Source organism: Camellia sinensis, chromosome 5 (genome assembly GCF_055761805.1).
Source record: "Camellia sinensis isolate YWXY chromosome 5, ASM5576180v1, whole genome shotgun sequence".
In the NCBI taxonomy this organism is placed as follows: Eukaryota; Viridiplantae; Streptophyta; class Magnoliopsida; order Ericales; family Theaceae; genus Camellia; species Camellia sinensis.
In genome coordinates, this window is record NC_138965.1 from 181,742,630 (window position 1) to 181,814,718 (window position 72,089).

Genomic DNA, 72,089 nt, shown 5'->3' on the forward strand with positions numbered 1-72,089 from the left:
CAGACAACGGGCGAGTTTGCAGCCTGAGATAAAAGGATGTCAACCTACGCAAAGGAAGTCAACAGGTTAGTGGCCTTATTTCAAAATTACCGACTACATCAGATAAGCCGAGATGATAACAGTCACGCCGATGCACTGGCCAATCTGGCTAGTACAATACAACCAGGAAAAGCAAGGACGATAATGGTCGAATACCTGTCGGGCCCGAGCATTGAACCACCGATCGCAGAGCACGAAGCAATGCGTGTGGATATGAGACCAAGCTGGATGGATGTAATTGTAGCTTTCTTAAAGGAAGAAAAGTTGCTAGATGACCATAAAGAGGCGCACAAGATTAGATTGAAGTCGGCAAGATTCAGTCTGACAGCAGAAGGACATCTCTACAGAAGATCCTTCACTGGACCCCTTTTGAGGTGTGTACATCCTTCATAAGTTGAAGATTTTTTATATGAAATACATGAAGGAATTTGTGGAAGCCATGTTGGGGGCAAATCACTTGCCCATAGGGCCATTACGCAGGGGTATTGGTGGCCCTACATGCAGAGAGATGCAGAAGTCTATGCGAAAAAATGTGAAAAGTGCCAAAGGTTTGCACCCCTGATACACCAACCAGCATCAGACCTCAACCAGTATCCAGTCCTTGGCCGTTTGCCCAATGGGGCATGGATCTCGTTGGGCAACTACCCCAAGCAACTAGACAAAAGAAGTACTTGCTGGTAGCAATAGATTACTTCACCAAATGGATAGAAGCTGAGCCCCTGGCCAAGATCCGAGATGTGGATGTGAAGAACTTCATATGGAGAAATATCATTACCAGATTTGGGATTCCAAGAGCAATAGTTGCCGACAATGGAACACAATTTGACAGCAAGCTAATCAAAAGCTTCTGTGCAAAATTCAAGATCAAGAATTATTTTTCAACTCCAAGCTTTCCTCAAAGCAATGGACAAACAGAAGCATTCAACAAAGTTATCTTGGATGGAACAAAGAAGAGACTGCAAGCAGTGAAAGGAAAATGGGTAGATGAGCTACCAAGTGTACTCTGGGCATATCGGACTACGCCGAGAAGATCAATAGGGGAATCCCCTTTTTCCACGGCTTATGGCGCAGAAGCTGTCATTCCACTGGAGGTCGGCATCCCAGGGATCAGAACCCAGGGAGTAGAGAATGGGACTAATGATGTACTCCTAGCCCGAGATCTGAATCTACTAGAAGAAAGAAGGAAGAGAGGTGCAATTCAGCTAGCAGCATACCAGCAGCAGCTTGCCAGGGCTAACAATAAAAGGGTTAACCCAAGGGAGTTCCAAGTCGGCGACCTAGTCTTGAGAAAAGTCGTCGGCAACAAGAAGGATCCCAAGGAGGGCAAGCTTGGCCCAAATTGGGAAAGACCCTACAGAATTACTTCGATATTGGGCAATGGGGCATATCGGCTTGAAGATAAGGAAGGCAAAGAGTTGCCAAGACCCTGGAATACTTGTAATCTGAAATTTTTCTATCATTAAATTTTTCTTATTTTTTGCTGACATAATGAATAAAATTTTAGCAGAATTCTTCTACATTTATGATTGATAAGATACTTGCCGATGTTTCTAGAATACATGCGTAATGAGAACCCCAGTGGAACTTAAGTTCACATTAGGGGGCAGAGAGTTGGAAAGCGGTTCTAACACTTGTTGAAACTTGCGAAAAGTTTACAAATTGAAGTTAAACCGAGATGATGTTTAACACTTGTTGAAACTTGAGAAAAGTTTACAAGTTGAAGTTAAACCGAGAGACGTTTAACACTTGTTGAAACTTGAGAAAAGTTTACAAGTTGAAGTTAAACCGAGATTATGCTTAACACTTGTTGAAACTTGAGAAAAGTTTACAAGTTAAATTTAAACTGAGATGACGTTTAACACTTGTTGAAACTTGAGAAAAGTTTACAAGTTCAAGTTAAACCGAGATTATGTTTAACACTTGTTGAAACTTGAGAAAAGTTTACAAGTTGAAGTTAAACCGAGATTATGTTTAACACTTGTTGAAACTTGAGAAAAGTTTACAAGTTGAAGTTAAACCGAGATTATGTTTAAACTTGTTGAAACTTGAGAGAAGTTTTACAAGTTGAAGACTAAGGTTAAACACTTGTTGAAATTTTATGAAAAAATTTACAAAGGTGAAACCAAGGTTGTGCCAAGAAAGGTACTTTTGTACTTTCCGAGGTAAATCATCAGTTTGTATAACTGAGGTGTGTCACTCCGAGAAAGTTGCACAAGGATTGAAGTGTATATTAAAGATATGCAAAACATTCTAAGTATAGAATCATGCAAAAATAGTAAAGAGAGGACAAAGATACAAGAATTCAGAGAATGAAAGTTGTATTAACATTCAAACGAAGATGGTTGGGTTTGAAGTTCGGACGACTGCTGGGAAGATACCTCAGCAGCCTTTTCCACCGCAAGTTCGGCATCAATTTCTTGAAGGGTTTCGTCAAGGCTCTTGTCGGCAAGGGTCACGTCGGCTGATGCCTTCTCAGCTGTAGCATCTTTGGGAACCTCCTCAAGCTCCTCATCTTGAGTCAAGTCCAGGACTTGCTCATTCAGAGAAGGGGACTTGGTCCCAGCAGCTTCATTTGATTTCCTCACCAAGGTCTCCTCCTCAGACTCAGATTCGCCATCGGATTGAGTTGGAATTGGAGGGAATGGAATAAGAATGACATCGACGTTCCTGAGGGGCGAGTCCTCGGGGACTTCAAGCTTTTTTAGCAAAGTTATCCAACCAAGTGTAAAACCCTTGTTACATGCTTGCTTTACTTGCTTTTCATAGTCTGCCGTGACATCGGCCACCCCCTTGTTATAGTCCTTCTCATCGGCGGCCTTAATTTCGGCCTCTTTTGTGGCCAGGACATCTTGAAGTTCCTTCTGGGCCTGGGTCATCTTTTCTTCGGCCTCCTTCTTTTTGGCTTTAAGGACCTTCTTAATGGCCTCGGCGGATTCTGCTTTTTCTTCGATGACATTTTGGGCCTTGATGACAGCCTCAGCCTGGTCTTCTAACTTTTTCATTTTTGATTGTAAGATTTTGTTGGCCTTTTGCAGACTGGTAACTTCTCTCTTCTTATCAGCCAGTTCTTTCCGGTTCTCAAAGAACTGAATTGAGAAGGAATGAGTATGCTGGATGGCCTGAAAGTGAACAAGACAAAAGTTATTAAAAAAATTTCTAAATACAAGAAAGAAAGAAAAATGACCAAATAAAGACACTCACTTGGACAGAGCGCTGAAGCATCAGAGCATAGTTTTCATATTCACTCAACTCGGCGTTTCGGTCCAGATCGCCGAGAAGAAGCAGAGCAGTACTAAGGGCAATGCCGACATTAATGTCATCGGCGCTGTCGCTAGCCCTAACTGGCTTATCCTCCAGTGTGATTTGGGAAGCCTAGGGGGAATCCTGCTTTCGAGGACCCGATGTGGTTGCAGCGGATGACCTCGGCTTCTTTGATTTTGGGGATTCAGATGGTTAGGCCTCGGCTGACCTCTTTTCGGCAGCAGATGTGGTCTTCTCACTCTCAGCCAATTTCAAAATTGAAAAAGTATCCTTAGTGTCAACCTGAGTTACCTTTGCTTTTGGCTGAGCCTTTTTTATTCTTTTCGGCTTCGCAGGGGGCTGAGATTGCGCTGGTGGAGCGTCAATGGTTGATGAGATGCTGGCCAAGAGATCTTTGACAACTTCTTTCTGGCGACCCATCCCGGCAGGAAAAATAGTTCGTCGCCGACGTTGGCACTGGGATATTGGGATCAGATAAGGAGCCGAAGTTGACAACTGCTCGGCTGGATCAGAAGTCGATCCTTGATCTTGCCGAGATGTGGAGGCAGCTTGAGGAATTGTGGCGGAAGGAGGAGACAGACTCTTTTTCTTGGGGACGTCGGGAAGAGCTGACTTGTACGTAGGAATGAAGTTAAGTAGAAAAGGGGCCTTCCGTTTGAGAACTGACAAATCCAACAGTTTCCTCAAGCCTTTGCTGGGAAAGAAAGACTGACGGAAGCCCTTTGGTGGCTGAGGAAGAGCTGCAAGAAAAGCAGACATTAGAAACAAATAGAGTATTGAAGACTTTAAAAACAAGTTAGTATGAACACAGGGCTCTTACTATTGCCCTCTACAAAAACTGTTCGAGGAAGAGGGTAAAGATGAAGGTCCTCATCTGGAGGGAACTCCCAGTTCCTCGAGGTAATGAAGCAGTTGTCTCCAGCTCCCTTGTTGGAGCCTGGGAGGTCGGCTACGATTTTGTACTCTGTAGATCTCGGCTTGAGGTAGTAAACGTAGCTCGTATATTTTTTGAGGCCACACATGGTATAGCAAAACTGAATATTGTTTAAGGTAACCCTAACGTTTTTTTGTTTGGCTAAGGCTATGATGCCATTAATAACTCGGTAGGAGTTGATGGTAAGCTGCATTGGGTTTAACTTATAGTAGTGAACGATCTCACGAAAAAGGATATTGAGTGGGAGCCGAAGTCTGCACTCGATGAAAGCTACAATAGGAAAGGGCATGGAATCAGCTGTGGGTATGATGGAGTCATCCTCCCCAGCCAACCTCAGATGAACGTCGACCGGGATGTCAAACTCCTGCCTAAAGTGCTCTAATTTGCTCGGGGTATCTACCCTATGTTTCCACATACCCATGATATCGGCCTAACTAGGAGGAACTGGGTTTCAAGATGAAGGTGTTTTAAAAGGGTTATTGGGACCTCGGCAAAAACCTAAAAATTTGTGGAGGTAAGAAATTGTGGGGATCGTTCTCAGTTTTTCCTAATAATCGTGCGTTCTATAAACAAATCCCAAACCTAGATCTATGGAAACGAAGATTGAAGGCGCGAAATCTGGAAAACAGAAAAGCAAGAATGTGTTTCAGAATCAAGAACAAAGATGGATTATCAAGAACATTGTAAGTACGAGGGGTATAAGGTCAAGAACAGTGGCAAAAATGCAGAAAAGTTGTGAGCAGTGCGAGTATTCAAGACATGGGCAAAGAACAAAATCGTGAAATAAATACGCTCAGATGCATGATTCATGAATCAAATACTTGAGTAAAACAGCAATGGCGATTAAAAATGAGGCAAAACTCTTTGGAGAGCAACAAAAAACTGAAAGCAAAAAGAACAGTGGCTTACCGGAGAATGTTAGAGTGGTGTGGGGATCACCAAAGTCAAACAACGATTGCAAAAGTGGCGGAACGGCGAAAACCTCATCGGAGGAGATGAATGAAAACGGTTATAGAGCTTGTAAGAATGGAACAATGGCGTATTCAGAAGTTAGAGAGAATTGAGAGCTTGGGGATACAAAAGTGAGAAGATGGAGAGAGAGGAATTGATTTTTGTTAAAACACAGAAACAGCGGCAAAGAGGTCATTAATGAGCGTAGAAGAACGTATGTGTCAGACGGTGCACGCGAAAATGATTCGATTTACAGGCGCGTATCTAGTACGATCTAGTAAGAGAGAGACGCGTGGCTGAAACAATTGAGTTGTTATACACGACAGCTCATACGCATGAAAGAGCACTTGGAAATTCTTGTTCTATAAAAGGCATGTCGGCCTGAATGACGATCTCGGCTGAGATATGTTTAAGCCGACATAGTGATAGGAAGTACCGATGTAGGTCCCATCACCTCAGAATGCCGATGTAATAAAACCTAGGGGGCAGTTGTGGGGATACATTTTTAGAGTACCAACACGTGGCCAAGGTGATGCCGACGTGTCAGCCGAGGTGCCACGTGTTCGGGACATGACGCCGAGGTGATCTCGGCAAGGCCGAGGTTATTTCCAAAGATATCAGAATCCGAGATAAGCGGATAAGGCACAAGAGTCCGAGAATAAGGAAGGACTTTAGCATGGATAAGGACAACACTCTTAGGGAGTTTATCTTTATCTAATGGAGAGTCCAGGATAAGCACTGAGTAGAAGTCCATTGAAGCTAGGCTTCTATGGGGACTAGGATTGAGGTAACTATAAAAGAAAGGCACCCCCAATGGGTCTAAGGTACGCAATTTATATTCTAAACAGTAAGTTTAGCACTATTGATTATCTTTGAGAGATATACTGACTTGATCGTCGGAGTGTCCCCAGGTGGACAAATCACCGCCAGAATCTTCTCTTTCTGTTTCAGGTCAAACATGTGCCATCTATTCTACCAGTGCTCTCCAGTTGAATACTAAGTTGGCAGTGCGATCGGAAATTGACACACACAACATTCATAATATATTATATTACATTAGTAATAGTTTTACTTTAGGATAAATTAAAAATGAGTGTTGCTATTAGCACTCCAAAAATTATTTTGGACCCCCCAAATTTTTAAATTTTCTTTTTATTACAATAATAACCTCAAATAAAATTACTAAAAGGGACATCATTAATTTTGGGATACCCCATCTCATAATTAAACTTACACACCTACTACATCATGAATTATAGGGTTTATGAGAACACTCACTTCCATCGCCATCCATCTATCTTCTCAAAATCCCACCTTCAAAACCTACCCACCCTCAAAATTTTCAAAACCCTTTGGCGGTAATATTCTGGCAGTAATAGTAGTAACTATTTGACTATCTACTCTTCTTCAACAATGACAATATTTCAGCGGTAACAGTGGTAACCCTTTGGCAGAATACAGGCCCGGACATTACTTATTTGTTCGGAAATTTGTTTGGGATGGCGTTCCCGAACAAATAAATAATGTTCGAGAATACAGGTCCGAACATGAAAATTTCTTGACACATTGAACGGTCAAAATTGTTAACACTTGCAGAAGTTATCGGAAGTAGCCCAAATCCATTATCATGTTCAAAAGTTATCCCTTCATCACGTAACTTTGATAATATTGCTGCGTAATTCTTTGTTGAACTCATAATTTTATAATATCTACCAACAAAACCAACCAAATCAATTATTATAATTTTTTTCCTACAAGAGAAGAAATTATTACCAGAAAAATTAAGAAATTATATATATATATATATATATAGAGAGAGAGAGAGAAAGAAAATATTACCAGAAAAACTAAGAAATTATATATATATAGAGAGAGAGAGAGAGCATACTAACTGTGACAATGGTGGATGAGGCAGTAAAGACAGTAATTGTCACAACCCAAACCCGCCCCTATAGGTTTAGCGTCGTAATCGGCCAGTAATTCTTGGATTACCAAAGGCCTCTTAACAGAATAACATATAATTAGGGGTTGCAGAAGCAATATATAAACATACATAGTCCATTGAGCTGTGCTGACATATATGAGACAAAATTTTCAAACAAACTTATATGTATATATATATATATACATGTAACATCATAAACACATTGGTCTCACATCACACATTTACACAGATAAGATCGAAAGGAAACTTAGCCCAAGTACAGATAAACAGAACAAAAATAAAGCCTTGACATGGTCTTCTCAAAAAGAACCTCCTTGGGAGGTATGGTGGTTGGCTGACAAAACAGAATCTTAGGATATCAACTCTGGGTCGGGTCACATGCCTGGTCACTTACATACATAATATAAATAGTGAGTTGGAGTCTAGTGAATAATAGCAGAGTAAAGGGTTTAATGAATGTTGTCTATAACAGTTACAGAAAACAAAATTCAGTAGTTATCAAAAATGGATTCATAATCATGTTCAGAAATCATAGGTCATAACCGATACGTATTCAAAATCATATTCATAATCAGAATTTGCAGTTAAACATATGTGGTACATTCATTAGCACTAGCAGAAACAATTGACCCATAAATGAATAGCCATAAAGGTGTACAGTTGACCCATAAAGAGACGGCCATAACGACATACAGTTGACTCACGTGCACGGAGACGGTACAGTTGGCTCATGAGACGTACAGTTGGCCCATAAATGAGACGTATACATAAGAATCCATAATAGTTGGCTCATGAGATGTACAGTTGACCTATAATTGAGATGTAACAGAATAGATAACATATGTCATCTGAAGCTAAGAATGCCATGAATACATTTCAGAAACATTGGACAACCATTCATTCGTACAGAAAATAATATTTCAAAAACAGATCATCTTATATCATTCAGAAAATACTTATAATTGAACATAACTTTACAAAGTTATTACTCACAATTAACATAGGGCTCCAAGGCAAACAGATAGAATGGGCAAATTAGACATCTTGCGGCGCGTGACCTACACAGTTACAGAACGAACTCATACTGAATTTCACACACGGAAACATTAACTTAATTCTTTCTTATCTTGGTGTGTTTCTACTTCTTATCCTCATTATGGTATTTTAATCTTGGCCTAGGAATGCCTAGGATGCAATGAGAATGCTAAAATGTATTTGAAAACACTTAACAAAAATTGCTGAAAATAGGGGTCTTACTCGAGCGCAGCTTTCTTCGCTCGAGCGGACATGCAAAATGTGAGTGGTCGCTCGAGCGCACATTTCTTCGCTCGAGCGGTCTGTAAACTTTGTAAAAGTGCTGGTTGCTTGTTTTTTTCGCTCGATGCTCGCTCAACTCTTGCTCGAGCGTAAGACTCATGCCCTCGCTCGAGTGCAATTTTTGTTGCTCGAGCGGTCTGCAAAATACGCAAACTTCTGGGAGCATGCATTTTACCCTCGAGCGGACTTTTGATCACTCGAGCAGAAGTGCAAAAATAAAGATGGTCACTCGAGCGCAGGATTTGTCGCTTGAGCGTAAAAACAGAATTCTGGAATTTTCAGAATTGCTTCCAAGCTTCAAACTCAACCCCAAAGCTGTAAATTATGGTTCTTGGGCAAAAAACTTAAGGAAACTCTTATAAACTTGCAAAACATCATGAAGTAAGAATCATTACTCAAAATTAAGGCCCAATAACATGTAATTGTACAAAATCAAGCTTGAAATGTGAAAACATAACATGAACATGGCATGCATGAAATAATTTGAGCTCCAAATTTCTGAATCATGATCAAATGAGATGTTTAGGTCTAAAACATGTTGAATTCCTTGAACAAAACCAAGATGCTAACATGCATATGAGAATTCTCTTGAAAATAACTTCAATTATGATCAAATGAACATGCATGCATGATTTGCTCTTCTCTTCTAGTTCATTATTTTAATTTATGCAGTGATTCACTTAATTCTCTTAGTTCCTTACTTAAGTGAGTCTAACATAAAGCTTAAGGATTGATTCCTTACCTAGGGTCCACAATTCCTTAAATTCTAGTGATCTCTTGCTTAATCTCACCAATTCCCTTCAATTCCTCTAGTAGTTGCTAGCTTGATTTCAATTCTTTTCAAAATTGACTCTAATTTCCCCCTTCTCTCTTTCACGGTTGGTATCAACAAAATGATGAAGAAAGGTGAGTTGAGATGCATATAGAAGCCTTATATAAGCTTGGTTAGTGGACTAATTAATTAGGCTTACCACGAATCAAATAAGTATTAATTATTCTAATTATTTCGTTCCGGATTGAATTTCAATTGAACCTGCTATAAAATTCTAAAAATTCCAAATAACACGTATACCAAGTCAATTTCTGAATCGAATGCCAATAAGGCCTTCAATTCGCAAATCGAGATGGAAACGGAAACATATATTTCTACGTTAAACAGATATAAACACAAATAAGGCAACACACACATGCAATTTAATTCAAAATTTCTCTTAATTACGGATTAAGCTTATTTAATCACGAATTAACGTAAATCAGAGGTCGGGGTTGTTACAGTAATCACATTGGCTCTTCTTCTTCTTGGTAGGCTTTGTTAGAGTTTTTGGAAGAGGGGTTTTTTCGAAGTTCAATAAAAACGCAAGTTGAACGCTTTATTTTGAAATTGAATAAAAATGGAATTGGAATAAAAATGGAAGTTGAATAAAAATGTAAGTTGATTCAAGAAACCACTGATACTTTAACGCTTTATTCGGAAGTTGAATAAAAATGGAAGTTCAATAAAAGCGCAAGTTCAATAAAATTAAAAATGGAAGTTGAATAAAAATAAAAATTGAAGTTGAATAAAAATGGAAGTTGAATAAAAATAAAAATGGAAATTGAATAAAAATGCAAGTTGATTCAAGAAACCATTATACCTTAACGCTTTTTTTGGAAGTCAAATAAAAATGAAAGTTGAATAAAATTAAAAATAGAAATTGAATAAAAGTAAAAATGGAAGTTTAATAAAAAACGCAAGTTGATTCAATAAACTATTGGTACTTTAACGCTCTATTTGAAAGTTGAATAAAAATAAAACTGGAAGTTGAATAAAATTGGAAGTTCAATAAAAACGCAAGTTGAACGCTTTATTTTGAAATTGAATAAATATGGAATTGGAATAAAAATGGAAGTTGAATAAAAATGTAAGTTGTTTCAAGAAACCACTGATACTTCGCTTTATTTGGAAGTTGAATAAAAATGAAAATTTAATAAAAACGCAAGTTCAATAAAATTAAAAATGGAAGTTGAATAAAAATAAAATTGAAGTTGAATAAAAATGGAAGTTGAATAAAATTAAAAATGGAAGTTGAATAAAAATAAAAATAGAAATTGAATAAAAATGAAAGTTGATTCAAGAAACTACTATACCTTAATGTTTTATTTGAAAGTTAAATAAAAATGGAAGTTGAATAAAATTAAAAATAGAAGTTGAATAAAAGTAAAAATAAAAGTTTAATAAAAACGCAAGTTGATTCAAGAAACTACTGATATTTTAACGCTCTATTTGAAAGTTGAATAAAAATAAAACTGGAAATTGAATAAAATTGGAAGTTCAATAAAAACGCAAGTTGAACGCTTTATTTTGAAATTGAATAAAAATGGAATTGGAATAAAAATGAAAGTTGAATAAAAATGTAAGTTGATTCAAGAAACCACTGATACTTTAACGCTTTATTTGGAAGTTGAATAAAAATGAAAGTTTAATAAAAACGCAAGTTCAATAAAATTAAAAATAAAAATTAAATAAAAATAAAAATTAAAGTTGAATAAAAATAGAAGTTGAAACATCACTCATTAAAAATACATCTCCTAATATTTATTTAAAATACGAATTATTTTTATAATTTTTAAAGTCATATTCTGTTCTCTTAATTTTTTAATTTCATAACAGATGATATATTTTTATCAATAATTTTATTATTATATAATTATAAAATAAATTATCATATTTTTGAACTTACAAAACTATCTCACCCGATCCCAACCAGCTTCCTACACTAAACAAAAGAGATAGAATTACAAATCCGCTCCAAACCCGTCCCCTCGTAGCACGTGTATACATACAGAGGTAGTGTTGCCGGTAGCCAGTATCGCGTATGTGTATGTGCAAGGTCTGAATCTATGTGCATTTGTATATGTCTTGTGTGTTGCTCTCTCTTTTAATTTGCATGTGATGTGGCAAGTTTTACCCTAGTCCATATCATTGTAATATTGTATTGAGGTGGATTAGCTTCCAGACAGAACAAAGAGGCTTGCTTAACGTAACAGTCAAAAAAGGGCTGGGTTGGTTGGGAAGAAAGGAGGTATAGATTTATGATAAAAGATAATTTTAGTTCTTACAGAATGTGTTTCTTATTATTTTAGTTCATTAAGTTTTAATTTTTTCATTTTAATTTTCAAAATTATTTATTTGGACCTAATTCTAACGTCTATCTACATTAAAAATGTTGTCTAATATATATATATATAATCATTCTTCTTAAACTAATATGAACAATAGTTTTATTATTAATTAAAACAGCAACACCAAAACATCATACTTGCCTAGTACCTATTTTGGGTATAACTTTTCTATTTTTTGGCAAATGCCAAATTGCATTATGTTGCTGAAGAAATAGAACTTTCCAATGTAAAATTAGCACAAACACCAAAACTTCATACCTGACTAATGCTTAATTTTATTTATTTAATTATTTATTATTGAGGAATTATGTTTTTATTTTTGGCAAATGCCAAAATGCATTAAGTTGCCGACCAAATAGAACTTTCCCAATGTGAAATTAATGCCATAATTATGTAAAATTAATGCCGTCAATTGAAAAACAACGGATACCATTTGATTACCTACACTTCTCCGGCAATGACAATATTTTGGCGGTAACAGTGGCAACATTTTGGCGAAATACAAGATCAAACATTACTTATTTATTTGGGATGGCGTTCCCGAACAAATAAGTAATGTTCAGGAATACAGGTCCAAACATGAAAATTTTTTAACACATTGAACGGTCAAAATTGTTAACGTTAGCAGAAATTTTCATTTTTTTAAGTTCGGGAATACATGCCCGAACATTACTTATTTGTTTGGGATGGCATTCCCGAACAAATAAGTAATGTTCGAGAATGTAGGTCCGAACATGAAAATTTCTTAACATGTTAAATGCTTAAAATTTTTAACAATTGCAGATGTTATCGAAAGTAGCCCAAACCCATTATCAGGTTCAAAAGCTATTCATTCATCACGCAACTTTGATAATATTGTTGGATAGTTCTCTGTTGAACTCACAATTTTATAATATCTACCAACAAAACCAATTATTATAATTTTTTTTTGTAAGAGAAGAAATTATTACAAAAAAACTAAGAAATTATATATATATATATATATAGAGAGAGAGAGAGAGCATACCAACTGTGATAATGGTGGATGAGGCAGTAGAGATAGTAATCACATTGGCTCTTCTTCTTCTTGGTGGGTTTTGTTAGAGTTTTTGGAAGATGAATTTTTTCAGGGTGTGGGGGGTGTACATTCAATAGGTGAAATGTTTTTAGAAGGATAATTTTGATATTATTTGGAGAGAATTTTTTTTTTGAGGGCTTTAAAATTTATAAATAAGGGTTCAAAGAAAAAAAAGATCCAAAATAATTCACGAAGGCTAATAACACCACTCATTAAAAATACATCTTTTAATATTTATTTAAAATACGAATTATTCTTTATAATTTTAAAAGTTATATTTTGTTCTTTTAATTTTTTAATTTCATAGATGATATATTTTTATCAATAATTTTATTACTACATAATTGTAAGATAAATTATCATATTTTTGAACTTATAAAACTATCTCGCGTATGTGTATGTGCAAGGTCTGAATCTATGTTTGTTTATGTTTTTGTACCGACCATTGTTTGAGTGTCAAGCATGAAGATTCTTTTTCTCCCTCTTATCCGAACAATTTCCACTCCTTTTTATAACCCATCACAAATCATTCACTCTCTCTCTCTCTCTCTCTCTCTCTAACTTTGGTATAAAGAAAGGTATATATGTAATAATGGCTTTGTCAGATTCAAAAGCTTCCCCAAACAGGATTCAGTACGATGACGGTATGAAACTCTTCAAACCCATTATATTGATCTATATGTCTCAATTCCCCAAAAATAGCAACTGTTTGGTCTGGTTTTTATTCTGGGTTATGTTCGTTTAATAATTATGTATAGGGTTGGATGGTAATGATGAGAACGCTCTGCAAAAACATGTTAATTTCTTCGATCGGAACAAAGACGGAGTTATTTATCCTTGGGAAACTTTTCAAGGTTCTCTCTCACTCTCTTCTCTCTTCTTTTATATTACTTTATTCAAAAATGAATCTCTTGAACAAGAAAATTTATTTCATTTATATATTTCTCGGAAATAGTTATTGAATTTTAATTTTTTTTTTCTTCTCTTTACCAGGTTTTCGTGCAATTGGGTGTGGCATTTTCTTATCCACCTTTGCTTCCATTTTTATTAACGCCGGACTCAGTCACAAAACTCGTTCTGTAATTTCCCTCCTCTCTCTCTCTCTCCGTGTCTATACATTTGTATACATACATATGTGGATTGATGCATCCTATTTTCTGGGTTTGCCTGTTTCTTGATCATTCTCTTTTGGCATAAATTATAATTCAGTCTTTTTTTTTTGGTAAATTATATCTCCTTGCATTTTGCTTCTCACGTGGTTTTAGTTTTAATTAGTTCAATTTTAACTATTATTCTTTGATTTGGTGTTGGTCTAATTAATAATGCTGATTAATGTTTTTGGTTAAAGTTAACTTTGAACAAGTTTACAATTTTATTTACAAAAGCATGACACATGCCACTTCCGTGTGCATTTTCTATTAAAAGAGCTAACAATTGTAATCAATTGGACCAAATTGATTTAAAATTATAAAAGTAAAATTAAAATCAAATCAATTGAAATTATAAGTACTAAAATAAAAGAGTCAAAATATAGTATAATTTGTCCTTTTTTCTTTTGGGTACAAAGAATTGTGGTTGTTACATTAATCATGAATTTATGATAAATGAATTATCTGAAATGTGTTGTTATTTTGTTTTAATTCATTATTTTTAATTAATTTTTATCAAAGTCTTTGCGAGCCGAAAACAAACAAAATGTAAGCATGTGATCACATGAAAAAAATAATAAAAACAATAACAACCATGACGACGACTATGTTGATGGTAGTATTACCTAGTTTGAATATTATACATTAAAACAAAGCTTTTTTTATGGGAATATGCAGTCAACACACATACTGCTTCCTCGGATAAAACTAATATTGCAGTCGGCGCCATCGGTTGATTTCAATAGTCCCCAAGATTAGTGGACCAATTCAAACTACTGTTTGTTTTGTAAAAACCATCAAATTGGAGATTTTTTTCATTTGGACAATGAAAGAGCATTGTATGATCAATCTTGTCTGCACTAGCTAGATAACGTTCTATTGGATGGTTCTTGGTCATCATCCATCAATTGGTTGACTTCGTTGATAGAGACTCAAGACCTAATAAATATAGGAGGATGATCAAAATGATCAACTTGCTGAAGTAGAGTGGCTTTTATGTGACATGTGGAGATGAAAAACCTATGAATTTCATGGCACAAGAAATGCACAAGTAAACAGTATATTATTAGACAGAAATTTGATCATATTATGTTAATATATAGAAGAAAATATAGTTGTCGAATGATTTGGATATTTTACCAAAAACTAGACCAAATTTGACGGATGACACAAAAAATTGTTAGGTTTGTAGATTTGTGATTTATTCCTTGTTTAATTGAAACATTTCATTCAAGACTAACAGTCAGATTCTAATTGTTTTCAATTTGTGCCACTTATAGTTTTGTTCTATTCATGTCTACTCAACTTGACAAGCCTTTCCTGAAGTTTTGCTCTATTGCAAACTAATTTAATTGATCTAGCAAATTTTAAAAATCTGGGTCAAATTCCCTCTAGCGCAAACACACAGACATTGAATCCCTGCTTTAATGTTTTTTACTTGTCTAAGTACCTTAAGTTTTGCTTTACTAAAGAATACTAGATTGACCCAGTAATGTTAACTTTCATTTAAGAAAAAAACCATGTGCTGACTTGTTGAAGCCTTTTTGGGTCAATGCTCTTGACAGTTGATATTTACTCTTGTTGTTAATATGATTATTATGAAGTGAATAACATGATTTTCAGTTGAAGGCATAACGGGTGGGAGGGGGAGGGGGAGGGGGAACGGGTGGGAAGGGCTACAACCTTTTGTTTGGATAATAAATGGAGGGAGAAGGCGAAGATGAGTAATATTTTTTCAAAAAGAAGGGAAAGAGAATGGAATGAAATGGAGGGACAATTATTTTATTCTGAAAGTTGTGTTTGGATCATAAATTTGTGTAGGAATTTAGAAAATGAAAGAAAAATGTGTATGAAATATATGGTAAATTTTTTCTCCATCCCCTTGCCTTTCCCCTTTCAAATCTTTACCCAAATTTTTACTCAAATCTATGATCTACACAGAATCTAAATGAATCGAAGAGGGTATGGTTGGAACTCACTTTTAGTTAGAAGTAGAGGCAAAATTGGCCCCTCCAAAACCTCCCAATTTTGGAGGTGAACAAAAATTGTAGTCGTAGGGATTTGACAGTCCCTCCCAATCCTTTCCCCTCCTACTTGTTAAACACCCAAACAAGGGGAAGTCATGAATTTTTCTTCACTTTCCAAACATAGTGTTGAGCTACAGCCAGGCTTAACATGATGGTAATGTGGGTAGTTGATTTTTTGTTACATTCCATATTTCATAATCATTTTTTATACTAATCATGGCTTGAGCTGCTGATCACAGTGACAATTACATCAACAAGGATCAAATAATAGAGAGATAGATAAAGACCCTTTAGAGTTGATGAAGTAAATTAATGTGTGGTGCAGGGTAAATTCCCTTCTCTACTCTTCCCAATTGAGGTAAAAAACATCCACAAAGCCAAGCATGGAAGTGACTCTGGTGTCTATGACACAGAAGGAAGGTACACATCCACTGGCCCAAGCACTGAATTTAGAATTGTACTCAGTTTTATTGCATCTTTTAGTTTTATCTTATCTTTTTTCATTTCTAAAAGGTTTGTTCCTTCAAAGTTTGAGGAGATTTTCAGCAAGCACGCACGTAAAAATGCAAATGCCTTAACATCAGATGAATTAATGGGAATGCAAAAGGCAAACAGGGTCCCAAAGGACCACAAAGGATGGTTCGTTATTTTTCATATTGAAAATCAAAGAAATTTAATTATGGTTAAATTTTCATTATTAGAGCATGTCTAACACGATGGAAAATGTTGTGATGAATTACAGGCTTGCAAGCTATACGGAGTGGAAGATCTTATATGTCCTTTGCAAGGACAAGAATGGTTTACTGCAAAAAGAGACAATCCGAGCCGTTTATGATGGAAGCCTGTTTGAACAGATGGCAAAGGAGAAAGCTTCATCTAGGAAACAAGCGTGAATTAACCAAAACCTAGTGATAATTGACTCCTTGCTTCAAATTTCATACTTTTTTTATTTTATTTTATTCCTGTGTAGTTTGATATAAAAAAATAAATGGTTAATTTATCTGTTCTGTTGGTTCTGCAGCTTGGATGGTCTTGATTGTAGGCCTATATATTCTAGTTTGCATGGAGTGTGTAAAATAGTGTTTTTTTTTTTGCTGTTAATCAAGGGAAATCATACATTAATGATAGTTGAAGCATTTTTTTGTATATTTAAAGGAAAGATATGGTTGATCGATTTATGTTATTCCTTTTGGTTATGTTTGTTTGGGTGGACATGAGCTTGGGATTGGACTAATAGTCCAATAAAATTATTAATCCGATGTTTGGTTAAACAATTGAAGTACGGATTAATTATTTTAAACTTGACTATTAGTTAAGATAGGATACATAATCTAACGGATTCGTAATCCTAGGACTATGAGTCTTGGGAATGCTAATCCAGTCCGCCCAAACAAACATGGCCTTTGTGTATTGCAATACCCATGAAGCATGCAGATTAGCTTGGGACCAGTAAAGTGAAAAATGTGGCATTTGTTATAACTTGGGGTACCTGGTGAAAGCAATTTGGAAAGTTCAAGGTTAGATTGGATTGATTTTTTTAATGTTTTTTAAATTTTTTTATAAAGTGAAAAAAATTAGTGTGTTCGAAAAGATTTTTTTCAATTGAATAGATAAGAAAAAAAGTGATTGATTAATGTTTGTCGTATGATATTTTGACAAAGAGGCTTAGTATATGAATGAGCAAAATTGGAAGGCAACCCGTTGAGATTTCAAACTAGCATGGTGCACTTGGGATGGGTGTGGGTATTTTTAAGTTGCATTTTTCATATGTTCGCCAATTATGTGGTTGTATGCAATGTATAGATATTAAGATAGTGACATTATTTATCCTAAAAATGAATAAATAATGAATTGAACCAATATGAGATTTTCTCCTTGTAAGTGTAACCTTCTAATCCCTTTCTTCTAATTTTATTCTATTATTATAAAAAAAATTTGTATTATTTAATATCAGAGCCAATCTATTAACCAACTTCCGTGACCAATCCAGGGAAGGCATGGCAAAAATGCCAATCTATCAACCATTTACCATCCTTTACAATGGGAAAAGGCCCAAAAAAAAAAAAAAAAAAAAAAAAAAAAAAAAAAAAAAAATATTATCATCCTCTTGATTACATAGTTGTACGGACAATACATGAAGCAAACATAAAATTTAACAATAAAGATGAGGATCCCCTTTCCCCCACCCCCTTGTGACCCCATTTCTTTTTTGATTGGTCACTTTTTCTTTTTCTTTTTCTTTTTTTTCTCCTCCTCCAATCACCACCTGCCACGTGTGTGTGGGGGTGGTGGGGGTTGAAGTTTGAGGGGGTCTAAATCACTGCTGTAAATTTAATTAGTCTAAAACATTGAATTCATTACTTAAACAATGCATTGTTTCTATTTAAAATTATAAATTCTGTTAATTTAAATTAGGGCAAACTTCACTTTACCCTCCTATGGTTTAGGTCATATGCGGATTATCCCCTGACTTTCGAATATCACTACATAACCCCCTGTGGTTGATGGAGTAATGTGCATCGTTACCTTTTCTGTGTATTCTAACCGGCTGCATAGTGCACGCGAGTGTGGTGCAAGTGGGCATGAACTGGTGATGTTCCCTCACAATGAAAAGACCAAAATGCCCTTATCTTCGTCATCAATTTCCAAAGAATATCCTCATATTATTTCCTTCATCATCAGATCTGGAAATGTGATGATTTTGATTTTGTTCTGGGGCTGGTATTAAAAAATAAAAATAGAATGATTTTTATTTTGATTTCAAAATCATCACCTATCACCGTTAATGGTTTTAATTTTGATTTTCTTCATCTTCATCATCCTCTCTTGTGATGCTTTTATATTTATATTCATCAAATAAAGAAATCATAAAATTTAGACCAAAACCCCAAATAAGCAATTCAATTTTATTTCAAAACCTAAACTACAATCATAATTCATGAACACCAAAAAATAGAAAGTTTACTGGGTTTCATCACTTCCTCATCCTCTTCATCTTCTTACTGGGTTTCATCTTCAATCGAAGAAAATGGGAAGCCGATGGCAACGGCGGCAACACCGGTGGCAGTGGTGGAGCATGGAAGAAGTAAGTCAGTTGGATTTTCAGTGAAATCAAAGAAGATTATATATATATACATGTATACATATATATAGCCACAAATTATATACATTGTATTCCACTAGAAAGTTTGCCAACTTACTCCATTTCTTCCTTCTTTTTTCTAGATCTTCATTGAAATCAAAGAAGATTATATATATACATATATACATATGAGAGGAGGACTTTTGTTTGATGATTTTGCTCTCTTTTTATATATATATATATATACATATGAGATCCTATATATACATATACACATATGAGATGATTTTCCTTCTTTTCTCCATTTCTTCCTTCTTTTTTCTGGATCTTGCTCTATCTTTCTATGTTTCTCTCTCTAAATTGATGATTTTGTGTAAATTGATGTGATGATTTTTAGGACTTTTGTGATCTAAAAGCAGAATGATTTTGTAACTCTTACAAAAAAGCATAGCATGTAAGAGAGGGACTTTTGTGATCTTGCTCTCTCTTTCTTCTTTCATTTGATTTTTACTTCACTGTAAGGGTTATATATACAAGGATAAATTAGTCTTTTTACGTCTGTCATTAACGGTGTTAACTGTGCATATTACTCCATCGATCACAGGAGAGTTATGTAGTAATATTCAAAAGTCAGGGAATAATCTGTAAATTGCCAAAATCATAAGGAGAAAAGTGAAGTTTGCACTTTAAATTAATCAAAATTTATATTTTATTCGTAATAAAATCTCACTTGTAAAAATTGGTTACATAATCATGGCCACTGTAACATGTCAACTTTTCGCACGTGTATATGGAGTTTTACTCCCTTACGTAAACTCTTTTACCAAGCAACTCAAATAATTGGGAAATGGATTTGTTCACATATTAATGACAATGATAAAGATAATTTTTAAAAAATATAAAATATTAAAATATTTATAATTATAATATAATTTTCATATTTTTAAATATAATTTTTTGATATTTAAAATATCTAATTTTTAATACTAATACAATCCTAAGAACTATTTTTAACATATTTTTCATACATAAAATATGATTAATCCAAATATATTTCATATTAGAAAATATAACGACCCTACTCAAAATAGTGGGTCTCACTATTTTACACCTACTAACAATTGCAACAATGCTATTGTGACAATCACCTCCTTAATTAATTAAGCTAATTATGTGATTAATGTTGATAATGTGTTTATGTGTTAATTAATTGCCATATGCCAGATGCAATGTGTTCTTCTGAATAAATATGTGTAGATATGAAATGAATCTGTCTGACTCAGTGGATAAGTAATTAGTGCCTAATCCACATTAGTATAATTAAGTTTAGTCTAGTTTAGAATTAATTAGGCTATGATGAGGATTAATTTAATTTGGATGAATTTGTTTTAAATTTAATTTAACCTCATAATTAATTAAGGTTTAGGAAGATTAGAGCTTAATTATATTTCCTAAGCTATTCATCAAATAATAAGAGAAAAGAGAGAGAGAGATAGTGGAGAATGCTGGAGACAAAAGTTGAGAGAAGGAGAGAAAACTCTAGGGAGCTCACCAAATAAGAAGAAAAGAAGAGGAAGGAAATGAACCAAATAATCTTCAACAATTTGATTACCTAAGGCAGGAATTCTTTCCTTATTTCATGAATTTGAGACATTAAACCCATAATCCTTTAGAATTTGAGTTGAATTAAAGAGGAGATCATGCATAATTAGGAGTTTTAGGGTGTAAAATGGTGTTATGAAACCACATGTGTTCAAAAGGGATGAATTGAACACATGGCCTCTCAAGATGCATGGCATGATTTCATGGAAATTTGTTTTCATACACTTAAATTCTCGCATGGCCTCTCAAGATTTCAAAGGAATTTCTATAGAAGGGTTTAAGTTGAAGCTCTTAAATTAATAATGCATAATCCTACATTTTTTTCCCCCCAAAGAATTTGATTTTGAATTAGCTAATTGTAGACGTCCCCGAACGCCCCGGGAGGACGAGGAGTCGAATTGCACGACTCAATATGAAATGAATGCACATGTAAATACAACAAGACCTAAACTCCATCATGGAAAATCCAGAGTGTCAGTGACTGGGAATTGAGACACGTTCCGTCACTCGAAGTACGAAACGTCCCTCGTTTCCCGTGCTCGGGCTAACTCCTATCCCAAGCACAATGCAATATGCATGACATGCATGAATGCAACTAACATACAACCTAGCATGCACAATGCTATGAAATGGCATACACGATGCACGAGGTAACATGGCATACGCAATGCACTATCATACAACCTAGCATACACAATGCTATGAAATGAAATGACATCCACAATGCATGATGGACTTACACCAACATAAGTGGACCTCAGCCACACTCACATCAGTAGCCATGAGGTGAAAATGAGACTCTCGAAATGCGTGCACGCACGCACGTAAACCGAGAACCGATCCTAGGCATAACATGCAACTCTAACAAGGCATGGCAAGGCATGGAATATGGCATACAAGCATGCAAATTTCAGTGCTGAAATATGATACAAAACAGCCCCGAAACATAGAAACATGGCACCCGATGCATGGAATGGTCCCGAAACACAAAACTAGGCACATGCATTGACCTATAGCTATACAAAACATGCATTATTTGATCATGTAGCAAGAAGACAGATGCAAGAAAGTCCCAAAACATACATATTTCCAGTTTATAACAAGCCTAAAAAATGAACACAAATAGGGCTAATCTATCATGCAAAAATGGCCATAAAATAGAGATTAAACACAAAGGGACAGAATCTGGCCCCGAATGGCAAAGAGCCCTTCAACAAAGTTGAATAGGGGCTCAAAACAGGGCACTTTACAGTTTACATCAAGCCACGAAAATAATCACAAATAAGGCCAAACTATCATGCAAGAAAAGGCCTAAAAGAGGGGTAAAGAGACAAGTGACAACTTCTGTTCTCAAACAGAGGAGAGCCCTTCAACAAAGTTGAAGAGGGGCTCAAAAAAAGATATTTCACAGCTTATGGAAAGGTCCTAAACAGCTCACAAATAGGCCTAAAATACTATGCAAAAATTGGTCTAAAAGAGAGATAAAGAAGCAAGTGATAGCAGGAGGCCTCAAACAGAGGAGAGCCCTTCAACAATGTTGAATAGGGGCTCAAAACAAGATATTTTACAGCTTATAGCAAAGTCCAAAACAGCTCACAAATAGGCCTAAAATACTATGCAAAAATTGGCCTAAAAGAGAGATAAAGAAGCAAGTGATAGCTGCTGGCCTCAAACAGAGAAAGACCCTTAATAAAACATGAAAAGGGGCTCAAAATATGACTATTTACAATTTTGGTTGGAGCCCAAAAATGCAAGGAAGTGTGGCTTAGATACAAAGCAAAATAAGGCACAAAAGAGGGAAAATGGGACTCACCCTTGTAGACCAATGGACCAGCAGATCTTGGACCAAGAAATGGTGCTCCTAAGCTCTAAAAAATAGCCTCAAGTTGCTGGAATGGAGTATGGAGGTAGTAGGCTTGGAGGTGGTGTGTAAAAGGTGCAAGAACCTTAGGGTTTTGGAGGGTTGAAGTAGAGAGAGGGAGGTTTTTAATGCAAAGCTCCAAAATGAATTTTTTTTCACCCCTAAAATGCAGCTGAGGGTGCTGGTTTTATAGGGAAAGGAGTGGAGGAAAGGGGGGAAAAATGGGGGGGAAAACCAATTCAAATTTCCCCCTTAAAGGAAAGACCATCGGGTATAGGGTCTGGAGGAAAACAAATTGCACACCTGGAAAACACTTGGGGAGGGGATCATGGCCAGCCAGCTCAAAAGGGCCAAAATGGTCATCCAACCAGGTAGGTGGTCGGCCTGCCACCTTTTCTGGCCGGCCTGCTACTTTTCAGGACAAAAAATGGGTCTACCGGAGAGAAAGGGGGTCGTCCAGTGATAGGGAAGTCCAATGGTGGCCGTTAAAGTGTCCAAATTGAAGCCCCAGAAGTTATATTTCCAATGGCGCAAACCTTGCATTAAAATGCCTCCTGTGGAAAAAGTTATGTCTGTTTTGGTGAAGCCGCGCAGATTCGGTCCAACCGGAGTGATGCCCTACTTCAATCAACCATATCTCCCCCGCCCAGAATTGGCTTTAGGAGATTCTTGAGTGAAAAATGAAGCTCTGGAAGTCTTATTTCCAACGGTGGTGGCCTCATAGCTTGATTCCAAGTATGCAAATGAATAGGCCCGATTCGGCGAGGGCTGCTTGTCTTTTTCTTAACGGTTCATGCCCATTTTCTCCCCCAACTGGATTTCTTCCCTCTTCTCCTCTTTTCTTCAACTCCAAACCCCTAAGTAAGGTGTTTTGAAAGATTTTTCAAAGATTTTATCTCTCTTTCATTCATTTCCACTTTGTCCTTGCTCGGTTTACCGAAAAGCGCAACATTTGACAAAATGCGAGCCTCGGAACATCGTAAAAATTTTATTTCAAAAACGTTTTGAAAGAGAGGGTTTTAAGACTAAAATCTTTTGATCAAGATCGTTTTGGTCCAAAAAAGGGTATGAAGTTGAGATTCGACTCTCTCTCCTTGCCGAAGAAATTAAACCTTTGCACTGCCCAACTTCCAAAACCATCAGTCGCGTCCAAGTCTTGAAGGTGGTCAAAAATTGGGTGTCTACACTAATTGAGTTTGTTTTTAAAGTAGTGATTTGTGTTTGATGATTAGAAATTCAAGTTCAAGGTTATTTTTATGGATATTTGGGTTGAATTATGTGAAAATGAAGTTAGATTTTGAAGAAAGGGATGTCCAAAAACAAGAGCAATTTTTGAACTCAACATTACCCAGCACTGAACGTGCAGCCTGGAGCCCCACACGTGCGAAAACATGACAGAAATGAGCATGCACACTGCTTTAATTGCACGTATAGGGCGCACGTGCGGTGGTAGTTCCGCACATGTAGCCAGTGCCCCTGTATGTGCGGTTTTCAAGTTAGTCCCAGTTTCATTTTCGCTTCATTTTTCCAACTTCCGGGCCTCCGTTAGTATGGTTTCCGCATGCATTTTACGTTCATATGCATTTCATGGCATTTCATGGACATAAAAGAGAATAAAGAACGGATAAGACTAACCGAATGAATAAACATCGAATAGTTATATGACCGACTGAACGAATTGAATGTAAATTTGAGTTGTTGTGCTTGAATTTGGTTATGTAGGTTGGATGCCGCATCTTAGTCACGTGTTTTAGGGAGCCAACTGTAAGTAACAACGTCGTAAAACTATGTTCAATTATAATTATTTTATAATTAATAAATTGCACTATTTCTGAAATGGTTCTTTTACTAAATGAATGATTGCCCTATTTTATGAATCGTATTCGTGGCATCCATAACAACTATTACTGCTATTGTTACAATTACAGAGATCTTTGTCACTTCCAATATTTGGAACTACTATTTACTGTGTTGATGGCCATTATACATGACTAATTCGGTCTTTAAGACCTACTATATTGTTCTGCTATTGGATGTACCACGTATGATTGCTATGATTCAGAATGACTGATATGTTATGTGATACTGATTGAGAAAATGATTTAGTGATGAAATTGACTGTTTCAATTACTGTAAGAATATCATTCATAACCCCTTTAAATAGTTGTTATTCATTGGGTTCTAACTCATTATTTATTATATCTATGTAGGCGATCAAGCACCGGATCGGACTTAGTGGCGTCGACCTAAACCTTGTTTTGTCAGGCCAACTACCGTGCCTCATTGCGAGATTCCAAACCGTTATGTGTTAAGGCTTTTGGGTGGTTCAAAATTCGTCCATCTATAAATGGGAACTAAGGTCATGAAATTTTTGTTTATGACTTTTGATAATGGGATTTAATACCCTAAGTTATGTTATGTTTTGTAAATATGTATTGACATGGACTTAATATAAGAGTTTGTTTAGTTTATTTAAGTTCTCACAACTCATTGAGCGATACATTATATTCTTTATTGGCTTTCGCCAGCCCTGTTTACTGTATTACTATAAAACAAGCCTTTGGTAATCTTAGATTACTGGCCGATTACGACGCTAAACTTGTAGGGGTAGGTTTGAATCGTGACAACTATCTCTTTGAACGAAGTGACATTGAGATTAGATTTTATATGATGAAATGTTTAATAAATTAAAATTAGACACTTGTTAGATACATCATAAGGGATGATTTGTAGGGGTAATACAAGTGTCTCAAACATTTTTTATACAATTGGATGTTTAGAATTTTCTTATTTGATATTTTTTTAGCTTATTTTTATCTTTAGTGAATTTAAAAAAAAAAATCAAAAAATTAGCCTGCTAGATTTAACTTGTCAAGACAAATCAAAAAATTAAAACATTTCAAAAATAAATCGGAAAAGACAAAAAAATAAAAAAATAAAAAAAATAGTAAACTCTTTAAACTTTTTTATAGAATTTTTAAAAATATTTTTACTTTTTAATTTGTTTACACAAGATAAATTGAAAAAGTAAAAAAATTAATATAAATTTTAAAAAATATCAAAAATAAAAATAAAAAACCTGCTTTTTAAGGTGTTCCAAACGATCACTATTATATTCCATCAAAATAAACTCCTCCAATTCTCTTTCACATCCCACAACTCTGTCTCTCTCTCCAACTCAAGCAGAGCAAAGCAAAAAAACATGTCCATTCAAGCTCTTTCTCTCTCCTCTCTCATGACTTTCTTCCTCACCACCTCAATTCTCACACAACCATCAACCTCGGCCATAGAATCCTTCATATACGGTGGTTGTTCTCAGCTCAAATACACCGAAGGCACACCCTACGAGTCCAACGTCAACTCACTACTCACTTCCCTGGTTAACTCAGCCTCCTTCGCCACCTCCAACAAATTCAAGATCTCCGTCCCAGGCTCCGCCCCAACCGATGTCGTTTACGGCCTCTTCCAATGCCGCGGCGACCTCCGAAACTCCGACTGCCGCGACTGCGTCGCCCGCTCAGTGAGTCAACTCGGCAACCTCTGTTTTGACTCAACGGGTGGCGCGTTGCAGCTAGAAGGGTGTTTCGTGAAGTACGATAATATTTCCTTTTTGGGTGTCGAGGACAAGGCTGTGGTGTTGAAGAAATGTGGGCCGTCGATTGGGTATGATTCCGAGGCGTTGACTCGTCGTGATGCTGTGATGGATTATCTAGCGGCTGCGGGGCAGTTTTTTCGGGTAGGTGGGTCCGGGAATGTACAGGGTGTGGCGCAGTGTGTACAGGATTTGGATCTGAGCGAGTGTCAGGATTGTCTATCGGAGGCGATCGGACGGTTGAAAAGCGAGTGTGGGTCCGCGGCTTGGGGTGATATGTTTTTGGGGAAGTGCTACGCGCGGTACTCGGAGCGTGGGGTCTCGTCCAAGAGCGGTAAGGGGTTGCTCCACCACCATCACTACCGCGGATGTTGGTGGCTTGTGGTTAGTGGTGTTGTGTCAATTTGGTCATTATTAATGAAAATTTAATTTAAGTGAAAAAAATTAAAATTACTTTTATCCACTTCAATCACTTTGAATTTACCTTTTTCTCCATGTGATTTGTGAATTAATGCAACCATCTGCATGGTGATTTTGGTAAATTTGATGTAATTGAGAAGGTGTTTTTTTTTGTAAAATTTTCTTGTGTGATTTAGAGTGTGGATGTTGTAGAAGACACGTGTTTAAGAAGTTTGCTTTTGGATGTAAAAATATGACCAAATTACTTTTATTTATTTATTTATGGTTTTTTGTTTTTTCAAGATGCAAAATTTCTCCATTACACAAATTAATAGAAGATATTATTTCATGATCAATAGTTATAAAAGAGTCACAATAACATATTATTATTTTAATTTTAAAAATAGTTAAGAGAATTTTAAAATTGAAATTGACATGATAATTATAGATGCTATATATCTTTCTAAATAAACTTTTCCATATCAATATTTCCATAGTTCTCAAGATTTTGCATAATAATATTTAGTTATACTACTTCTCTCTCTTGGTTTATCCAGTGAATTATAGTAGTTGATTGGTGGTTGTGCATCGATGTGATTTATTACATGAAATATTATTTAATGTTAAAACTAACACTGTATTATTGGATTCATGCCATGGATCCATATGAGATATTAAGAAAAGTCTTTTAATTATATGGAAAATACTTTTAAAACAATATAATGTTGACATTTTTAAAATTAAAACCCATCTCAAATAATGGATGTTTTCAAATGAATGTACTAAGTTCAATCATATTATTCTATTTTTCTCTATATATAACATAACTTAGAGATATTATAAGATAAAAACTTTTTAATTCTAGTGTCACTAATATAACGAAAAATGTTCTGTCCTACATATCTTAATCTTATTGCTAAGCATATACAAACATCTGAAAGAGAAACATAAAAAGCATCTTGGTTGATGCAATTAATTACATAGTTGGAATTTGTTCAGGGATGATCTTATGCTTAATCATACGATATTTAAATACATTTTAAATTGTCAAAGTAGTTAATAGTTTACTATGCCTCTGTTTGGCAAGTTGATTTTCAGGTTTTTTTTGGCTATTTTAGCCACAAAAAACAAAATAGGCTATTTTAGCCATAATAAACAAAACATCACATCCAACCTATAATCATTACATTCTTCTCTCACAAAAAAAGTCAAAAAAGCCAAAAAGCCAAAAAGCCCTTCCCAAACTAAGCTTTTTAACCCAGGCTAAAATAGCCAAAAAAGCCAAAAAGCCAACCTACTTCCCAAACCAAGCTTATGTCAAAAGGAAAAACTTCCTTTTAAGAACTTTACTTTTGGCTGGTCACTAAGCCAAACAAGGCCCCACACTGATATACATGCTACCGTGGGAATCAAAGAATCCAATGCCATTGGGATGTGCTTGAACACTGTTTGATTTTAGTCTTGAAATGCCTCTCATTTTCTTTCACCCAATTCTTAATCAAGATTTTGAGGAAATCATATCATTGTAGCTATTGAAAATGGAACCAAAAAAAAAAAAAACTGCACTAAAAGGATTATACAAAATGATGCGCCTAAGGGAGCTTGACCCAAGAGAGGCATATATCCCTCTTCAACTTCAATAAATTTATGTTTTATTATGTGTCTGTAAAATAGTTGTTCAGTTTGTCCCCCTCTAAATTCTATATATACTTCTATTTTTTTTATTTAAGAAATTCATATAATTTGTTCCTTTTAAATGTTTATTTTACGACAAACTTTTATGTATTATGTATTAAGTCCACCTTTTAAATGTTTATTTTGTATTTTTTTTTATAATGTTTGTTAATTTATTCTTCTTGATAATTTTTTTTTCTTCCCGTGTGAAATTATGTGCTCAAGTATGTACAAAAATGTTTGCTTGTTCTTTTATGAAATCTCTTAATAAAATACTTGTTTTTCCTTTGGGATCGACAATTACAGTTTAAGTCGATGTCATAGTTACCGTAAGTGATGAAGCATGACAAGGGGACAATATCGTAAGCATAACATTTTATTTTATTATTATTTTTCTAAGTCAAAATTCTGACTCTACCACTACTTATCCATTTTTACAAGTTATAATTGCAAGTATATCACTGTAACATCAGTAAATACGCTTCACATTTTTTAATCAAATTAACTTAACTTGCAAGCTAGAAAATAAGTTAGCCTAATGATATGCATTTTTCATAACAAAATGAGAGGCTCAAGAACATATGCATACATGCATCAATGAAAGTTTATGAAAATAAATATTCAACCATATAAGAGAAAAAAAAAAAAAAAAAACAAAAAGAAATGTTCAAGTGTACAAGCTCCAATCTTAAACACATTATAAGTGCAATGGAAGCAAATCTATATCAATCGATTAATTTTATTAATGCTTGAATATAAGACTAAAAGTTCTTTAATTATAATTGAAAAATTCTGAATGTAGGGTCTAATGATGAGATTGAGAAAACACTGGCAATCCTCATTGGACTCATAGCTGGTGTTGCAGTGCTCATTGTTTTTCTATCAATCTTCAGCAAACTACTAGAAAGTAAGCGTATTGTTATTTTCTTCATTATTTTCTTGTTTTGTACACCATAGAAGTCATTGAAACAATAGAATATTGTTTATGTTTTCTCTTCATTGCAGGTGGTAAATAAGTTACATCTTGAGGATATATGCCACAAAGATGTTCTCTTTTCTCTTTCCTACCTCCTCTGGTACAAATTGCTTTTCTTTCTTTGTTCTTTAACTTGCTTTTTTCTTTCATGGTCCCCACCCTTTCTCTCTTCATTGTCTTTGTGAAGGCTCCTTCATATTTCCTCTAAAGAAAAATCCTAAAAGGGAAGATAGAGATATGAGTATTCAAGCAGTTTCCTTCCTTGAAACAAGTGAAAAGAAAGTTGAATAAATAAGTGATGAAGAAGCCTCAAGATTCCACAATCTTCACATCCACTTAATAAAGTAAGCTCTCATATGCTTATTATTATTTGAATAATTGTCAATGCTTTTGTAGAAGTGCTCTTGTATATAGCTGCATTGATATAGATGTCACTGTTGATTACTTTTTTGCAAGTGCAAAAAACCTATAATACATTTTAATTTGTAAAACATAATTGTTCTTGTTTTTCATTTTAATTTATGTTACTTCTCAAATACATGTAATTCTCGTTCTATATAAATCAAATAATTATCATATATAAATCTTAAAGTGATACCTTATGAGAAAATAGAAATGAAACTTAAGACTTTTGAGAGAGAGCCCATAATTATTGGCCCACCGGCTTGACCTCTTCAGTGTTTACCTTTTACTTCATATTTGTGATGCTAAGCTTGTTTGTAATGTTAATTCATTCCAATTTGATTCTATAATTTGAGAACGATATATCAAATTCAACAATAAACTTATTTGACAATGTGCAATAAATATCAAGCTTATTCATTTTGCTTTCAAGGTTTCGAATTTAGATAAATTGTCTATATAAGGTCACATGCTACCATATTCAGAGTCAATCCATTGAGCATCCAGCTAGAAACATGTAGATAGTTGGTGCCTTTCCAACTTTCAGAAGGGAAGGATTAACTAAGCCCATGAAATTGGATTAGTCATCACCATTTAACCCAAGGATAAGCCATTTTCAAACAAACAGAGGAATTTGGATTTTAGAGTATATCTTGCTGTTGAAGCAAAAAAGGGTTAGTTACCTATAAGAACATGTGAATTTCTCCAAACACAATTATTGAGTCAATAAACCAGGGATAAACAAAATTGTTTATTTTTTTTTTTGTTTTGTTGTCATGCTTACTTATTGTTATTGTTATGATTGAGACAGTATATTCCCTCTACTGTTTGTTATCATTTGAAAGCAATGTTGAGTATTAAATATGGATTCGTGACTTAAACAATGAAACCATGACACTAGTGGGATATGATTATCAAGTATGTAGAATCTTCTCTTTCATCCATTATATATTCCATTAGTTTTCAGTAAGGTGTGTTGTTAGCTTACTTTAATCCTTTTCATAATCATGCTTAACCCTCTCTCTCTCTCTCTCTATATATATATATATATACGAAAAATAAATCCTTACAGGAGGAATTTTTAAACTAAATCAGTTTGATTAGCCTTTTAGTTTAAGTGATAACATCAATACGTGTCATGATCATGCAATCTTGTATTGATTATATATATAAGTTTTATGTTTGTGTAGCATTACTCAAATATAAATGATTTATTGAAGTGGGAACCCATGCACAATGGAATATATATCATTATTATAGTCACTAATTAATGTCTGATAAGCTTTTTATATTCCTTAACAAAACAAAAAAGCTATAGATATCATGGCCATGTAAGAGGGGGACATGCATGATGTAAAAAAAGTGACGAGAGGCATGACAAATTAGAAAGATGATCAAGAAATAAAAAATAAAAAATTGAGAATTTTGTTGGCATATTTTCAAGAACATATTTTGCTTTTGATATGCACACATCTGAAATAATTCTGCCTCATTCTCATGGACTTACCCTTCCACATTACAAAGACTGGCTATGCTAGTATTTTCAAACCCTTAGAATTGGTCCTTTGCAATTTCCTTAATCAAAGTTTGCATACTCATTTTCAGCTATAAACTCAGATAAATTAAAAAAAAATATATATATATATATATATTTGATTGGGGTTTGGGAGAAATAGATTGAGTACATATCTAACATTTGACATAATTTACACAAAGTGACTGCCCTCAAGTTCAAATAATTTGTTTATAATAATCCACTAGATGTGAACTTATAATAATGTTTTTCATTTTCACACAGTATAAACAGTGAATAAAAGAAGAAAGTAAATTCAGAGATGAATCTCATTGCTCTCTTCCCTTGCAAAATAATTCTAATACAAGATTGTATCATTAGCCCTGTTTAGTGCAACTTATTATAAGTTAAGAAAATTGAAGTCGAAAAAACTTTTCTCTTAAGTTTTAGATAATCGACTTTTTTCAATTTATTTAAGTTATTTATGTCAATTAAGCTAAAAATAGAAGTTGTAGGAAACAGTTTGACTTAAATACTAAAAAAAAAATAAGTTATTAGTAGTTCAGATAAATTATACCAAACAATACAGTATACTTTGAACCTAAATAATGGCAGGGGGTGCTCTTATGTGCATGTGTCACTGCCTCAACTGGGTCGAAGCCCATGCATTCAATAAATGCTTTTGTGAGGAATAGAATGATAGTGACTAAGAAACAGCGCCCCCCAAACTCATCCAAGTTGATCTACCTGCAAATTGAAAGTTGGTGTCCCATGCATTAAAAGGTAGGCATTTGGTGCACTCAACATTGAATTATAGTCTGGAATATATATATATATATATATATATATATTTAAAAGGTACAAAAAGGTGGTTGTGATAGTCCTTGTTTTTGGTGTTGCATGGATACATATAGTTTACTAGAGGTAAAGCAAAGATAGTGGCAATCAACATCAATAAAATGACAAAGACTAGTATAGTTCACATGCCTTGTATTTTTCTTCTTGTCTTTTGGATTGGGGCAAATAATGCAATACTGCACTAGTTTGGAGGGATTTAAAAAAATTAAACAGTTAAATCTCTTTTTCTTTTCTTTTCTTTTCTTTTTCTTCTTCTAGCTATCCAATGGTGAGTTGGGATAGTGGAGAACTGGGGCAAATAATCTAAGATAACCAATTCCTGTCATTTATTTATTTATTTGTTTGAGGGCTCGAAAGTTGAGAAATTGAAGATCACAATTTCAAATAAAATATTTTAATCTCAATTATTTAATATCCAATATTCATATCGAGTTACATACGTTTATTTATAGGAAAACCAAACTAATCCTAAACAAACTCAATTTTTTAATAAATAAAACATTGAATTATATTCTTAGTTAACTTATGTGTTCTCCATCATTTCTCTTCCGATGACAAACTTTTCTCCTAAGAGTTGCAATGTCTCAAAGTCGTGCACGAGGTGAAATAATAGACTTTGTGGGTGGAGCAGAGACAACCTCAGTGAGTAGTGGTGAAGTCAAGTTTTTAGCTCAAAATGGACACCATTAAATTGAAATTTTAACAAAATTCATAATCTAATTTAACTTCATTTTTATTTAATGGCAGAACTAAAACTTAGTGTGATGCAAAAGTTACATTTAAATATAAGTTTAGGTTAACCAATCTAAATATCAAGATGCACACACAAAAAGATAGAGAGTGATAAAGAAAGAAATAAGAAAAATATGAATAACTAATATATAGGGCCTACTATATAATCATTGAATTATATGACAATATATTATTAGTTGTCATTAATTATGTACTAATTATTTGTAAGCAAATGAATTAATTATGAGTATTCATATAAGAGGTGGTAGAAAATGGTGACAAAAAATCAGCGATATATAATATTTCTCTAATATAAAATTTATAAGAAATTTTTTAGCATAATTAAACTTTTAAAGCGATAAATCAAACATATATATATATATTTTTTAAATGTAAAAAAAAATAGTGATATAAAATACTTGAAAGGATTAAATTGAATTAAATTTTTTTATTAGAGACAAAGGTATAGTTTTTCAAAGAATGAGGAAGGCACGTAATCCTTCTGAACCTCACGTGCCGTCGTCCCTGTTAGTGAGATTTAGGGTGCTCATGGAGACGATTTCGTGTGGCATAAGGATACGTCTTGAGTATGAAAATTTCACTGTATTTTGTTCCATGATGAGGGAGAAATAATTTGAGATATGGTGGACTGATTTTTGTTTTTTTGTTTTTGTTTTTGTTTTTGTTTTTGTTTTTGTTTTTGATGGGCTGGTTTCAAGGTTAGGAATAGTTGTTTGAGTTGTTCAAAAGGTTTTGACCTGGTCGATTCCTTTGATATTTAGACCTAATATGTGTTAAGGGTGTGGATTAATGAGGCATGATGTTAAGTATGGGTTATTAGGTTAATTTGATCTAGATTTTTTTTTTTTTTTTTTTTGGACTGGACAACGTTTGGGTTGGTTGTCAGCTGGCTCCATGTTGATTTGGACTTGTAAAATTAGAAATTTATTGGGCTGGATCAATTAGATTTGTTTTGGGTTTCAAATGATGGATCGGGTTTTGGGCAATAAAGGGATTTTAGATTGTGGGTTATGTAGATGTGGGTCGGGTCAAAAGTTAAAATGAAAAAAATTTCATAGGCCGACTTCCATTGTCTCTTTTTTGGGTGTTCATATTTTTCAAATATTGATGCACTCAAAATCTTCTCTCCTTCAATGCTAATCAAAATTATATCAGAACACTGTAAAACAAATATCCCTCAACATGGCAACAAGTATTAAAGGTGAATTTTTTTAGAGATGTTTTGAAAAGATAGTTAAAAATTAATTATTCTAAAATGGATTAAAAATTGACTTTTGATTTTTTATTCATGTTCCAAATGGCCCTTAGTTTAACTAAAAGCCATGATTTATGTGATTATGCTTATTGAGTTGCTTTTTTTTTTCAAAATGAGTTGCTTTTTATCAAAAAAATACTTAAAGAATTTGTCAACTTCGCCAGGAGTAATGTTAGAAGATGAGGAGTAAACAAAGCCCTCATTTAGCATAAGTTAAACGGGATTTTTTTGATTAAAATAATCATAAAAAGGTAAAATATATTTTTTATTTTAATAAGATAAAATGACACATCTAAATGATAATTATTTTATTTTTTCTTTCACAAAAGTCAAAAAATAAACTTTTTAACTGTAAATTAAAATAATCAAAAAATTAAAAAGTTAAAAAACCAACATACATCTCAAATTAACCCAAAGGATGGCGGTCAAAATTGGGGAGGAGGGTGACTTGGTGATGCTAGGTAGAGTGGAGTATTTAAAAAAAAAAAAAAAATTGCAAAAACCAAAAAATAAAAATTATTCAATATTCATGAGATACCATGTAACATGTACCACATACTAATTACAATACATTAAGTTGTTTGTTATTTTTTATTACTCAATATAAATGAGTATTTTGAAAAATTAGTAAAAAGTCAATTTTTTGATTTTTTTAACCTATTTTATCTTTTTATAAATAAAAAATATGAGAGGTAATATAACTCAAAATAAATAAAAAATTAAAAACTGTGTAAAAAGATACTTCCCAAAAGACCCCAAAATCATATGCCATTTTCTCTCCTAATCATAAATTGCATGGGAACGCTCTCTCTATTCATGCCATCAATTACCTCACGGGAATAGAATTTCAAAGAATTTTTTAAGAAAAATTACAAACACACCCTCTTTTTGAGATTTATTTAAATTATAAATTATTTTTTGTAATTTTAAAAATTATATTATGCTTTATAAGATTTTTAATTTCATAACAAATAAGTCATTTTATTAATAAATTATCAAGTTAATTAATAATTTTTAATAATATAAAAATTTTATTTCAATTAATAATTTAAATAATTTTATTATTGTATAAGTGAACTGTTAGAAATTTTATTTTTTTAATTAATTTTATTAAATAAAAAATTCTGACAAGGAGATATTTGTAATTTTTTAAATTAAAAAAGAAAATTCGTATTTTAAACAAATCTCAAGAAGTGTATTTATGATTTATCTAATTTTTTAATAATGTTACAACTCATTAATTTTGAACTCTTAATATGGATTCTGAATGATATGGTAAACAATTATTAAATAATTTTTATATTTCGGTTAAATTTTTAAATGATATAACTTATGACACATAACTAAAATTTGATTTGAGAATTTAAATTGAGAAAATTATTTATAAGTCCAATTAGGAAGACTTATATTACATATGATCCTATTAAAAAATTTATGTTCCCATAAGTCTTGTGTAAAGTTTGTTGACACATTTACCCTCAATATTAGTTGTTAATATCATAAATAATGGTAAAACCATATATATAGGAAATTAAATGTTACCATAGATAAGTTTGGGAAACGTAACGTGACACTTGCATAAATATAACGTAATGTGACCATATCAGATGGACATTACATAAACGTAACGTGACGTGACACCTACATAATCGTAACGTGATACTTACATAAACGTAACGTGACACCTATATAAACGTAACGTAACGTGTCACGTTACGTTTTGCAAACTTATTAGATTTTTGATTTTTTTAATTGAATATGAAAATGTTACTTTCTATGGTAACATTCAATTTCCTATATACGGTTTTGCCATTATAGTGTATAATAGTATGTTAATATTATTTATATACAACTTATAGAATCTTGTAAAATATATTCCCATCTAAATAAAATTTAAAACTTTATAAAAAATTACACAAAACTTAACATATAACATAAGTGTTGAAATAAAACTGATGAATAAGTCTCTCATTTAAAATGGATGGTTCAAAATATTTTTAAATTTTTTTGTTTCAATCATAAAAAGTGATTTAAAAAAAAAAATCTTACGCACACAAAACAATCCACCCAATTCAAAAAATGCCATCTCGATCTTAACATGTAAGGAAACACTGCCACTTGTCACAATCCACCTTTTCCTATCACCGATTCATATTCTCTCTCTTCATAGCTAAGAAAAGAAAAGATGCCCCTCAACCTCAGGACCCCCCTATAATATCTTTCTTTCTACCAGAAACTTGAAAAACAGATCTAGGGTTTCAAAATCTCATCACAAACAAGAGAAATGGCGTTGGAATGGGTAGTTCTCGGGTACGCCGCCGGAGCAGAGGCCATCATGGTCCTCCTCCTCACCCTCCCTGGCGTCGATCGTCTACGGAAGGGTCTAATCGCCGTAACACGCAACCTCCTCAAACCCTTCCTCTCAGTCGTCCCTTTCTGCCTCTTCCTCCTGATGGACATCTACTGGAAGTACGAGACCAGACCCTCCTGCGAATCACCGGATTCCTGCACCCCAACCGAACACCTGCGCCACCAGAAATCCATCATGAAGTCGCAGCGCAACGCCCTCCTCATCGCCTGCGCACTCATCTTCTACTGGCTCCTCTACTCCGTCACCCATTTGGTTATTCGGATCGAGCAGTTGAATCAGAGGATCGAGAGATTGAAGAATCATGACTGATTTTTATTTCATGCTCCGAGTTAAAAAGGTGAATTTTTACACTCGACTTGATTCGTGATGTTTTTTTTTTTTTTTTTTTTTTGAGACTTGGTATTAAAGATGGTAAATTTGTAGCTTTTTAGCTTCCTGGTTGTTTCTGGATGGTATGGATAATTTGGATCAATGCAATATTTTGGTATTTGGATTTGATGTGTGTTTAAAAAGTCAGGATTGGTCGAATGCTTTAAACTAGCTTTGATTATAGATTTTTTTGCTTTTGGGTTTAAATGATGAATGAGACTTTGAGTGGTTCTAGTGTGGAAATTTGGGTTTCTTTGGATGTTATGGAGTACTTGAATTGGATCAATGCAGGCTTTTCTTGATGAGTTTGTTTGGTTTTGTGCGTTTTCTATGTGGGTTGTGAGTTCCAAAATTGTTAGGTTATTCTTCAACTGTGTTTGTAGCTTGAATTTGGATTTGAGTAGGGATTTGGAAAGGAATTGGGAAAAGACAGATGAAATGTGAATAAAATATATTTATATCTCACGCACCTTTCCCTTGCCCTTTCTCATTTTCTTTTTCAAACCTCTATCCAAATTCATGCTCCAAACGCAGCTATTGAATTGAATGAATGTTATCTGTTCTAGTCTAACTGAAATCAAGATTCTTTAGGATGGTTATTGACTTTGATTTCTTCATTAAATTGATTCTTTGGGCTAAATAGATGGGGTCAACAAACTTGTGGTTCTTGCAACTCCAATATATATATTTTTTGATAAGTCTCCAATATATGCTTCTTGACCTTTCAGATATTGATAGGCTGATTTTAACCAGAAGATGATTTGGAGTAATCTAACAAAAATTTGAAGTAGCAGAGAACACCTCTAGCATCTTCAAATGTCTTTAAGGTGTGGCGCACCTCGCCAACAATATTTTTTTACTCCATTCCTCTCATATATACCCGTGAGGTCCTTAATGCTAGGCTGTGGAAAAATATTTTTATGTCATTCGCATTTAAGTCCAATTGGATCCCTTCATTGTTTTGTTTTGTTTTCTTTTCTTCGTCCTTTTTTGTTGAAATCAGAATCAACTATGCCTTCGTTTCGGAAGCACGAATTGGGCTAAAATAGTCATATAAGACCAAATAGGCAATTTTAACCCAATAAGACAAAATATCACATTCAATCTATAATCATTATATTCTTTCTCTCACAAAAAAAAAGTCAAAAGTTCTTCCTAAACTAAGCTTTTTAGCCTCAGATTAAAATAATCAAAAAAAAATTAAAAAGTCAACCCACTTCTCAAACGGAGGCAGTTGTCCCCTTTGATGGAGCTGGAGTAGTCTAGTGTACATGATGCACTCTTTTTCAGGTGCTTTGTTTCGTTGTAAGTATTTACTCCTTTAGGACGTTTTAAATCCTGGTATCATTCCAGGATAACATGCATGGTCGTGGTGTAATGGTATTGGAAGAATTGACTAATGTGTAACGGCAATTAGAAACTGAACTTGTATTTCTTACCGCAGCAAGTTTCAACTCCAGTAATTACATTCTGATTTTTTTTTATTAATGTTTTTATTTTTTTTATAATGGATTTCTATCAATTCTGTATGTTTTTTTTCATTGATTTCTAATCAATATTGTGCCGCCTAAAAACATATTTTTCGAGTGAGGATATTGAATTTTGTGTTGATTACATAGCCACAAAGGTGTAGATTTTCATCAAATAAGAGAATCTAACCATCTAGATATATTAAAAATGTTGCTAGAATTGATAATTGATAAATATAAAGCAAACATAAGCGCTAATATTTGTTGGTTTATTGGTAATAATACAATTTATATAGGGGTGTGCTCCCTCCAAGGTTCAGGAATTAAAATCTCTTAGATGCTAACAATTTCTTGAAACCATCAAACTCGAGGAAAATCTTTAAATTAACCGTGGTGCATTTGTGGGAAACTCTTTGCAGAGGGCCTATGCCCCTTTGGGGAAGGGATTAGTCTAGTTTTGATCCGCATACCTTAGTGCCAAATTGCCAATCAAAAAAATAATAATACAAATAAAATGGGACATTAGTGGCTATTACAATGCATTTTAAAATCTAGTACCATCTTTTTTTCTCCACATGGTAGCACGTTAATAGGTTAGAAAAGTTAGATTACAACAACTGGTTAACGCTAGTCCATTAATTCAAACTAGAGATCTCACCTAAATGCGCCCTCAAGACCGCTCGGGCTATAGCTTGGGTCAACCTTATCATCTATACCTCATTAATTTGTGGGTGCATGCTAAAAAAGAAAGGCGTAGAGGATCTTGATAAAATTCATTAGGTTGTTTCTGTTATACTGATATGAATTTGTGATTCTAAGATGTTAGCCGATTAGGCAATGGATTGGCTTCCTTTACTGTGCTCTTTAGGGAAACACCTGAGCGGAACAAGTGATTTGTTTATTTGTTTATTTTAAGCATCTGCCCACCCATCCCTGCTGGCTGCTGCTATGATAAGAGGATGCATGCTAAGAGTTTAGCCAGTCTTTGTAATGTTTAGTTCCTCTGCTCTGAAAATGATTGTCTGCTGATGCGAGTGCACAAAGATTTGTGCGAAATATGGACTCATTTTAGAGTTAAATGATTTTATTAGCTGCATATGTGGTATGCCTGTGTGTGTGTATATATATATATATTTCTTTTAATTTTGTGAAAAATGTGGAAGATTGCAAGAGCTCAATTGAAGAAGTAGATGATGTCATCAGTATTTTATGTCTAGAAACGAAGACCATCTATCATTCCCTGTCTGTGGCGTGTGTGAATGCATTACTCAGATGTTGCCATTGTATATGAAAATGCTATGTGTATATTTGGGTGCCAATACTTGTAAATTATTTAGAGGGAAATTTTTTGAGCAAATTAGACAAGGGATTTGAGCTCCCTAATAATTAGCAAGATAGCGAGGGACGTAAAAACTTGATCTAGAAAACTTGATACTACTTGGTTACTTAGTATAAGATCAGAAGATGACTTGATACTACTTTGGTATAAGACTACCATTGCCTAGGCTAAACGAGTTAGAGTTAGAGTTAGAGTTAGAGAGGCTAGATAGTCAAGTTAAGCTGAGTAACAAAAATTATAACAGAAAAGGTAAATTACACCTAGTACTCTTCCACTTTCACCAAAATTTCACGTTTGTTCTTTCATTTTCAATTGTAATTGTTAACTTCATACACTTTAAATTAAGTTTTAATCTCACTTTTCTGTTCATGTAAATTATGGGGCCAAAGGCACATTGAGATTCAATCCTTTCATCATATATCAAAACAAATTTTCACCACTAATTTTTGCAAATGTTGGATGAATCAAATGTTTCATAAAAAATTTTGTAACTTTGTTTCACTTAAATCTGATAAACTTGTTAAAAATTGAAGGATTGGAGATCAGGGCCTTTTTTTTCTTTTTCTTTTTTTTTTCCCTTAAAACCTCGAATTGGTTAAAAGGAGGTTTTGAGATAGGTTGAGTTTTTAAAAAAAGATTTGTAATTGGTTAAAAGGAGGTTTTGAGATAGATTAAGTTTTTAAAAAAAGATTTGATGAAAATTGGGCTATGTCAAACAAAATTTTTTATTTAAATTGTTGAATAAATTTAATAAATTAATAAATAAAGAGTTGGAGATGCTCTAATCGAGATAGTTTTGATCTGTTACAGAAAATTCAAAAAAGAAAAAAGGAAAAAGAATAAAAGAAAGAACCAATTGAGATGGTTTTGAAGCATTCACAGGTGATGCTCCACGCGGCGTGCACCCTGAAGAAGATTGTCCACACACTGCTTTGAAGAGGTTTTAAGTTGACGAGTTTGCTCGTCTGTCAATTTGAAGACCCAAGATTTTTATTTTTATTTTATTTTGTGAACAGAAGGATATTATTTCAATACAATTATCCATATCACATTATTATTAAAATAATACAATTAAATTTAAGAGAAATTGCGATTGAGTGCATACTTTCAAAACAAATTTTAAATCAATGATAAAATTTACGGATAAGCGTCTCTTCATACTTAAAATCTATTTATACCTCTATGTGCTTTTCTTGTAGGTTTTCATTTAGACCCGTATCGATGCTTCAAACCGTCTATTTCGTAGGGTTCACAATAAAAGTTATCTATGTAAAAATTTAAGTTTATCAAAAAAATATAAATATAAAAATAAATCGTATTTTATTTTATAAAATGAATGATAAATGTAATTAAATTTAAATCATCTATTTTATAAAACAAAACACGATTTGTTCCAATATTTATAATTGTTTGATGAAATTAATTTTTTACACGAATGACCTTCATTGTGGGGCCTACGCGATAGACAGTTCGGATTATCAGTGTGAGATGAGGTATGAAGAGATATGGAAAGATACGAAGAGATGAGGTATAGAAAGGAACTTATCCCTTACCAATTTGAAGAGATAAACATTTTCATGATTTTACAATTTGTTTGGGTTTTTCAACTGATTTATAATTTTTTTTAAAAACATTACCAACCATATAATAATACCAAAAGATTGATTTTTTTTTTTTAGGAATCAACATTTTAGATAATTAAATTTGCTAATTTATTAATAAAATTAGTTTACCACTTAAAGAGTCGCGCTACTTCATCGATTCAAACTCACATTTCCTCATTATATTTTAAAGTACAGTTAAGTCAACTTACCACAAAAATCTTCTTTTGAAAAGACTGGATAATTACTCCACATAGGGGGTACAATTTTCCTCTCACGACTTTTATCCATTAGGTTACATAATTTTTATTTTTTCCTTGCTCCATATTACAATCAATTTAGTGTATATTCTTAAATTAAAATAAATTATAAATAAATTATTTAAATTATAAGAAACATCCTCTTCATATATAAACCATTCATAACCCGAAATTATAATAATCTTTATTATAAATTAAAATTATTTATCATCAGTGATAATACTATTATGTGCATCATTATTACATTCAACGATCACTCATTTTTATGGTAGAAGCAGAGACAACGACAGCCTTACGGGCAGTTGGGTGACATTCTAACAACTTCTTTAATTGTTTTCTTTTGTTTAAAAAAAAAAAATGCTTTTAAGAAATGATTTTGATGAGTTGACTATTTTACAAAGTGATGAGTTGACTATTTTACAAAGTGATCATTGATATTATGAGAGAACGTATGATATTATAATCAATAAAAAATGTAATGGTCTAATTTGGAAATTTGACTTTTGATTTTTAACTTATTTTAAATTATATTATTATTTTTATTTTTTTATATATTTTTAAAAAATAAAATTAAAAAAATCAACTATTAACTAACTTCACAAAACAACTTATTATAATTTTATATTAACTAATTAAAAAATATAATAAATAATAATTAATAAAAGAATATAGGCACATAATACTCTCTGAACAAGTACCAGTGTGTTTGGTTTGAGTTTTTTAAATTAAGTTTTTTAAAAACTGAATTTTTTATTTTTCATGTTTTTTTTTTGTTTTTAATGAATATTTTTAAAATTTTAAGCGTTTTTTTTTTTTTTTTTTTTTTTACTTTTTTAGATATACCTTACTTAGATGTATTTAAAAAGTAAAAAATTTTTGAAAAAATGTTTTAAAAAATTAACATATGCATAACAAATACGAAAATTTAGTAAAAATACGAAAAATATACTAAATTTTCCTATTTATTTTTTATATTTTTGGTATTTATTGAGTTTTTAAAAGTTTTTTTTCACAAATATTGGAATGTAGAGAGGACAGTTATGTGGAAACAATACTTGTTTGTCGGCCTTGGTAAAGGTTATCGCCAAGGAGTTATCCCGAAATACTTTCCTTCTTAATCTGCTTACACTCATGCATGTTTCACCATTCTACTCCGCAAGTCTTAAAATGACCTTGGTGGCTTCAAAGTGTGTTGCTTCAGACAGGCCGAATTGGTCAAAGAACCACTTGAACTTTGTCGATTTCTTAAGCGCTATCACATGCCTAGTCTCAAAGTCCGGACAAGTGGGAGCTGGGAGTTCAGAGAGCTCGCACACCATTGGCTCTTCCATCTCGTCATAATGCGAAAGCATCATGACCGTCTTGCCATTATCCTTATGGCGGGGGAGATGATCTTTCAAGACATCTTCTATTTGGCGGGGTAGCTCCAAAACGTCGTCAAACATCATTTTTCGAACTAGGGACCTGAGCGCCCAACATTCTGTAGTATGATGTTTAATGGAACGGTGGTATATGCAATAGTCTACCCGTGCTTGATCCTTTTTGGTAAGAGGTCGTCTTGGCTCAGGGAGGTGAACTTTTCCATCTTCTACCCAAGCGTTGAGGAGTGCTTGTGCCTTGTCCATTGAGATAGGTAACGGCGGGGGAATTTGATCAAACTTTCTCTTTTTTGTCTACTGGTCTCCTCTTCCTCTAGAGGAGCCTTCGGTTGTATATACAGCGTGGTTGCGTCGGTTAGGCCTCCATGAGGAAGGTTGAGGTGCCGTTGGCCGCCATGAGTGGTGTTGCGGTGTCGTCATTCGTGCCCCTGATCTTACTGTTTCACTTATGTTTCGGGCCGCAGCACATAGAGCGAAAAAATCAAGGAAGTGGTGGTTGACCAATTGGAGTTTATAAGTCGTGAGCATCCCTTCGATGCACAATGACACCAGTTGGTGTTCTTCCATCGGGTCTTGAATATCTACTGCTTTTTCCCTGAAGCGGCGGATGTAAATGAGGAAGTCCTCCCCAAGTCGTTGTGTTTCCCTCATAAGATTAAGGGTGGTTAACCTTTCTTCAACGTAGAAGAACTTGATATAAAACTTTTTTACCAAGTCTTCCCATGAAGAGATAGAGCCAGCAACGAGGTCAGCATACCACAAGAATGCTCGATCTGTGAGGGATTTGGAGAATTCCCTAATGTGGAGGTTTCGATCCTCTCGGTGAGCTCCAAGGGTGTCAAGAAAGCGTAAAACATGCTCCCTGGTGTTCCCTTTTCGTCCGTCAAAGCGAACAAACTTGGGTACTGTATATCCCACCGGATATGGAAGACTTGCGATGTGAATAGAGTAAGGGGGACGGAGGTCCAATTCTAGGGAGGCATGGATATGACCTTTGTTTGTCTGAAGTAGACTGTGTATGTGCTCTTTTACTACTTCTAATGTTAATCGCTGGAAAGGGTTCTGATCTACCGGAAGAGCCGGAGAGCTAGTCGAAGCCACTACAGTGGGAGCTCCGCTAATGGATCTAACTTGAGGTGGAGGTATTTGGCTAGGAGCTGATGGAGGGAGCGGGGCGACTATTTGTCCTCCCACCTGGGTTCGCAAGTTCTTTTGTATAGCGAGGTTGGCTTTTGAGCCATTCTGAGCTAATGGCGGAGCGCCATTTTGTGATGTTGAAAGAGGGTTAGACGATGATGGAAGTGTAGGTGCCCTTTGTAAGGCTAGTAGGGCATCCATTAAAAGTTGTTGGTTCTGTTGAAGAGAGGTGACACTCTCAGTTAATGCACGTAGTTGATCCGCTATGACCGGTTGGGAGGATTGTTCTTCTGGAGAGCCGCTAGAGTTGTGTTTCGAGGTTTCCGCTAGGGTCTCCCTACCGCCACCTTGGGATGTCGTTATTCTAGTTCCAGTGTTCTTTTTGGGTGTCATGTGAAGCGAGCACCACTATTCCCCAGCAGAGTATAATGTGGTTGAGAGGTGTGGTTAGAGGTAGTTTGGGAAGATGGCGGGCACTTCAATGGCTTGAGATCATCGGAGGTGGAGAGGAGGAGATCAAGGTAGGCTTGGAGAGGGAGAGGGAGAGGTTGGCAATGATGGACCTTGAACACTAATGTAAAGTGAGAGAGGGTGTTTTAGCATGAGATTTGGTTGTATTGTTGTTGTTGTTGTTCTATCTCGCTGCATATACGATACGTTATATAGGCGACAGGAGTATTGGAGCCCAAGCAAACTGTTGGACAGGTGGCTCGTTCTCTTCAACTCTATCAGAAGTGATATAAGCCTTTCTGCCGTTTGTGGCTTGACGGCAGGCGGTGAGCAACGTTTCATGGCAGGCGAAAAGTAACGTTTCGTATATGCATCGGATGACATGAACGTAAGGTCATTGTTGCCTCTTCTCCAAGCCTGGTCGAGATGGAGTTGTCTTAGCAAGAAGACAACCATCTCGACGATCCCATGACCTCAGCCGCCAGTCCAGTATCCTCTGATGATCTCGAGCAGTAGTGCCTGGGTTCTGCTCCCAACCCAGGCATCTAAGTAGGAGAATAGGCCGCGGGCTTACCTTAGAGTTTAGGAGAGCCAAGTGCTCGCTTCCAGGCGACCAAGTAGGAGAATGGGCCGGAGGCTTATCTCAATGTTTAGGAGAGCCAATATTTATCAATCCAAGTCCAAGTGAACCGGGGGTTGATTGTATTGTTGTTTGGTCTTGAAGTGAGATATGAAGGACCATGGGCCCTGCGGGGCCATGGTGCTGCCTGTTACAGGGCTCTTCATATCTAGATATATTTGGGCTTATATATATACTCCCGCTTAGGCTAAGCATATAGTCTTGGTTGCCTTAGCACATAGCGCCCATAAGGCTCGCCATGTATCAAACATACGACATGTCCGACGTGGTGCCTTATTGGTCTGCCACGTGGATGAGGTTTTGGTGATGTGGCACCTATAGGGCTTGCCACGTATTGAGCTTGATACAAATACCCACAAGCATCATTATTTTGTAGTGCATAATGTTGAATGTCTTAATCTTGTGCTTGTTAGTCACAAATCATTGTGCAAAATATCAAGATAAGTAATCACTTAAATGTGTTAGGAGTTGACATCTGTAATAGGCAACAGAACAATCTAGAATGGTCGGAGAAGTTAAATTTATGAAACTTAGGGAGAAAACCTATTGAGTTTGAAAACTAGTTTTAGTACAAAATTATAAGTAGCTATATGTTATATTTTGTTAAAATTTTTGATGCATTGATTTTTGGGAAGAAGGGCTCAAGTCTTGTTGATATAATGAAAAGATGGATACTTTAAACTAATCAATAATTTTGTCTTGTTCTTTCCTTGAAGTGTCATGATACTTGTAGAGGCTTCATTCCAGTTGCCATGTTATTGCAAATTAATGTTTTTTTGGTCAGAATTGGTAAATTCCTACTTGTGGAAGTTGTGTGATACTATCTCCATCATTTGGGTTTAATACTACAAATTTTTATTTTATTTATTTTTATAATTGGTTTCTTACTGTCTTTTTTTTTTTTCCCTCCATTTTTTTAGCATGTTGCATATCTTGATCTAGATGCCTCCACATCGTTCTTTGGTGTTTATGATGGTCACGGAGGTAAGAATCTAATGTTCAATTCTACAATTGTTATTATTATGGGGATCGTTATTTATTAATACATAGAAAGATGATCTTATTTGATTTCATATTTTATGAATAGGTTTTGCTTGCAATTTGGATTTGTTATGCTTTATCACTCATATGTTATGGTAGTTCATTATTAGTAACTGATTAGGCAGTAGGTGATTTAGGTAGTCCTTTGCTACATTTCATGCTTGTTCTTTATTTATTTATGTTTTTGATAGGTATGTAGATTAGTTCCTTGTGGATGGCACTATTACCATTTCACAAAGCTTAATTTAGAAATTATTTAAAATTTTAATTGATGATGCTTTCTCTTGTTGAGAACCTTATTGGAGGAAATGCAATTTTTGGTTCTGCAATCTTTCTTCAAATAGATTCAAGTTCTCTAATGGGAAGTTCAGTGTGATTTGAAATGGGAGGCTTGGTAATTTAAATTGATGAATTGTATATTTTAGAATTGTTAAAATATATCATCACCTACCACCTCCACTCACCTCCACTAACACTCACTCCACCTACCACCTCCACTACCCCTTCACCTACTACCTTCTTCTCTTCTATATATGAATCATTGTAAACAGAATAAACAATCTGGTATCTATCAATAAATCAACAATTACATAAATTCTTACATGGTATCAGAGCAAGGTTGAGAAGCTAATAATTCTGCTTCACCGGCGGGCGGCAGCCTCGCCTTGGCCGCCCGCCGGACCTCTACCCATACCTTCACTCCGCTGCTCTCTCTCAACATTTTCTCTCTCTCTCCATGGCGGATGTTCATCATGGAGGAGCACAAGGCATCAAGCTATTTGGCCCAACTCCTACGGCTACCAGCCAAGCCTCTCCTCACATTCAAGCTCGTATCCAAGAGCTGGCCTTCTCTCATTCTTCCCGTATTATCAGGTTCAACCAGCATCGCAGGACTTCTGTCCTTCTTCCCGTCTGCCACCGTCGTCAACCAAACACCGGCTTGGACACCACCACAGGATGAATGGCATGGTATTTCTTTGGGATACACTTCTGGGTGATCTGGTGCTCTCTTTTCATCTCCGTCTCCGGCTTCTTCTCCGACCAACTCTCCATCACCGGTTCCGATCAGCTCTCTCTAGCTGGGTCTGGCTACTTGATATACCCAACACAAACATAAACAAACAAAAACAGCCAACCCATCTCGGCAACTTGCTCTCTCTGTCAAGGGATCCACCCACACATCTTATCTCCTCTTCTCTCCCTCTCGGAGAACACACAGCTGTACACACACATGCAAGCACAAAAACACACTTTATTCCTCTCTCTCATCCCTTCACGCTTTACACACCACACCACCCCCACTTTCTTTTTTTTATTTTATTTTCGCCCACATACAATAAAAACCACCTCGGCCAATGGGGATAAAGGTGGCGGTGGTTTTGTCACGCGTGAAGCAGACCATGTGTATTAGCTTAAAAGGTGGTCACTTGGCCTTATATTCCTTTGTTAAAAAAAAAAAAAAAAAAAAAAAAAAAAGCAAAAAAAAAAAAAAGAGCAGCAGGCGGACTGCACACAAAACTCATTTTATTTATGTCGGGGCTCACCCCGATCACCATTTTACACCACAAAAAAAAAAAAAAAAAAACAACAACATTCAACAACACACATCCACAGGCGGGATTTTTCTACTCTGCCGCCGGTCTCTTCTTCTTGCCTCCATCCTGGGCGGCCCTTGACGGTGTTGCCTCCGTGCTTCCTAGACCACCAAGCAAGTTGCCTCCTCCCTGCTCCTCCACTGCAGCATATGGCGGCCCTCCAAATCGGAACATCACGGTGGCCTTCCGCTTCAGCTCCTTGTTTTCTGCCCTTAGCACGCTTATCTCTGCTCGCGCATCCTTATACATGCGTTGGAGCAGAGCCAGCTGGGAGTTTAAATGCTGCACCTCATTTGTCCTACTCTGCAGCCGGTTCGACAAATTTGTGACCGCCGTCATGGTTTCCACACATGACTTCAGAGTATACTGATTGGCCTCCACATCCGACTGCACTGCCATTCTTTGCTCCACCGACTGCATCGGAAAGTTCAATGGGGCAAACTCCGGGGCGCTTGGTTGAGTTTCCAGTGCCACCGCACCAGTTCTCTCTCTCGTTGACTCGTTGAGGTCGGGAAAGAGGGTGAGCAGCCCGCGGGAAGACGATGAAGCCATTTTCTCAGACAACAGAGTGATACAGAATATCTCTCTCAGCAATCTCTCTCCGAAACTCTCAGAATATCTCTCGCAAGTTTTTTGTCTCCGCCTTTGCCTCAGCCTCAGCCTTCGTCTTATAGCCGAGGCAGCCACGCGCATCGCGCGCCTCATACCCCCAGCCGACAAACGGGCGCACCAACCAAGGCACTCACGTGCCTCGCCATGATGAATCCGGCACACCTTTTAATGAATTGGGCACGCCTTTTGATGGCACGCCTTTTGATAAAATTGGGCACACCTTTTGAGGGTGCAGCTTTTTCAACGGTCCGACATGACCCCATAAACTGTCCCGACGTTGATTCCGGTTAGCTTTTTCAACGGTCCGACATGACCCCATAAACTGTCCCGACGTTGTTTCCGGTTAGCTTTTTCAACGGTCCGACATGACCCTATAAACTATCCCGACATTGATTCCGGTTAGCTTCTCCATCGGTCTGATGTGACCTCGTCAACTGTCCAGACTTTATCTGCTACAACGGTCTGCCACAACCATACAGTGTCCTCTACAACGTTATGACACCACCATACAGTGTCCTCTACCACGTTATGACACCACCATACAGTGTCCTCTACAACGTTATGACTCCACCATCCAGTGTCCTCTACCACGTTATGACACCACCTTTCCGTATCTTCACCAACGGTCTGACACGACCATACAGTGTCTCCTATTGTTTTTATTTTTCTGTATTTTCTTGTTTTGTTCCTCTCTCCAAACCCAAGTTGGTTAGTTTCTATCCTCCTTGAGTTTGCGGGGGGCTGTTAAAATATATCATCACCTACCACCTCCACTCACCTCCACTAACACTCACTCCACCTACCACCTCCACTACCCCTTCACCTACTACCTTCTTCTCTTCTATATATGAATCATTGTAAACAGAATAAACAATCTGGTATCTATCAATAAATCAACAATTACATAAATTCTTACAAGAATATTCTTTTCTTCCATCTCCTTTCCCATTTTGAACAGAATGTGCCTTTGATGATCCGCATCTCAGGGTTTGTAGTTGATGAGTTTTTGGTTGAAAAATATTCTCATACATCAGGGAGCAATGGTAGTTCAAGCCGTCAAATATTTGGAAATTTATTGTTTGAACAACCCATAATATGTTATTCAGTTGTGACTGAACTTCTATTACAGTCTTAATCTTCTATTATATATATAGGTTGTTCCTTCATCTCCACATTTTTCTATCCTGCAGATTTATAAGTTGCTTTGCGAACTTTGAAAAATTCTTCCATGAATGAACTATTTTTGCTTATTCAACCCTGCACGTACATACAATTATGGTGATAATAATTTGGCACATTTAATTGTTGATACTCTCCTAAACCCTTTAAATTGCAGGTAAGGTTGTTGCTAAGTTTTGTGCCAAGTATCTTCATCAGCAAGTGCTTAAGCATGAAGCATATTCTAATTGGAAGACCTCACTGGAGCAGTTGAAATCAATTCTAATGCAATATCCTCTACATGTTTATATTTTTCCCTTTCGAGAGACTTATTATCTGTTTTGAATGTTTGGATTTGGGCTACCCTATAATGTCCAAAAGTGAAAGTTCTCATTGTAGGCCTTTATAAAATGGAAAATAATACATGAATGTTGAGATTCTTGCAAATATGTCTTTACGTTTATTGTATATAATATTTGCATATATATATGATTGTAGGTATTTTTTTTTTGCTTTTTTTCCGACGGTAAGAAGATGGTCGCTAATACATTGTATGCCTTTTTTAAACTCTTTGGCGACAGCAAAATATAAGTCGCGATAAGTAGGTTAGGCGGTCGCAAATAGTTTGCGACTGCTATTTCGCGGTCGCAAAAAGTATTTGTCACCCCCACATTCACGACCCTCATTTGCCGTCGCATGGGCCGTCGCAAAAAGTCTTTTGCGACTGTCTTTTTATTATTTGCGATGGCTTGTAAAGATCGCAAAAAGTACTTTTTTTAGTAATGTATATAAATATATATATATATATCTTTTAATTTTGTGAAAAATGTGGAAGATTGCAAGAGCTCAATTGAAGAAGTACATGATGTCATAAGTATTTTATGTCTAGGAACCAAGATCATCTATCATTGTGTGAATGCATTACTCAGATGTTGCCATTGTATAGGAAAGTGTTATGTCTATATTTGGGTGCCAATACTTGCAAATTATTTATAGGGAAATTTTTAGAGCAAATTAGACAAGGGATTTGAGAGCTCCCTAATAATTAGCAAGATAGCGAGGACGGAAAAACTTGATTCAGAAAACTTGATACTACTTGGTTACTTGGTATAAGATGAGAAGATAACTTGATACTATTTTGGTATCAGACTACCACTACCTAGGCTAAACGAGTCAGAGTTAGACATGCTAGATAGTCGGGTTAAGCAGAGTAACAAAAATTAGATAGTCGGGTTAAGCAGGGTAACAAAAATTATAACAAAAAGGATAAATTACACCTAGTACTCTTCCACTTTCACCAAAATTTCACGTTTGTTCTTTCATTTTCAATTGTAACAGTTAATTTCATACACTTTAAATCAAGTTTTAGTCTCACTTTTCTATTCAGGTAAATTATGGAGCCAAAGGCACATTCATTATGAGATTCAATCAATTCATTAAACATCTATCAAAACAAATTTTCACCACTAATTTTTGCAAATAGTGGATGAATCAATGTTTCATAAAAAAATTTGTAACTTTGTTTCACTTAAATTTGATAAACTTGTTAAAAATTGAAGGATTATGAATTGGTTAAAAGGAGGTTTTGAGATAGGTTAAGTATTTTAGAAAAGATTTGATGAAAAATTGGACTATATCAAACAAAATTTTTGATTTAAATTGTTGAATAAATTTAATACGGAAGTGATTGAGACTTCCTCTCCCCACCACCCCCACACACACGTGGGGGTTGGTGATTGGAGGAGAGGGGGAAAAAAAAATTGACCAATCACAGGCTTGTGGGGGGGTTGTGAGGGCGACTCCTGTGGGAGTTCGAATCATTTTTCAATTCAATAAATAAATAAAGATTTGGAGATGCTCTAATCGAGATAGTTTTGATCTGGCACAAAAAATTCAAAAAAAAAAAAAGAAAAAAGAAAAAGAAAGAGAAGCAATTGAGATGGTTTTGAAGCATTCAAAGGTGATGCTCCACGCGGCGTGCACCCTCGAGAAGCTTGTCCACACACTGCTTTGAAGAGGTTTTAAGTTGACGAGTTTACTTAACTGTCAATTTGAAGACCCAAGTGTTTTTGTTTTTGGTGAATAGAAGGACCCAAGTTATTAAGCCTTGTTTTGATTTTTGAGTTGGGACTAAATAAGTATACAAGGACAAAAAAAAAATTGTAAAATTATAAAATGACAAAACACTTTAATTTTAATATAAAATTATCAAATTGATTCATATATAAACAAAAAGTTAAAAAGGCATCATTTCAAGTGGAGGGCAATTTTGTCATTCCAATGTACAAAAGTCAAAAAAGTCAAATAAGAAAACCAAACAAACAAAAAAGTCTCAGGTTAAAAAAGTTAAAAAAATCAAAAAGTCAAGTTTACCAAATGACACCTAATACAATTATCCATATCACATTATTATCTAATTTTATTATGGAAAATATTTGAGGGCCACAATTTTTGTGGCCACAATGGCTTAAAACTGTCAAAACGACATCGTTTTGGGTGCAAAATATGCCAAAACGACGTCGTTTTGAGCCATTGTGGCCACAAAAATTGTGGCCCTCTAGCATTGTTGTTTTATTATACAATATTATTTATGCGTTATCAAATTTAAAATAATGCAATTAAATTTAAGAGAAATTGCAATTGAGTGCATGTTTTTAAAATAAATTTCAAATCAATAATAAAATTTACGGGATAAGAGCTGCTCCATACTTTATCTATCCATACTTCTCCATACTTTTCTTATAGGTTTCCATCTAGACCCGTATTGATGATCTGAACCATTTATTTTGTATGCTTCACAATAAAAGCTATCCATGTAAAAAATCAACTTCATCAAAAAAATTATAAATATAAAAATGATCGCATTTTATTTTATAAAATGAATGGTAAATATAATTAAATTTAAACCATCTATTTTATAAAATAAAATGTGATTTTCTATGTTTATAGTTGTCTGATGAAATTAATGTTTTGCATGAATGACTTTTATTGCAGAACTTATAAGATAGACGATTCAGATTATCAGTGCGAGATGAGGTATAGAGAGACATGGAAAGGTATGGAGAGGTAATGAATTGAGAGGAACGTATCTCTTATCAACTTGAAGTAATAAACTTTTTCATGACTTTACAATTTATTTTGGTCTTTCAACTGATTTATAATTTTTTTTAAAAAATTTACCAACCATATAATAATACCAAAAGACTGGAGATACATATATATATATATACTCCCTCCGTCTTAAAATATTAGTCTCTTATTATATTTTTTATTGTTTCAAAATATTAGTCCCTCTTAAAAAATCAAGTACAAAAATAATATAAATTTTTTATTTTGCCTTTCTTTTAAATTAATAAACAATATAAAAAGTACAATTATGACATTGATATTCTAAAAAAATATACTATCAAAAGGATAATTTTAAAAAATCAATTTTTTTCAAATGCAATAATTGTGTTACCAAAAAAAATTGAATTCCCCCAAAAGAAATCATTATTTTAGGATAGAGGGAGTATATATTTTAGATCAACATTTTAGATAGTTAAATTTATTAATTTGATAATAAAGTTAATGTATCATTTAAAGAGTTACCGCTACTTCAACAATTCAAACCCACATTTTCTCATTACATCTTAAAGTACAGTTATATGTCAACTAACCACAAAAATCTTGACCTTTTAAAAGACTGGATAATTACTCCACAGAGGGGGTACAATTTTCCTCCCATGACTTTTATCCATTAGGTTACATAATTTTTCTTTTTTCCTTCCTCCACATGACAATCAATTTAGTATAAATTTTTAAATTAAAATAAATTATTTAAATTATAGGAAACATCCTCTTCATGTATAAACCATTCATAACCTGATATTATCATAATCTTTATTATAAATTAAAATTACTCATCACTCGTTATTACAATCATCAGTGATAATACTATTAGGTATATTATTATTACATCCAATAATCACTCATTTTTATGGTAGAAGTAGAGACAATGACAGCCTTACGGGCAGTTGGGCAACATTCTAACAACTTCTTTAATTGTTTTATTTTAAATTTTTTTTTTAAAAAAAAAAATGCTTTTAAGAAATGATTTTGATGAGTTGACAATTTTTAATTACAAAGTGATTATTGATATTCTGAGCGCAGGTATAATATTATAATGGATAGAAAATGCATAATTTGAAAGTTTGGCTGTTGATTTTTAAATCTATTTTAGATTACATTATTTTATTTTATTTTATACATTTTTTAAAAAAAATTTAAAATATGTCAAAAAATTAATTTTTAACTAACTTTACAAAACAACTCATTATAATTTTATGTTAAATAATTAAAAAATGTAATAAATAAACATAGAGGCATGATTCTCCGAGAGAGTAGCTAATAATTATTCATTTTACAAAGTCCAAAGAAAATAACTTGGAAAGTTCATGCAGCGTAGAGTGAGAAACACACCAAGAGAATAATACGCAGAGAAGAGAGTCTTCAAATCCAAAAACAAATTTTTTATTAAAAAAACAAAAACAAACAAAGGTCAGAATCTAAATCCCAAATGGGCTCTCACTTCCATATTTTCCCATTGTTGTTACTATTCTTTCTCCCCACTGGAACCTCCGACCTCGCCGCCGACCGCGCCGCCCTGCTCCACCTCAGCTCCGCCGTCGGCGGCCACACCCTCCGCTGGAACCTCTCCTCCCCAACCCCATGTTCGTGGGAAGGTGTCACTTGCGACAAAGCCACCAACCGCGTCACCGAGCTCCGCCTCCCTGGCGACAACCTCTCCGGCCAAATCCCCCTCAACTCCGTCGGAAATCTGACCCACCTCCGCGCCCTCAGCCTCCGCCACAACTCTCTATCCGGGCTCCTCCCCTCCGACCTCGACTCCGCCACCCAGCTCCGCCAACTTTCCCTACAAGAAAACCAATTCTCCGGCCAAATTCCGGCCACCCTGTTCCGCTTGAGCAATCTTACTGTCCTCAACCTCGCCCGAAACAATTTCTCCGGCGAGATATCGCCGGCGATAAACAACCTTACCAACCTCAAAAAACTGTATTTAGAAAACAACAATCTCAATGGGTCGATTCCGGATCTAAACAATCTCACTTCTCTTCAAAAAATCAACGTTTCGTACAATAAATTGAACGGTTCAATCCCATCAAGGTTGATCAATTTTTCTTCAAATTCATTTCTGGGTAATTCTCTATGCGGTTCACCACTCGGTGCTTGTCCAAGTGATCGAAACAATGGAAACAAGCTATCCGCCGGAGTGATCGCTGGAATTGTAATTGGTTCTGTGATGGTATTGTTGTTGATCATCATAGTCTTGATCATTCGGCGGAGAAATGGTACTAGTGAAAAAACAAGCCGACAAGCCGAGATTTCAAGCTTGCCTTCGATGCCGCAGGACTTCGATTGCCGGAGCCCGAAACCATTACTAATGAGAGAAAATGGGAATGCTGTGAAGAATAATGAGTTGGTGTTTTTAGGGGATGAAAATGTGGTTTTTAGTTTGGAGGAGTTGTTGACGGCGTCGGCGGATGTGTTGGGGAATGGGACATTTGGGAGTAGTTACAGGGCATGTTTGAGGGTTGAGAATGAGGTGGTGGTGGTGGTGGTGAAGAGGCTGAGAAATGTTTGTATTGATGAGATAGAATTTAGAGAGAAGGTTGAGCATTTGGGAATGTTGGGTCATGAGAATTTGGTGCCTCTTAAAGCCTATTATTATGGAAGGGGGGAGAAGATGCTTGTTTATGAGTGTTTGCCCATGGGAGACTTATCTACTCTTTTACATGGTGAGTTGAAAATTCATTTTGCATTTGGTTATATTTGGTATGCTCTGTTTTTCACTTTCATGCTTAATGACCATAGTTGTCCTTTTTTCATGTTCTCTGTTTTTTTGTCTTTCAATTTGTTGTACACATTGAATATATGCATGATTCACTCAAGGGAAAATGGAAACGAGAAAATCTTCAATTGGACCTTGGTACCTCATGAAACATCAAGTCTAAGGATCGATTCCCATTGAGTGTTATCAATCCCTTTGGGGTCACACCTGCAAACATAGCCCGAGATTTGCCTAACCTATTTGTGAAGGGACACTTTGCGTGAGTCTCAAGATTAGTCAATGTCATAAAAAAATCAATATTAAATATATTGATATATAATTAATCGAATATTGTTATATCATTTTATGAGTAAGAATCACATGTCACTTTTTCTTTGTCCCCATGTCTCAAAACCTAAAAGACTTGATCGTGTGATAAAAAGGGATTTGGAACGAAGGCACAAGCGATCCTCATGAACATATACACTTGAATTTCAAAACCCTAGTAGTACTGGATTGTCTGACTTGGTTTTCTCCTTTTTTATGGTTTCGGTTTATAGGAAAGAGGGCAGAGGATAGGGAGCCATTGACATGGCAAATTAGGAGTAAAATTGCTTTGGGAGCTGCCCGCGGCATTGAGTATCTTCATTCGTTAGGCTCCAACATTTCCCATGGAAATATCAAGTCATCCAACATTATCCTCACTAATAACTACGGTGCATGTGTTTCCGAATATGGTATAGTCCAACTTGTTTCTTCCACTTCCACTGTTAGCATGAATGGTTATTGTGCACCGGAGGCAATGGATTCTCACAAAATTTCCCAAAAGGCTGATGTCTACAGTTTTGGAGTCGTGCTTTTGGAACTGCTAACAAGAATGACTCCAACCGATGATCATTGGAAAGAGGAAGGAACTGACCTTCCGAGGTGGGTAAAGTCAGCTGTTCGAGAGAAGAGGACAATTGATGTATTTGATCATGAGTTGTTCAAGTACCAGAACAAAGAGGAGGAATTGGTTCGGTTGCTACATCTTGGAATTCATTGCACTTCTCAACACCCTGGTAGGCGACCTTCGATGGAGGATGTAACCAAAAGGATTGAGGAAATTTGTGGGCTAAGATGAACTATGGCTACTTCAAAAGAAAAGGACTCTTGAATGATTCATTATTTTAGTCTATTACATTGATTAATCTTACTGCAGTTCTTTGAGTTTCATAATCTTTGTATCTGTTTTTTTTTTTTTGCACAACATATCAAACAGGTTAATGCCATCATGAGTTTTGAATTAACTACTTTGCTTAGGAGTAAAGGTGGATGTATACTGTAATTACTGTTTTCTCATTTTAATTTAAGCTCTTGAAGCAATTGTTTTAAAGATTGAAATGCTTAGTTGTTTTAAGATGTTAAAGCTCCGGATGTATTTTATTTTGCGAGTAAATTATAGGTTTTACTGCTCAGCAACTCTATGTTAGCTCAGTGGTGTGTGTTTAACTGTTTTCAGTTGATATTGTGCTGGCTAAATACTTTGAACTTTTTTTTCTTTTGTAGTTTTTCCAAATATCTGGATCAGTATTGGTTATCGATTAAAGTTTAGGATAAAAATCATCAATGATTTGCAAACTTGGGAGATTTTCCCCGATACCACTTCTAAGGTAAAGGTTGTATTAGTTAATCTGATACAATTTTTACTTTGTCAAGTGTTTAAAGTAGTGATCTTTAGCTAAATTTCATAAGCTATTATTTAGAGTAGAGAACCACAAGACAATTATTGAAGATGAACCCAAGAGCTTGATGTTGTTGTTTAAAATGAATAGTTAGAGCTTGGGTTATTTTGGAAAATAAGTTAAAAGGTATTTTTTTGACTTTTTATTTTTTATTTTTTGATTTTTTTTTTAAAATTTTTGTGAAAAATTATATAAAAAGATAAAAAGATGATGTGACTTTAAAGATATTAAAAGTTAAAAAGTTATTTTTAATCTATTTGTCAAAAAGAGACAAAATCATTAATGGTTCTTCAAGACTAAATAAAAATATGGAAGTCCAAATTTCAATATGAACTTGAAGAGAGCAAAGAGATGGTGGAATAACATAAAAAAAATTCATTACAACGGTGATAAAAAAGAAAAAGAAAATGTGAAACTAAAAAGATTTTTTTCACAAATTTTAGAGAATTTGTCAAGAATTTTCATAAATTTTATATATATTTTTAAGTATATTGGATCTAAAAAAGTAAAAGTAAAAATTATAATAATAATAATTTGATTAGAATATAAAAAACGACCACTAAAAATAAAAACAAAAAAATACAAATTCAAAATTACAAAAATTATTTTTAAAAACATTTCAGTTTGTTTTTTTTATGCACGTAAATCACACTCCACGATAGACTTTTGTGTGTTAATATACATTGTATTCAAATAAAATCAAATCAAGAAATAATTGTTTACTTAATATTCATGGTCATTGACCAATTCTAGAACTTTTTTGTTTCTTGAATACGTCTTCTTATATAAAAGATAATAAGGTAAATTGCACGCAACTCTCTTGAGATTTCTAATAAATATAGAATTTTTTTTTGTGATTTGAATAATTATATAAGGATAAATTATATTTCGAGATTTGCTTAAAATATAGATTATCTCTTGTGATTTGAAAAATTACAAATATCTCATTGTTAGTATTTTTTATTTAACATAATTAACTAAAAAAATAAAATTCATAATTACTTTCCTATACAATAATAAAATTATCTAAATTATTAATTGACACATGTTTTTCTATCATTATTAAAAACTGTTAATTGACTTGATGATTTATTAATAAAAGGGACATTTTGTTATGAAATTAGAAATCTCCAGGGATGGAATGTAATTCCAAAACTACCTGATCGATTCGTATTTTAATTAAATCTTAGAGGGTGTATTTGTAATTTATCCATTATATAAACTTCTCACACTTTAACTGACATTATTAAGATTCTCTCATTTTTTGACTTCTGTTAGCACATGTAATAAGGTTATTTAGTATATACAACTAACGTCGTCACTTAAAGTATGAGAAGTTAATGTAATTATTCAAACTAGAAAAAATGTTCATATATTTATCAGAAACCTTAAGGGAGGTGAGTGCAATTTACCCAAGATAATATGACATCACAAGCATATAACTAATATTATCAAACAGTTACAAATCAGAATCATCTCTCTACCACTACCCTATTGAAATCAACGTCATTAATAATTCAGATTTTACTCAACATTAAAAATAATATCAAAGTTCAAAATTCCAACATACACTGCATGAAAGAGGACAAACAGAAAGGATGCTTGAAAGCCAAAAAGAAAAAGCAAGAGCATATGAAAAAAAGAAGAAAGGTGAAACAGAAAGAAGAATAAAGGTCATTTTCATCACACTTTCATTTTGGTTTCTCATTCACATATTCACACGCCGCGTAGACTTTAGTGTATAATTAGGAAAGCAAATATAGAAAAGAAAACCAGGGATAAGGCTTGAAGAATAGCATTTTGATGCTTTCTCAAGGAACTCCCAAGTTCATCACAAAGGAATATCAAAAAACAATGATGGCAAAGAATAGTAGTCGATCGGAAAGTGAAGATAGTAATAGAAGTGATGGGTTGGTGGTGTTTGGGAATAGGGTAGGGTATTTGGAGTGAATGAGTTGTTGGGCACAGCAGCTGAGATTTTAGGGAAGGAGACTTTTTGGACTAGTTACAAGGCATATCTGTGTTAGGATTAATGCACTCTAGAAATCAATTACACAGAAAAACAAAAGAGATTTATGTGGTTTGGTAATAGCCTACGTTCACAGAGAGATATCCATTATAGAATTTTTTTCAGAGGGAGTTGTATAACACTCACACCTCACTCTCTCTCTATAGCACTCTCACCTCACAGATACATACACTTTGTGTTTCCTTCTTTTTCTGTGTTCTTCTTCTTTTCCTCTCAGCCTCTATTTATATATAAAAGAGAGGGAACAAAGTCAAGATAAGGGAGTTTTGGGTTGGTTTCACCTGTCATCTCCCTCTTACTTCTTGACTTTGAGACCTAACCACCAACCTCCAACCTCCAACTACTCCATGTGGGCTGGAGTTAATAATTCTCCCCCTCCACGCCCATATGGATAACTAACTTCTTACTTGAAGTCCATCTCGGTCAGATTCTTGCAAACTTTCAGTTTGTCTCTAGTGACAACCTTGGTCATCATGTCAGAAGGATTCTTGTCTGTGTGAATCTTCACTAGCTTCATCAGTTGTTTTTCCATCATTTCTCGTATCCAATGATATCGGATATCAATGTGCTTTGTATAAGAATGGTATATGGAATTCTTACTCAGATCAATTGCACTTTGACTATCACAATGTACCTTGTACTCTTCTTGCTATAGACCCAATTCTTGGAGAAACCATTTTAACCACAACATTTCCTTTCCTGCATCTGTGCCAGCAATGTAGTCTGTCTTTATTGTAGATAAAGCAACATACTTTTGTAGTTTGGACTGCCATGAAATAGCTCCCCCTGCAAAGGTGAACAGAAATCTTGATGTAGACTTTCTACCATGAAGATCACCCGCCATATCAGCATTTGTAAAACCTCCCAAAATTGGTTCAGCTCCCCCAAAACATAGATACATCTTTGAAGTTCCCTTCAAGTACCGAAGAATCCATTTGACTGCCTCCCAATGCTCCTTTCCTGGATTGGCGAGAAATCTGCTCACAACGCCAACTGCATGAGCTATATTTGGCCGGGTATACACCATTGCATACATCAAAATCCCTACTGCGGAAGAATAAGGGATTGTCTCAATTTCTTTCCTTTCAGAGCTGGTCATGGGACATGAACGCTTTGTCACCTTGAAATGGTTGGCCAGTGGTGTGCTGACTGGCTTGGCATCTTTCATGTTGAACCTTTCAATCACCTGTTCAACATATTTCTCCTGTGACAGCCATATCTTCTTGGCTTTCTTGTCACGAACAATCTTTATGCCCAAAATCTGCTATGTTGGGTCTAAATTCTTCATGTCAAAATACTGCGACAAGTCATTTTATAACTTGTTGATCATAGTAATATCCTGTCCGATGATCAGCATATCATCGACATACAACAGTAGGATAATGAAAACCTTCGAAAATATACACACTAGTCTGCTACCGTTCTTGTATACTTGTGATCCACCATGAATGAATCAAATTTCTTGTACCATTGTCTCGGTGCCTACTTCAGGCTGTAGAGACTCTTCTTCAGTTTGCAGACTAGATTATGTTTCCCTTTGACTTTAAATCCTTCTGGTTGCTCTATATAGATCTCTTCCTTCAAATCACCATGAAGAAAGACAGTCTTGACATCCATCTATTCTATCTCTAGATTCAAGCTGGCTGCTAATCCTAGAGCTACTCGAATAGAAGTCATCTTCACAACTGGGGAGATGATCTCATCAAAGGCAATTCCCTCCTTCTGCCTAAACCCTTTGACCACCAAACGAGCTTTATGCTGCAATATTTTACCGTTGACATCTTTTTTCAATTTGTACACCCATTTTTTTTTTCAATGCCTTCTTGCCCTTTGGAAGTAAAACAAGCTCATAATTGTGGTTCTTCTGCAAAGAACTCATCTCTTTCTTTATGGCTTTACATTCAGTAATCTTTCTCTGTATGACTCTTTGCTTCCGAAAAAATCTCAGGTTCCCCTTCATCAGTAATCAGAATATACTGAGAAGTGGGATATTTGGTTGATGGCACGACAGCTCTTCTAGATCTTCGTAATTGAGGCTCAGTTGCCTCTGGTTGAGGGGGTTGCTCCCCTTGCTCAACACACTCTTTATCTAGGTCTTCATCTCTTTCCTCCTGATCCTCAATTTCTGGCATATGATCCTGCAACTCTGGCACTTCTTGTTGCATATCATCATATCTAGCATTTTGTGATGACTCGAGAGATGGGAACAAGTCTGGAGTGATGGCATCTCTAGACTTTGCAGACTTCTCAAAATCTGTTGTTGTCTGGTCTTCCTGGAACACAACATCTCTACTCCTGAACATCTTCTTGTTCACTAGGTCCCACAACTTGTACCCAAATGCTGCATCTGAATATCCCACAAATATGCATGGAGTGGACTTGTCATCAAGCTTCTGTCTATTTTCCTTGGAGATGTGTGCGAATGCCTTACACCCGAAGACTCTCAAGTAAGAATATGATACCTTTCTTCTGGACCAGACTTCTTCAGGTATTGCAAAATTCAACAGGACTGAAGGTGTAACAACCCACCTCTGATTTACGTTTATTCGTGGATAAATAAGCTTAATCAGTAAATTAAGAGAAATTTTGAATTAAATTGCATGTGTGTGTTGCCTTATTTGTGTTTATATCTGTTTAACGTAGAAAGATCTGTTCATGTTTCTGTTTCGATTTGCGAATTGAAGGCCCTATCGGCGTTCGATTCAGAAATTGACTTGATATACGTGTGTTATTTAGAATTTTTAGAATTTTATGGTACGTCCAATTGAAATTTGATTCGGAACGATTAAATTAGAGTAATTAATGCTCAATTAAGCCTAATTAAAGAATTTCTTAATCCAAGCCTATATAAGGCCAATATACACCACTTGAGCCACCTTTTTCTCATCATCTTTGAGACTCTAAGAGGGAAAAAAAAAAAACATGAGAGAGGGTGAGAGGCTAAAAACTTGAGATCAAACTTGATGTAGAGAAGGTCATTGCTTGGGGATTTAAAGAATTGCTCAAGATTACCTCTAAATCTTAAGAATTGAGAAGCTAAGGTGAGAATTCAATCCTTTAGTCTTGTTTTTGAGTTGGTAAATTCATGAATTCAAGAGGATTGAGTGGATTAACATAAGTATTGAGCTAGAATGAAGAAATATTTATCATACCATGCTTACCTGTTCTTGCATGTTCATTTTCATCATAATTTGAGTTGAAATTTCAAGGAATTAGTCAATGCATGTGTTTATTCCACCTTTGTTTTGAGAATTCGTCTTGTTCTATATTATGTTATTCTAAATGATCATATTTTGGACGCCTTGAAGCCAATCATTGCATGCATGTTATGTTTTCTAATATTTGAGTTTCATTTCGATCAATTGGCAAGCTTTTGAGTCTTGATTTGGTGAAATGATTTTGAATTTATAAATTTTATATGTTTTTTTAAGTGTATTGGATCTAAAAAAGTATAAGTAAAAATAATAATAATAATTTGATTAGAATATAAAAAACGTTCACTAAAAATAAAAACAAAAAAATACAAATTCAAAATAAAAAGTACATGTTTTTTTAAAAACATTTAAATTTGTTTTTTTTTTATGCACGTAAATCACACTCCACGATAGGCTTTTGTGTGTTAATATACATCGTATTCAAATAAAATCAAATCAAGAAATAATCGTTTACTAACATTCATGGTCATTGACCAAGTCTAGAACTTTTTGTTTCATGAATACGTCTGGTAATATAAAAGATAATAAGGTAAATTACACTCACCTTCTTTCAGATTTTTGATAAATACAAAAAAAAATTTATGATTTAGATAATTACATAAACTTCTTGTATTTTATCTGACATTGTTAAGATTCTCTCATTTTTTGACTTCTGTTAGCATAGGTAATTGTTGGGAAAAATGCAATTTTGGTGACTTTAATTAAGGCCTCGTTTGGGAACAGACTATTTTAGTAACTTTTAACTTTTTGGTTAAAATATGAGGTAAAAAAACTAGTATGTTTGAGGTGACTTTTTGACTTTTTACGAAAAAAATGTACAAAAAGTAGAGAGAAAAATAAATCTTTAACTTTTTGATATATGTTATAGGCTTTCTGATTTTTTTAATAACTTTTTGGCTTTTAGGCTAAAACAGCTACTTGCTAAACAAGGCCTAAATATTAAGATGGGCCTCAACCATCTATTGTGTTGGGTCTAAGTAGCTCTAGATACTTTGCAATGAGATCTTTACACCACAAAAAGAATGGCCAAAAACCATTGAGATTTGAATGAGCAATTGCCTCATGAAGTTAGCTTTATGAAAGAGGTAGTAGGAGTAGTGTGTATAATATGTTTGCAACTCCTGTAATATTACAGAGATTAATGGTGCATTAGTGACCAGCCATAAAGGCAGGTTAATGGTGCATTAATGACTAGCCATAAAGGCTAGAGACTCCTCTTCTCTCTCCTATACATGTATGAATTGAGACCCTCATGTCTAGTTTCAACACAGAAATTTTTACATTCATTTTACGAGTCAGTTTGCCAGAAAGTTCCTACAATGAGAGAGTTCTGCCACGGTTTTGTTCGCTAAGCTAGACAGAGAGTACTTCTTCCGTAGTTGGTTTTTGACCGTCGTATCCTGCGAGACAAGCGTTGGAATTCCTCAAGCACGCGACTCGTGAGGCGGCAAAAATCTGTTTTAAGGAAACTGCTACCCTACAAGTTTCGGTTTACTTTCTTTACTATTTTATTGTATTGTGTATGTCTGTTGTAGTTTAGTTGTAATTCTAAGTATGTGTTCTTAGTATATAATTTTGATTTATTCGTGAATGTATTTATTTAATTTTTCAATTTGGATAATAAGCTTAAAACAAATTTTTATATGTATTTTTTATGAAATTAATTGATTAAATTCATATAGAAATTCCTGTTACGGTAAATAGAACAAAATGTGATTCTACTTGCTGTTGCATTGGACATAGTCATACAATATCTGAGATGAAATAATTTTTATTTCCCAACATGCCACTGTGAATGGCTTTGGTACAATGCCATTTGTTTTATCTTGAGTGCCTTCTGTTGCCCTGAGTAGTTGTTTATATTTGAATATAAAATATTCATTCATACTTTAACTGGCACTATTTTGGTGTATTGGCCATTGCCTTTTTTTTTTTTTTTTTTGGGGGGGGGGGGTGGGGGTTTGCATGATTAGAATGAATATATGTAATGTTATGTTAATTTTAGGACTCTAGTAAACAACATCTTTATGTGGTTTAGAGTAATTTTATTTTATGAGTATGGTTTATTATTTTTTACCAAGATATGTATGCATCTTTATTTTATAGATTCATATTATAAATTCCATACTCAAGAGTTTTTAAGTTGTTTAGTTAAAATTGTCATGTTCTATTTTTCTAGTTTAATTCATGTGTTAATATTCGTGTTCTAAATTGTTCTAGATTTGATTCATATTGTATATGCTTCTTATGCTAGAATTATTTACATGTTAATTACTCTAGACTTATTTGCATGTTAATTGCTAGAATAATTTACAAGTTTATTACATGTTTATTGTGATTTAAATTCTATGTAACTCTAACCTATTAATTTTTAATTTAAGGTTTTGGAGTTATAGAGTTTTGTAACTTGTCTAAATTTATGTAGATGAATATTATGTAACTTAATTGGGTGAATTAAATTTTTGAATTAAATTTATTTATTTGGAGTTATGACTATTAAATTTTATTTTAAAGTTGTAATTTAATTTGGAGTTACAAATTTTATTTTAAATTTATTTTAATTTTGAAGTTTTAGTTTTATTTTGTAACTCTTGCATATTAATTTAATTTATTTATTTAGAGTTATAAGATTACATGATTATTGTTTTGTATAAATTGATATGTAACTCTTGAATATTAATTTAATTTATTAATTATTGTCAATTAAATTGATATGTAACTCATGGCTAGAAGTTTAATTATTTAGGAGGTATAAGGTTTTGTCACCTTTATAATAATTTTTATTTTTGTAACTCATCTAACATATTAATTGATTAGTTAATTTTCTTATTAATTAGTTTGTTAGGTGGTTTCAATTAATTTATTATATTTATTTTTTGCCTAGATTATTTGGTTTGTATTTTTGTTTTGATTTTTCTGCTAACTTTTTATAGGAATACCTAAGTATGGAAAAGAATTATTTAGACTAATTATTTAAGCAATTTTGCTTGAGATTTAGTAGTGGTTACTTATCAATTTTTTAAGCAAGGTTGATTGCTTGGCATATTATAAGCTTTTTTTTTTTTTGCTTATCTTTGTTGTAGCAATTTTTTTTTATTGTTTGTAATTATTAGCAATTTTATTCTAATTGCTTGTAAGTTTGGAATTAGTTTGTTTTAACCTAATTCATCCCTTGAAAAATTTAATTCTTGAAATTATTTATCACGGGCTAAGAGTCAACATGTTCTTGAATGTTTTGTCAAAAGGTTAACTGAGTTTTAAGTGGAACCGGTGTGACCCCTCCAGCCTTCATGAGAACATTATTGACCATGTTCGATTTTAGGTTAAGTGGTGATACTAGTTTTTGAATTAAATTTCTAACTGTGAGATTTTCTAAGGGTTAAGTTTAATTTCTGGAAACATAGAAAGTGATATTCTATGGTATTTTTCAGAAATGACAACTATCACCAATGATGCTGCTATTGCTAATGTTGGTGGGGATCTGAATCCCGGGGCAACTGACTTGCCAACCCCAACTATGACCTCTGCAGTAAACCTTGATGTTACTCTAGCTGTTCCGGGAGGACAGCTCAGTCACCATGAGCGCCCAGAGAAATTTGCTAGGGTAAACTTCAAGAGATGGCAGCAAAAGATGCTATTTTACTTGACCACATTGAACCTTGCAAAGGTTTTGAGCGAGGATCCTCTAGTCATGGCGGAGAATGAGCTAGATAGGTAGAAAGTCATGGCACTTGACACATGGAAGCAGACAGACTATTTTGCCGAAACTATGTATTCAACAGCTTGGCAAACTCACTTTACAGTGTGTTTTGTGCCAAGAGCTCAGCAAAAGAGTTATGAGAATCTTTGGACAAAAAGTACATGACTAAGGACACCAGAGCAAAGAAATTTGTGGTTGGTCGGTTCTTAGACTTTAAAATGGTAGATTCAAAAGCTGTGACAAGCCAAGGCCAGAAGTTCTAAGTGATTTTGCATGAAATTCATACTGAGGAGATGCCTTTGAACGAGTCATTCCAAGTTGCTATGATCATTGAGAAATTTCCCAATGGTTGGAAAGACTTCAAGAACTACTTGAAGCACAAGCGCAAGGAAATGTCAGTTAAAGACCTAATTGTCCGACTCTGAATTGAGGAGGATAATAGAAAGAAAGGAGGGAGTACCTCCTCAATGAAGGCCAATGTCATTGAGCATGGCAGATCTTCTGGGGTGAAGAAGAAGCCCCATGTGAACAAAGACTTAAAGCTGGGGCCAAGGGGTGGTGTTACAAACAAGCTGGCATACAAGCCGCAAGAACCTAGTTATCGGTTCTTAGGGAAATGCTACAACTATAGCAGAGAGAGGCATCAGGCTAGTGACTGCCGCAAGCAGAAGAAGCCATACAAGGCCAAACCTCGTGCTCACATAGCAGATATGCAAGAGCACTCCCATGATGAGGATGACATGCACTTGTCTACCGTTATCTCTGAGGTGAATTTTGTGGGTTCAAACCCAAGAGAATGGTGGATTGATACTGGGACTACACTGTAATAACTCGAAAATTTAAATAATCATTTAAATTTTATATTAGTATTATTCAATTATAAATGATTTCAAAAAAATAATTTTAATTTTATATTAGTTTTCGATATTATTTTCTAAGTATTATGGTATTTTTATTATATTTTTCTCTATATTTTTTCTACACCAAAATATACTGAAACATAACATTTTTTTGTACAATAAGGATGCGTGCCCCCCAAGTCTCTTGTTGCCCAAGCTTTGTCTCCTATATATAAAGATGAACATGTGCATCAACATCATCCATCCTCAAACACTCTTAGTCTCTCTCTCTGCCCTCTAAGTGTTTGTTTTTATATATAAAATTTTGAGTTGAGTTTGGAATATTTAGTAGGTCACAGCGAGTGAAAGGTAAAAGTTAGAATTAACATTAAGATGAGTTATATTATACCTTGAGTTACCATTACATGTTTTACGTATGTTTTGAGTTACCATAGTTTATTTTATGTAAATTGTGTTTTATAAATTGTATTAGCATTTTTAATTTATGAACCTTATTTTAAATAATAAGGAAAACTCATAGATATAACTATTTTTAAAATGTGTTTTGAGTAACCATTTTATAAGTACCACCACGGAGGTCCCATGCCTTGGGGGCCTTAAATAATCATTAGCCCTCTGATTAGTCACTTTATGACCCTCTATTTGTCATGGATCCATTGACACCCTGATTTCTGGTGTAGAGCAAAGTGTTGTATGGAACTAAGTGCTACACTATTGTGGGAGCCACTTCTAGAGTTCGTACAAGCTACCTCTTGAGTCCATATATCTGTTCTGTTCTGTACCGTGGTTATGATTTCTGGTGTGGAGCAAAGTGCTGTATGGAGCTAACTGCTACACTATGGTGGGGCCCACCTCTAGAGTTCGTATGAGCCACCTCTTGAGTCCATACATCTGTTCTGTTCCATTCTGTGTCGTGGTTATAATTATTTTGTTTATATGATTTTTGTATTATATGTTAAATGATCTTTGTATTTTATACTAGGTATTTTAATATTAAGCTCTGTTTAGCCAATAATTATCCATGGTGAATTTTATGTCCTTATGCTCTTAGTATAATATTTTTTACTCTGCCCTGTACTTATAGTTGTTTATCAATTTTCAGGAAACAATGCAATTCAAAAATAGCTTTTGGAAAGTCTTAGATGCGGGACGACGGAATGGACACACATAACACTTTTATGGTATTTTTATATGTAAATATCGGCTTTTTTGGTCAATAAATTTTGTTATAAAAATAGAAGTTCTGATGATTATTTTGGTACTCTCACTTAAATATTTTTAAGCTCGTGTTTAGTAATTGTTTTAGAATTGACCGAATGTAACTTCAGTTACTGACCATCACGATACTTAACCCTTGGGTACGGGGAGTGGATCGTGACATACACGTCACATTTGCTCCGAAAAGAAACTGTTTACAACTTTCGAGCCGGTTACAAACGGTGAGAAGTTGTTTATGGGAAACTCTATTACCTCCATTGTTGAGGGGAAAGGAAATGTGGTCCTGAAGTTGACCTCAGGAAATGAACTGACCTTGAACGAAGTCCTGTATGTTCCAAACATTCGTAAGAATCTTGTCTCATGGTCTCTTCTCAGCAAACATGGTTTTCACATAGTCTTCGAGTCAGACAAGGTCATTCTGGCCAAGAGCGAAGTGTATGTGGGTAAGGGATATATGTTGGGGGTATGTTCAAACTCAATGTAATGACTATTATCCCAAAGATGAATAAAACTACATCTTCGTTTGCTTATATGCTTGAGTCTTCCAATTTATGGCATGGTAGACTAGGACATGTGAACTTTGAATCTTTACGTAGATTGATCAAGTTAGATCACATGCCATCTTTTAAGATTAATCCAAAAACACAAGTGTGAAACTTGTGTTGAAGCAAAGTTGACAAGATTTTCGTTTCATTCTATTGAAAGAAGTTCAGAGCCGTTGGACTTAGTGTATAGTGATGTGTGTGACTTAAAGTTTATACAATCATGTGGTGGCAATAAGTACTTCATCACTTTTGTTGATGATTGCACTAAGTATTGTTATATCTATTTGCTCAAAAACAAAGATAAGGCTATTAACAAGTTTGTTCTTTATAAGAATGAAGTTGAGAATCAATTAGGTTGCAAGATTAAGACTTTAAGAATTGATCATGGTGGTGACTATGAATCACCGTTTATTGAGATTTGTACTCTATCTGGGATTATCCACCAAATCACGGTGCCTTATTCTCCTCAATCAAATGGGATTGCTGAGCAGAAGAATAGGATGTTAAAGGAAATGATAAGTTTTGGATTGCCATGGAACATGTGGGGGAAAACAATTCTCTCCGTGAATTACATTCTGAATAAAATATCCCGAAAGAAGGTGGGCATGACCCCGTATGAGTTATGGAAAGGCTTTAAGCCTTCTTATAAATTCTTACGAATATGAGTGTGTCTTGCAAAAGTGACAATACCTATACCCAAACATGTTAGGATAGTCCCAAAATTCGTGAATTGTATATTCATTGGTTATGCACATAATAGTAATGCATATCGGTTTCTTGTACATAAGTCTGAAATTTCAGACATATACATGAATACCATCATGGAGTCAAGAAATGCATGTTTCTTTGAAGACATTTTTCCTTGTTAAACCCAAGAAGGGGTTCCGAGGTCTTTAGAGCAATTTGGTGAGCTTGCTAGTGATAATGATCAAATTGAGGTTTTAGATGAGCCTAGAAAGAGTAGCAGGGCTAGGATATCCAAGTCTTTTGGTCCAGACTTCTGGACTTATATGGTTGAGAACAAATCTCAAATTTTCCACGAAGTTGTGACTTCTCTTGAGAGTCCTTTGTGGAAAGAAGCGATCAAAAGTGAGATTGACTTCATCTTATAGAACCACACCTAGGAGTTGGTGGATTTACCTCCAGGCAGTAAACCTTTAGGCTACAAATGGATTTTAAAATAAAGATGAAGGCCGATGGGTCAATTGATAAGTATAAGGCTAAGCTTATTATCAAAGGGTACAGGCAACGAGAAGGCCTGGCTTACTTTGATATGTACTCACCTATAAATATGATAACATCCATTCTCATGGTGATTGCGATAGCAGCTTTGCTCAATCTGGAGATACACCAGATAGATGCAAAGACAGCTTTCTTAAATGGGGATTTGAATGAAGAAATCTACATAGAGCAACCTGAAGGGTTTTTAGCTCCAGGGCAAAACAAGAAGGTCTGTAAACTTGTCAAATTATTGTATGGTTTGAATCAAGTGCCTACACAATGGTATGAGAATTTTGACAACGTAATGTTGTCAAGTGGGTTTAGAATCAACAAATGTGACAAGTGTGTTTATATCAAAGACACTGACAGAGATTATGTCATTTTGTGTCTATATGTTAATGATATGCTCATTATAGGTAGTAATGATGAAATGTTCAAAACTACCAAGAAGTTGTTAAACTCTAAGTTTGACATGAAGGATATGGGTGTTACAGATGTTATTTTGGGAATTAAGATTACTAGAACATCTGGCGGAATTGTACTTTCTCAGTCTCATTATGTTGATAAGATACTTGAGAAGTTTAGTGGATGAAATACGAGTGTGTCACTGACACCTGTAGACTTAGTCTACATTTTACTAAGAATAATGAAAAGAGTGTCTCTCAGTTAGAATATTCTTGGGTAATTGGAAGTTTGACGTATTTGATGAGTTGTACTAGGCCGGATATAGCCTACTCGATTAGTAGGCTTAGTAGATGCACGAGGAATCCTGATGTTACTCATAGGAAGGGCATTGTGCACGTGTTAAGGTATTTACATTACACTTGGGATTATGGGCTACATTATACTCGATATCCAGCGATGCTAGAAGGCTATAATGACGTGAATTGGACATCAGATATAAAGGACTCAAAGTCCACTAGTGGATATGTGTTCACTTTTGGTGGGGAAGCCGTGTCTTGGAAATCTTCCAAGCAAACATGTATATCTAGATCAACAATGAAATCAAAGTTTATTACTTTAGATAAAGCAACGGAAGAAGCTGAATGGCTCCGCTATTTCATTGAAAATATCTCATGTTAGTCTAAACCTATGCCAGCTATTTGTATTCATTGTGATAGTCAATCTACAATTGGTAGGGCACAGAGTAATATGTATAATAGAAAGTCTAGACATATCCGTCGTAGCTATAATTCCATACGACAACTACTCTCGAATGGAGTTATCTTTATAGACTATGTAAAGTTTAAGGACAACATTGCGTATCCACTAACTACAGGGTTAGATTGAGTGTTAGTCGAGACGTTGTTAAAACAAATGGGACAAAGGCCTTTGGAAGTTACTGAAATGGAAACCCAACCTAATTGACTGGAGATCCCAAGACTTAGATTCAATGGGACAACTTAATTGCATATAACAATGGTATGTCACTGTGGGGGTAAAACCCTCAAGCCATTCCTTTAAGCAGTGATACCTGCGGGGGTGAAGGTTAAGCAAAGCTTTTAATGACTTTTATATGTTGAGGATTCAAACAGGGTATAGCAGGATACTTTGAAGAGTCACCTATGTGAGTGTGAAGTGGGGCCACTTCTAGAAGAATTGGGAAAGCCAAAATTCTTTGAAACCACTCGCTGAACTAGGCTAGTACTCAGGACCATACAGGGCACACTAGTGAGAACAAAATGGTGGTAGGAGTAATTCGCATGTGAAATCTATTGTCTCAACTTACATAAACGACAGAGCAGTTCAAGATGTCATATTCATTGATCAACCAGTAAACTCGATAGGTTTTCACTGGGAGAGGTTCAAAGTCAAAAGCTACATTCTCTAATGTCAGGGTTAGTCTGTTGTACTTTTCCTCCGAGTCATTATTGTTGAACGGTGTCTGTTTGTTGAGCCATTCGGTCAATTTTTATTCATCTGGGGAATTGTTGGAAAACATGGAGTTTTGGTAACTTGAATTAAATATTAAAGTGGGCCCCTACCATCTATTGTGTTTGGTCCAAGTAGGTCTAGATACTTTGCAATGATATCTTTACACCACAAAAAGAATGGCCAAAAACCATTGAAATTTGAATGAGAAGAGTAGTGTGTATAATATGTTTGTAACTCCTGCAATATTGCAGAGGTTAATGGTGCATTACTGAACAGCCATAAAGGCAGGTTAATGGTGCATTACTGAACAGCCATAAAGGCCAGAGGCTCCTCCTCTCTCCGCAATACATGTATAAATTGAGACCCTCCTGTCTAGTCTCAACAAATAAATTTTTGCTTCTATTTTACAAGTTAGTTTGTTAGAAAGTTCCTACAGTGAGAAAGTGCTACTACGGTTTTGTTTGCTAAGCTAGATAGATAGTGCTTTTGCCGTAGCTGATTTTTTACCATCGTATCCTGAGAGACAGACGCCGGAATTCCTCAAACACTCGACCCGTGAGGTGGCAAAAATCTATTTTAAGGAAACTGCTACCGTGTAGGTTTCGGTTTGCTTTCTTTACCATTTTATTGTATTGTGTATGTC

At 34.7% G+C, this 72,089-nt stretch overlaps 4 protein-coding genes and 1 long non-coding RNA gene across 7 annotated transcripts; all 5 read left to right on the forward strand.

The window, feature by feature from the left end:
* Positions 1-13,050: 13,050 nt before the first annotated feature.
* Positions 13,051-16,968, forward strand: LOC114269912 (putative peroxygenase 4). The gene is made up of 6 exons (XM_082870637.1): positions 13,051-13,310; positions 13,425-13,520; positions 13,660-13,745; positions 16,167-16,261; positions 16,355-16,480; positions 16,584-16,968. Exons 1-6 carry the CDS (start codon positions 13,259-13,261, stop codon positions 16,732-16,734), a joined length of 606 nt encoding a protein of 201 aa, XP_082726763.1. The 5' UTR covers positions 13,051-13,258; the 3' UTR covers positions 16,735-16,968.
* Positions 16,969-25,489: 8,521 nt separating this feature from the next.
* On the forward strand, positions 25,490-29,563 carry LOC114269901 (plasmodesmata-located protein 6). Of its 3 annotated transcripts, none has more exons than XR_003631788.2 (4): positions 25,490-26,312; positions 28,854-28,958; positions 29,057-29,127; positions 29,215-29,563. XR_003631788.2 is itself a non-coding variant. In XM_028211273.2 (3 exons), the coding sequence occupies exons 1-3, from the start codon at positions 25,589-25,591 to the stop codon at positions 29,065-29,067; spliced, it is 840 nt and encodes a 279-aa protein (XP_028067074.2). In that variant the 5' UTR covers positions 25,492-25,588; the 3' UTR covers positions 29,068-29,563. The 3 variants fall into 3 exon arrangements, 1 of the variants encoding a protein (XP_028067074.2); XR_003631790.2 differs by having other exon boundaries at positions 25,495-26,362; XM_028211273.2 differs by having other exon boundaries at positions 25,492-26,312; positions 29,057-29,563.
* A 6,529-nt stretch (positions 29,564-36,092) lies between these two features.
* LOC114269902 (uncharacterized) lies at positions 36,093-36,488 on the forward strand. The gene has a single exon (XM_028211274.2). It carries the CDS (start codon positions 36,093-36,095, stop codon positions 36,486-36,488), a length of 396 nt encoding a protein of 131 aa, XP_028067075.1.
* Positions 36,489-45,724: 9,236 nt separating this feature from the next.
* Positions 45,725-49,676, forward strand: LOC145791028 (uncharacterized). Its single transcript, XR_014330652.1, has 2 exons — positions 45,725-45,807; positions 49,408-49,676. It is a non-coding gene; the product is annotated as an uncharacterized LOC145791028 (long non-coding RNA).
* A 3,941-nt stretch (positions 49,677-53,617) lies between these two features.
* LOC114303740 (putative inactive receptor kinase At1g48480) lies at positions 53,618-56,442 on the forward strand. Its single transcript, XM_028248890.2, has 2 exons — positions 53,618-55,027; positions 55,620-56,442. The coding sequence occupies exons 1-2, from the start codon at positions 53,788-53,790 to the stop codon at positions 56,180-56,182; spliced, it is 1,803 nt and encodes a 600-aa protein (XP_028104691.2). The 5' UTR covers positions 53,618-53,787; the 3' UTR covers positions 56,183-56,442.
* Positions 56,443-72,089: the final 15,647 nt, after the last annotated feature.

Excerpts from the sequence above, each read along its gene's own strand:
- LOC114269912 (XM_082870637.1), top strand. The coding sequence starts at position 13,259 with ATGGCTTTGTCAGATTCAAAAGCTTCCCCAAACAGGATTCAGTACGAT. Across the intron at positions 13,746-16,166 it reads TCAGTCACAAAACTCGTTCT|GGTAAATTCCCTTCTCTACT; the intron begins GTAATTTCCCTC and ends TGTGTGGTGCAG. Across the intron at positions 16,481-16,583 it reads CCAAAGGACCACAAAGGATG|GCTTGCAAGCTATACGGAGT; the intron begins GTTCGTTATTTT and ends GATGAATTACAG.
- LOC114269901 (XM_028211273.2), top strand. The coding sequence starts at position 25,589 with ATGTCCATTCAAGCTCTTTCTCTCTCCTCTCTCATGACTTTCTTCCTC. Across the intron at positions 26,313-28,853 it reads TGGGGTCTCGTCCAAGAGCG|GGTCTAATGATGAGATTGAG; the intron begins GTAAGGGGTTGC and ends TTCTGAATGTAG.
- LOC114303740 (XM_028248890.2), top strand. The coding sequence starts at position 53,788 with ATGGGCTCTCACTTCCATATTTTCCCATTGTTGTTACTATTCTTTCTC. Across the intron at positions 55,028-55,619 it reads CTTATCTACTCTTTTACATG|GAAAGAGGGCAGAGGATAGG; the intron begins GTGAGTTGAAAA and ends TTCGGTTTATAG.
- LOC114269902 (XM_028211274.2), top strand. The coding sequence starts at position 36,093 with ATGGCGTTGGAATGGGTAGTTCTCGGGTACGCCGCCGGAGCAGAGGCC.